Source organism: Equus quagga, chromosome 13 (assembly GCF_021613505.1).
Source record: "Equus quagga isolate Etosha38 chromosome 13, UCLA_HA_Equagga_1.0, whole genome shotgun sequence".
Lineage (NCBI taxonomy): Eukaryota > Metazoa > Chordata > Mammalia > Perissodactyla > Equidae > Equus > Equus quagga.
In genome coordinates this window covers 27,954,049-28,014,996 of record NC_060279.1, presented here as the reverse complement: position 1 = coordinate 28,014,996, position 60,948 = coordinate 27,954,049, and the positions used below count along the sequence as shown (strand labels likewise).

The window sequence follows — 60,948 nt, the reverse complement described above, 5'->3', positions numbered from 1 at the left end:
TGCCTCCTCCAACTGCTGCTTGTCTCTCTGTGTGGTGCTCTGGATGCTCATGGGGCTCCACCTGCCACTGCTTCTCTCTCTGTGTGGTGCTCCCAGCAATCATGTGACTGGAGCACACTGCTGGAGTGCCAGGCAGGAACAGAGTGCCTCTTCCCAGCTCTCCCTCTAACTGGCCCCTCTCTCACTGTGCCGCTCTCCTGGCGAATGTGGGGCTGGATCGTGAGGCTGGAGCGCCAAGTGGGAATAGAGCACCTCTCCTCAGCTGTTCCCTTCCTCTAGCCATGGAGCAGAGAAGCCCTGATGTACTGAAGGCTCTGAGATGCGAGGGGCAGGAGGGATGACAGTGGGAGTGGAAAGCTTGGTGATGGGCCCCAATTAAAAGCACACTCTGCTTTCAGATAAAACACACTGGAAATAAACGCACCATCACAAATGAAACTTCTCCAAACCTACATTTTATTTTATACCAGATTTGAAGATCCAATTTTCAAAAAGTGAACAATAAAGAACTCTATACATGGGACTCTCATTTCACTTCAAACTCATTCTTGCAGTTTTAAGAATCTTTTAAATTCAAACATGCTTCTTTCCCTGTTATTTAAATAAAAGAAAACTAGTTTCCCTATATTGTTAAGTAATTGACAAAAAGAACATAATTTATATCTTCACAAATATAGCAATTTCACATATAGATATATTAAATTGAAAAAACTAAATTTGAAGCGAAACTAGTATACCAGTCAATTTATTTTGATAAGCATAACAATCTTTGGTTGAAAAGCGCCTCAGTTTGGCTTTAAAAAAGTAAATAGTACAGCCATGCCTTGCTTTTAAGCAAGTGCTACATTCTTGAAGAGTATGTGAAAATGGGCACAGTAAACCTCCAACTCTATATTGAATTCAGAATTCCTGTTTATTCTGCCCAAATTTATCTTCCTGAAGTGTCTCATTAGAGATTACAAAGGGAAGGAACACGTGCAGTGCATTATTAACATGACTTTAGGAGTGAAACAATGTTCACTCCAGGCCACTGTTGAGTCCCCAACTCATATTCTTCTCAGGGCAACGTTTCTTGGGCCCAATTTGTGCTACTAAATATAACAGCGTAAAACCAAACTTTAGAAATGTAATCTGAATCAGCGTGGCGTCCCTCCTCTTCTCCCACTGGCTTGCTTGAGAGACGCTGCCAGTGAGGGCTCAGAAGAGGCGGGATCTACTTCACCTGAGCATAACGTGCTGCCTGAGCTGTTTCCTTTTTCAGTCTCTTCCTACAACAGACAGAAAATACATAATTAAGTTTTCTTTCCTGAAATGCACGGCTTCATTTTTCCTATGCCTTTTAGCAAATGAGGTGAGATGCACAGAACGACTAAGATTCTGATACAGCTAGAGGTTATCTGACAAACTTATTTCAGACAATTCTGCCTACTTTTAGATGACATATTACAGTAAGACATCTCCTTATCCAAGTAGGGACAGAAAACCACCTCAGCCAGAATTTAGAGTGGATTCTAAATCTCTTAAAGATAGAATTCTCTTGAAGAAAACTACAAGACCACAGTGTTCACTCTGTACCATGAGCTGGTATCCTTGTTATGGGTGTTAGAGCTCCCTAACTTTTTACAGAAGTAGCAACTGATTCTGAATCCTTATCGATTCCTTACACTGGTTTACTGATTTTTTAAAAAGGTGAAGAACAAATGCCATCCATAAACTTTATAGCTTCTTTAAATCACCAGCAAGTTACAAATAATTTTTTTTTAAGATTGACACCTGAGCTAACATCTGTTGCCAATTGTCTTTTTTTTCTTTCTTCTTCTTCTTCTCCCCAAAGTCCCCCACTACATAGTTGTATATTCTAGTTGTAGGTCCTTCTGGTTGTGCTATGTGGGACACCGCCTCAGCATGGCCTGATGAGCAGTGCCATGTCCACACCCAGGATTCTAACTGGCAAAACTCCAGGCTGCTGAAGCGGAGCGTGTGAACTTAATCACTCAACCACAGGGCTGGCCCCACAAATAATTTTTTAAAAACAGAATTTACCCTATGAACTATAAGAGTATTTTCCAATAGTAGTCTTAGTTAAGGAAGTCAAACTTGTTCAAAATCCCAATTTTCAGTGTTCTTGCTTTTAAACTTTAAGGTCTGAAGGAATATAAACAAACTCGTGAAGACTTTTTACAATAACAATATATAAAACCAATTTTAGACTTGTTGAAAGACTGAATCTTAAGAGTTGGCATTAACCTTTGAACAAAAAAGATTTCAAAATCACTTTCTTTACAAATAAAATGTAATTTCATTTTGAACTATCTAGCTCCAAATTTGGATATTTTATTAAAAAAAAAATCATTTCCCCATCTTAACACTACCAGGGATTGTGTTTAGTCCATGCATTGTCATAAATAGGTTTTCCTTCTTTTTATGGCTGAATAGTATTCCATTGTATGTGTGTATATATTTTCTTTATGCATTCATTCGTCAATGGACACTTAGGTTGTTTCCATGTCTGGTTCTTGTAAATAGTGCTGCAATAAACAGGGAGGTGCAGAAACCTCTTCCACTCAGTGATTTAGTTTCCTTTGGATAATACCCAGAAGCTGAATTCCTGGATCATATGGTAGTTCTATTTTTAATTTTTTCAGGAACCTCCATATTGTTTTCCATAGTACCTATATGAATTTACTGTGGGTCTTAACATTTTAAAAGAATCAAAAGATAAACTGAGGCACTGGTTTGTGGAAACCATTTAGTGCGTCTGCTCTGCTGGAGTTGTTGATTTCTCCTGCTAAGTTCTGTTCGCAACACTCTCCTCTATTTCCCTACAAGACAAGGTAAAAAGATAGTGTCCGAGATAAACATAATGAGACACAGAAATTCAATTCCAGAAGCCCATTTAGAAAATGGACAATTGAAAAAAACCTGTATTTATAGTATTAAGACTCCCTGAACTAGGAAAAATGATTCTTTTAATATCAAATATTCAACATGGCTCACTCTAGAAACATTTATTCTACTTTGTATTATATTTTTGATTCTCTCCAAAACAAGAAACGGAGCAGTCACATGTAAAGTACTAGTAGACTTACTCATTTTAATTTCGAGCCAATGGCAAAGACTGGAGAGAAACACATTTTCCTAAAATCACAATTTTAAATCTGGCTCTAAGATGAAACTTTTAAAAACAAAACGATTCCCACAGTGTTCAAGTTCAATGACACCTCATTTACCCGTGACTGTCAAGGAAATCCTGTGTTCCAGTAAGAGAGTCTCCTAAATAACTGAAGTTTCCATCACACTTTCATTGTAACAACAGTTATCTTTCTAAAATCTATTATTGTTGTCCAGTGTTGTCAGAGAAATATAAAGCGAATCACATAGGTAATTTTAAAATTTCTAAAAGCCACATTTAAAGTAAAAGAAACATGAAAAATTAATTTTAATATATTTTACTTAGCCCAAGGCAGCCAAAACATTAACATTTTGCTATTTATTTTACTTTTTTTTGTACTAAGTCTTTGAAATCTGGAGTGTATTTTACACCTCCAGCACACCTTCCTCGGAACCGGCTACTTCTGAAGTCCTCAGTAGCCCCACGTGGCTATTGATTATTGCACTGGAAAATGTGGTTCTGGTCCCTGCCTTAGTAAATTGACTCTAAGAGACTAAAACTAAATTTGGACCAGTCAGTTATGCTTGCCACAGCAGACACTTCAGGGATGCCTACCAATGTAAGAGCCAACCAGGTTACTTTTGGGTACTTTGTTTCTCTTTGTGGGGGACCCATCATTATGAACCACCACTGTCACAGCACTATTCTTGCAATATGGCGATTTCTAAGGAATACTGTGGTGAGTGACGTAATAATTAGGCCTGTCAGTATTTCTCCAGGACCACTATATTTTTCTATTTTTCAAAGTCAGTAGTTTTTTTTCGTGCTGTAGTAGTAGAATCCTTTTCTTTAATTAGAATTTTAAATATAAACCCAATATATGAGAAAGATAAGTAAGCATTAATATAAATATTTATTTGATATAACAACGAACCTACTTGAAGATAAAAATCTGAAACAATCACTAACTACTGATATTTTATATTAACTTCAGGATTAATTTAACTTCAAATCTTTACAGACATCTTGAAGCTCACGACAGTGTGAAAACAACTTTCCTGTTTGGCTTTAGCCTCAAAGAAAATGCTAGGAGCCCAGGCAGACACACAGGGCTGGGTGTCTCTAGCTCTGCCACTCTAGCTGGTATGTTCTGTCTTTCCCTTTGCCCCTGCGATCAAAGACACCGCTTGGCTTTTACCAAGAAACTGCCCTTCCTGTTGGCCTTTGTAGATTCTGCTGTGAAACTCTTGATTGGAACCTGGGTAGCGCCTCACATTGTAAGTGGTGGGATACACATCTCCCTCTCTTCCCAGCTATGTAGACGTGCATTTTGGCACAAGTAGAGGAAGATTTCCAATTCATTTCATTCGAAGACAGAAGGTGGATGGGATTAAAGGGTTTAGGGCAGTGCAATTCATAATTTCCAAAATCTGAGGATATTTTTGTTAGTTTCTCTTTCATATGCTAAAAATATTCAGGTCAAGAGAAACAGATAAATGCCTTTACTGAGTTATTTACAAGTTGACAATGAATACATTTACAAAATTAAGTAAAATATATTTTGGTTTCTGCAAAAGGACATTTTTTTCGCCCTCTATTTACAATGAACAGATTCTGTGATTTTGCTAAACAATGTCCTCACTTCTGGATTCACAGCTGCTAGAAGGTAAAGTCTGATAAAAGGATGAGGAGACATTACTGGAGCGTAAGGCAAAGCAAAACCCGTCAAGACACTTCATGTTACATTTAGAAAAGGAATGGTAGAAGAAAACATCAATAACTGAGCAAAGGCACTGGGATTCTAAGTGTCCTCTGATGTTTCCTCCTAACATATCTTAGCTCAGGTTATTGCTGTCTAAACATTCACTGAATATTTTTCAAAAGAAAGGACATCTCTGAAAAGAAACACAAAAGGAGGCAGACACCATTTAACAATAAAAGCAAATCTGTCTCATTTCTTCTCAGAGAGAAATAAATTTTCCTTCTCTGCGGCTCTCATCAATCAGATATGTGCTGAACAGAGGAAGGGAAAGGGGCTGAATACAAATAGTGACATCAAACCCAAAGGCAGCAAGAGTGGCCTAATAAGTGGGGTCAAATCAATGACAGAGGAGAATGGAGGTAAACCCGATCATGAGGTTCATAGATTAAGAGTTCTCTGATTCTCACTTAGGAAATTGAAACAGGAAGTTTGCACAAGAAGCTACGTTAACTTGGGAGTCTTACAGATCATCCAGCAGATGAACAGATTCTCAATTTCTGTGCAATCTGTTTACCTCTGAAACCATTTAGCCTGAAGAGAATAATGTAAACTCTTTCTCACAGAAAACCGACTCTGTGAGGAGAAGGGGTCCTTATTTTGAGGGAATACATGGAGCATATATTAATCCATGTCATATTGTCTTGGACATCATTTTTATGACAAGTCATATATTCTCAGCTGCAGCTGGACTTCTGCAGCGAGTGCAGTTTCTTCCCAGGCACATTTGTTTTCATCCTGAGAAGATCCCTGTAAAACTTAGTATATGACCTCCTTAGTATATGATCCAAATTTGATAAATGTGCTATCGAAACTAATTACAAAAATCTGTTATCTATTAATTTTCTGTTTAAAATTTTTTGAAGAGTCTGTTCAATGCTCATGAATTTGAGAGCCAAGTAGAAAAATGTTCACGTTAATTTAATCCTTCAAGTTTTTACCGTATGTCTTTATACTTGCCCCCACCTCAACTGGCCACTATACATATTAAATCCAAAAAACTTGTGTAACATTCATTTACGCAGACAGCTAAAAAATTATGAGGTTATTGAATTAGTCATTATTAATATAACATTAAAAATAGGTTTAAGTTATAACAAATAATAAATAACCTTAACGCAAAAAAAAAGAAAACAATTTAGTCACAGGTAATAAAATACATAAGTAATGCAAATAATTCTAAAGAACTTAGTGGGATGATTTAACCATGCGTTTATGGAAAGAAATAACTGCAAACAAGTGAAAACATTAATGTAAACTAAAGGCATCTGTTTTCGGAATCACGTGGTCATGACGTGCAGAACAGGACTCAAGAAACAGCAAAGGACGGGGAAGCGCTGTGGAGTCTAAGCCTGGAAAGTGTGGGAGAAACATAAGAAAGGACACTGGAAGGGAAAGGAAGGAGCATGTAGATGGGCGCATTTCAGACCAATTGGGATCCTATTCCATTCTTAGCTGAAGAACAAGAAACAGAAAACTATGGCAGAATACTTTAACCTTGTGGCCATTTTTCATCAAGTAATTTAAATATGTCGAATGACCTTAAAAATGAATACTTATACTATTTTGGTACTGTGGTATGAAGGCTGTATCAGGGTAAGTGTGTTCCCAAATCATCATAAGTATACTTTACATCAGATCCATTTTGTACCAAATTTTAACAGCAACTGGGGATTATCTGTACCTGGGACCCTGCCTGCTTCCAGAGGCACCCCAGAAATAGAGAAGGAATTGCACATAGTCTATCATCCTGTAAAGGATTTTCTCAGGCAACAGCCAATTTGGGGGGAGGATCCTGGAATTAAATAGTGCAAAGAATATAATAAAAATCTTGACTTCTTTTAAAGGAAAGCAAATAAAGCTAAGTTTAATTAGCCCATACCTTTTTAAAAAACATACACATAGATCAGGATTCTTTAAAAAATCCAATTATCTTAAGCAGGAGAAAAAACTGACAATGAACCTGACGGTGTTTCTTCAAATTTCAAGAATGTGGGCACATCAGTAACAGTCGACACCCGGGACACTTCAAGTGTCGTCCAGGCCCAGCAGCAGCAGCGCTCGGAGCGCATTAGAAACGGAACCTCAGCTCACTGACGCTGCTGAGCCTTTAATCTGGGGTACAGAGCTCAGATCATTGCTCAGCTTTCAAGGATCCTTTAACTGGGAGCCAGAGAGTCTGATTCATATTCTCAAGGAAGCTTTAAGGATTTTGACCCAGTGATATTTTAAACAAAGAAGGAAAGTGAGGAGCAGAAAGCTATTTTGTTTTACTTTCTTGAGAGGTCATTTCTACACAAACATTTTGGACCTGTAAAAATATTCCACTGATAGTATTTCCTAGTCAGACTGCTGTGTATATGTAATTTTAAAAATATACTAGTGATAGAGAAATCAAATGTGCATATCATGTGTTCCACAAATATAAGATTTAAGGTTCAAATGAAGGAATCATGGGTATTTTACAAAAACAATCACATAATATAAAAAAAGTTTGAGCACTTTGAGTGAAGAAGATACCTTTATTACATAGTCCAAACCCAGTGAGTAATATAAAAGGAAAATATACCATAAAACCACAAATACCAAAAGTCTTAAACCTTCTGGGTTTGATTCCAAAGCTATATCTAAAGTAACAGGGGAAAAAAATTCACTAAAACCCAGAAATTCCAAAGCCCCTAATGTTGGTCTGAGCTCCAGGATTTATTCTAAGTCTTTCATTAAATTGTAAATTGTCTCGTTAAAATTTAAGTTTGCTGTTTAAAAACTCTATTCCCCTTAGAAGAATTGTATTTGCACCTTTTTTCCATTCTAAGCCCCTCCCCCTTTTCATTTCTATAGATAAAAAGACAAAGTTAATGTGCCTTGTAAATCTTACTCTTCTCAGCAGCTTTAAGTTTTACCCCATCAGTTTTACTGTAACCTAGTAAATTAAGAGAACACAAGAGGGAAATCAGACAGTGTTGCTTTAATTCCTCAGTTTCACATGGATAAATAACAACTCTATGTGGGAAGAAATCAAATTGTGTATTTGAATGAGGCAACTACAGAGCTCCTTACAACTACCTACGTTACACAGTCAAATGGAACTTTCCTCATGAAAATTCCCGTGACTTCAACTCTCCAAGTCTCCCCAGTGAGTTATTTTAGATTTAAGCTCGGCCACTACTCCATGTAGGAAACAGGCGATACCTAGGGTAGGCAAGGCCCCATAATGGTCCATGATTCCTGCAGAACTTAAACCTTAAATACCAAAGAAATTGTTCTTACACAGAAAACAGTGGAAGCAACTCTGCACAGGTTACGCTTGTTACAATTATATTAAAAGCAGCTGAACATATTTTTAGTAAAGAAATGCAATTCATCTGGAACACTCATGCAGGCACATTTTTAAAAGAGAAGGCATGCAATACAAACAAAAGCTGCAAAAAAGCATGTCAAGAATGAGAAGAACTAGTAAGTTAGAAAAGCATGCTTTAATTTACCGTCTCTTCCCGGTGCGAAGACATTTACACAGGCTGGCGCCAATTACTGCAACATCAACAGCTACAACAAACCAGGAAACAAGTGACATGTGAGTGAAAACTAATTACCAAGAATCAAAATCTAGCAGAAGAAAGAAATGTTGGTTACATTTCAGTGGTCAGAAAAGCTTTTAAATCACATGAACGTTTCTATTCCATCTGGACTCTCCAGGATCTCAGCCCAGTCCCCTGGAATCACTTAGACCGTCCACAGTAGGTCGGAGAAGAGCCCCTGCTTAACTGAGAAGGTGACCCAGAGCATATTTGGGGAGCAAACTCATATGACCGATTATCTTGACAAAACATGTGTTATTTAGGGTTTGTTACTAAGTGGACATCTAGAATATAAAAGAATATACAGTCACCAACACAAGGTAGTATATCACATAAAAAAGCTCACGTTTCTGGTTCACTTTATGTCAAGCTATAAGAATTACAGAAACTGAAAAATCATTAAGAAAATAATGCACTTCTTCACAGTAATATTTTGATTTGAGTAGTATCAAAGTTTGGGATACGTACAGTAACAACAATCACAGCAACAATTCCTCCACCTGAAAAACAACGAAAACAGTCTGAAGATAATCTAGTACATATGGGTCTCCAGACAGTAGCAGCATTTTACTTTTCATGAGATCATCTAAAAACTACAGCAAAGAGAAGTTTATCAATCTAGTTTTAGGGTGACGGCTAATGCATCTGGGTCATTTTGATCACAGAACATTTCTAATCAGATTTCAGGTTTAAGATCCACCTTGTGAAACTCCTCATAGGAACCTCACTTTTCCTGGTTTTACACTGTAGCTACCACACCAGGATATTTAGTAAAGGTTATCAGAACAACTAGAATTCACTAGTTTAAAGGAAAATTGGTTTAAAAATGTATTATCCCATTATAGTTGGTTTAGTTCAGTAGTCATCCCATCATTTCTTATGATTTTGTTAGGAATTAAATTTATATTTTTTCCCCAAAAGTGAGTCTGTGGAATAAATCATAAATAAAGTTCCATTAATTGAACACACAGATGCAATCTGCAGTGTCTTCACAAACAATACTTTATCATATCATCAACCCCTCCTTATTCCCCTCAACAAAAAAATTAAGATATAGTCCAAATTACCAAGGCAATTCTTTCTAAGAATGTAAATGAAACACCAGGCACGTGGGTAAAAACTGTGCCTAGAAACTTAAACATGCATTTAAGTGAACATGTTCTAACTATCCAGAGAGCAATAAATACTACTACAAAATCTTAATTCATAGAAATGTTTGTCAGTAGTACCACTGCTTCTAAATTGCCATTATTCTATTAATTTTCTCTAAATTGAAGCATAAAATGTCATGTTTAATTCTGCTTTTTTCATTTAAGAAAAAATTTTCAAGTGTTTCACATCTTAAGATGGCACTGTAGTGACAGGCACAGTTTGACCACAGTGTTCAGAGGGCAAATATAACAAGCCTACAGTGCATTTTATAAAAGGATTAATCTTACTAATAAATTTGTCTAATGTAAATAACAGTAATAGATATTTTTCTTCATTTCTTTATCAAGAAATCTTTGTATTTTATTTAACTGTCACAACTACACTTCATTATTTTCTATAACACAAATTGTGTGAACTATGTGAGCCTACATAACGTGTGCTACACCAGCCTGTTATAGAAAAAAATTCACCCAACTTAAAGTATTTTATGGTTTGTGGATATAAGGTACGACTAGAAAGAAAATTTATCTACAAATTGCCATCCCCAAATAACACTATCACATGGAAAGTAAGTTATGTTTTATATATTTTAACCTACATACAACCCTTGCATTTAAGAAAGTTACCTCACCTGCTAGGAATCCTAATTTGGGGCAGCTCTTAAGAAATGTATCATCTACATGTGGCTATACATACTACTGCTTCCATTTGTCATGGTATTTGCACTATTAAAATAACTACAAAGGTCAATTATCATCAATCTGTGACATGTTGTTACTTCCTTAACTACAGAAAGTTGAAATATGGTATTTCCATGAAGAACTTTAAGGTCTCATAATGCAGGTTATCATAACCAGAATAATACCTAAAGTTTTCATGTTTTGAAGCGGTGGTGATTCAAAACTGCAACTGGGATGTCCTAGAAAAAAAGAAAAAAGTGGAAATGGAAATAAGTAAAAAAAAAAAAGAAGAAGAAGAAGAAAAAATAATGAGGCTTAAGACTGCGAAATTCATAGGTTTGATTTTTTTTGCCTTTGTACAAAAACCCTTATAACTTCACATTCATATATAAATTATATTAATGCTTCTTAGCAAAAGTAGTATCACAAAGTATTATGAAGTTTCATTTAACATCACCAGCACTCTTCTCCCTATGCAGTAACATTTCTTGTGACAATTCTGCTGTACAGCCAGCAAATTTATCATTAGTGTACTGCCAAAATTAGCATATGGACTCAATGTGATTTTCCTTAAAATTAAAAGATAAAGGAGGGCTTGATAAGTTGATTTGCAATAAAAGGAAAGTTTAGCATAATAAGGGCCATTTATGAAAAAGCCATAGCAAACATCATACTAATGGTGAAAGTCTGAAAGCTTTCCTCTTAAGATAAGGAACAAGACAGGATTCTTGTGTTTGTCACTTCTATTCAACATAATAATAGAAGTTCTAGTCAGAGCAATTAGTCAAGAAAAGAAACAAAAAGCATCCAAATTGGGAAGGAAGAAACAAAATGATCCCTATTCCAGATGACACATTCTTTTACATAGGAAACACTAGAGATACACATGTGCACTCACGCACACACACAAACACACAAACCTGTTAGAACTAACAAATGAATTCAGCAAAGTTGCAGGCTACAAAATCAACACGTAAAAATCAGTTGCTTTTCTATACATTAACAATGAACAATCCAAAAATGAAATATAAAACACAATTTCATTTATAATAGCATCAAAAAGAATAAAATACTTAGGAATAAACTTAACCAAGAAAGTGAAAGACTCATATACTGAAAACTACAAAACACTCTGAAAGAAATTGAAGACATAAATAAGTGAAAAGGCATCCTGTGTTCATGGATTGGAAGACTTAGTTTTGTTAAGATGTTAATACCATAAAAAGAAATCTATAGTAAATGCAACCCCTATCACATCTTGAATATGAATTTTGCATAAACAGAAAAATCCAACCTATAATTCATATGACATCTCAAAGGACTAGGAATAGTCAAGAGAATCTTGAGAAAGAAGAGTGAAGTTGAGAGGACTCACACATCCTGGTTTTAAAACTTACTAAAAAGCTACAGTACTCAAAACAGAGTGGTACTGGCATAAGACAGACCAATGGAATAGAAGAGAGGGCCTAGAAATGAACCCTTGCATAGGTGGTCAAACGATTGTCCACAAGACTGCTGAGAACATTCCATGAGGAAAAGGCAGTCTTTTCATCAAATTGTTCTGGGAAAACTGCATATCTACATGCAAAAGAATGAAGTTAGACCCTTATCTTACACTACACACACAAATTAATTCAAAAGGGCTCAAAGAACTAAACTTAAAAGAGCTAAAACCATAAAACTCTTAGAGGAAAACTTAGAGGACAAGTTTCATGATGTTGGATCTGGCAATTTCTTGGCTTGGATGTGACACCAAAAGCACAGGCAACAAAAGAAGAAATAGATAAACTGGATTTCTTCAAAATTAAAAAGCTTGTGCACCAATGGAAACTATCAATAGAGTGAAAAGGCAATCCACACAATGAGAGGAAACATCCAAAAATCATATATTTGATAAGGGATTAATATCCAAAATATATAATGACCTCCTAAAACTCCATAACAAAAGAACAAACCAATTCAAAAATGGGCAAAGGACTTGTCCAGACATTTCTCCAATCAAGACATACAAAAGACCAATAAGTGCATGAAAAGATAACCCCTAATCCTTATGGAAATGCAAAGAAAGACCACAATGAGATGTTACCTCACATATATTTGGATGGTTATTATCAAAAAACAGAAAATAATAAGTGTTGGAAAAGAGGTGGAGAAATTGGAAACTTTGTGCTTCACTGGTGGGAGGCGGGAATGTAAAATGGTGCAGCCACTGTGCAAGACAGCACGGTTGTTCCTCAAAGAGTAAACGGAATTCCCATATAACCCAGCAATTATACTCCCATGTATATACCCCCTAAAATTGAAAACAAGGACTCATATACTTGAATGTCAATATTCAGAGAGGTGTTATTCAGAATAGCCAAAAGGTGGAAGCAACCCAACTGTTTATCAACAGATGAATGGATAAACTAAATACTAAATACTAAATACAAACAATGGACGATTATTCACACATAAAAAGAAATAAAGTTCTGACATATGCTACAAGATGGATGAAATTTAAAAACAAGTGAAATAAGCCAGAAGTGATTCCACTTGTATGAGGTACCTATGACAGTCAAATTCATAGAGACAGAAAGCAGAACAGTGGTTACCAGGGCTTGGGGAATGGAGTTATTGTTTAGTGGGTGTAAAGGGTCAGTTTGAGATGAGGAAAACGTTTTGGAGATAGCAGCAAAGGTTGCACAACATGAATGTACTCAATGCCACTGAAGTGTACACTTAAAAGGGTTAAAATGGTAAAAAAATAAAAGTCGATCTTGAAAAATTAACATAGAAGAGTAGCCTGAACATTTCTGAAAAGGCACTGTTTTACTAGATATTAAAACATATCATAGAGCTACAGAAAAAAAAAGAAAACAGGTGCTGGCATAGGATTGGACAGAGTTCAAGGGAACAGAAAGATGACTAGAACACCTATGAATTTAGTGCATGATAAAAATTGGGACTTTACATGTGACTACAGTTAACAAGACACTATTGTGACTTGAAATTTGCTTAGAGGGAGGATCTTAAGTGTTCTCACCACATACACACAAAAAAATAGTAACTGTGAGTTGATGGATGTGTCAATTAGCTTAATTATGTCACAATGTATACAACATTGTGATACAGGGTATCAAGCTGTACAACTGAAATAGAAACAGCTTTTATTTGGAAATTATATCTTAATAAACCTGAAAAAATTTGTTTCATTTAATTACAAAAAAAAATTGGGACTTTAAAACAGTTGGACAGAAGACAACTTACTCAACAAATGGTGCACTTAGCCATTGGATGGGGGTGGGGAGAGTGGAGAGGAGCCCTATCTCATTCCGTGTACCATAACGACTTTCAGATGTACCAATGATTTAGATGCAAAGAATATAATCAGAATGCACAGTTGAAATGTTCATATAACTTAGCATGGGGAAGACCTACAGCTTTTAATAAGAAAGACACAACACTCATAGCCTTTAGGGAAAAATCAGTACATCCAACTACTTATTAACGTGAAACTTCTACATATACAAATGACCACAGATGGGAGAATAGTTAAATGAAATATAATATATATTAAAGTCATCACTAAAAAGGATGGGAATATATCTACATACAACCCAAGTCATTAAGTTGAAAAAGTCCAAGTTTCAGACAAATATGAACATCATGATGCCACTTTTGGTTAAGAAAAAAGAAAAAATGCCAAAATATGTATAACTACACATATAAGGATGTCGATGTACACAAATACATAAAAAGACACCTTGAACTATTTAGTGATTAACTCGGGTAAAGGACGAGAGAAAGAGAAGGAGAACTCATCTTTTGGTCTGTATACTTTTGTAAAGTTTAAAATTTTACAAATCTATATTCATATACTTACATAATTAAAAGTTATAAAAAGCAATCCATATCATAGAAAAATATTTTAGAAACGAAATAGAAAAATGAGCAAAGGACATGAACAAATAAACGTAGACCAAAAAAAGTTCAGCTTCCTTGATAAAGAAATGCAGATGAATATACGACATCATTTTTCAGTCATCATCTTATCAAGCTCTTAATGAGAGAAGTAGGAGAAAGTTATTGAACCTGGAGAACTCGACACCCGAGGTGGCTTGGTTGTAACAGCAGGTTTGGAACCTGGAAAAATAAATTTGATTCAATTCACCACCCTTATTGATACAAAATTAGGAATTTAATTTTGATTTTTGATTTTTTAAAGAGATTATTTCTCAAAATGGAAAATACACATACTTTCTAATATTGCAATTCCACTTCTGGGAATTTAACCTAAACATATATTTCCACGAGCACATAAGAATGTATGCATAATAATGTTCACTATAGCTTTGTATTTTATGATGGAAAGCCTACCAGTTAACTAATAATAAATCATAAAATTAATGCGTTCAGAGTAAACGTGTGAGTTTTTTAAAGAAATTCCCACCCAAGTAGTATCATACTAGTTAGTTTATAGCCTTTTCTTTTCCACTTAGCATTTCATGGACATTTTTTGATATCAGCACAATCAGATCTACCTAGTACTCCAGGGGGCTGCCAGGTACTAGGTTACAGGAATGATAAAAAGGCGTTCTAATTACCATATTGACATGCGTAATTCCCCTCAATCCTTTAAATATCAGGGCCATAGGAAATACACAAATTAGAATCCAGTACTTGAGATTTGTTTGAGTTCAACAGTCTTATTAAACAAGGGGCAACTCCAGCCCACAGAAATGGTGTTCCCTGAGTAAGCAGAGCCAGACTAGGAGCCTGAGCGAGATCTGCCCAGGCCACGGCTCCGCCCACTGCCCCTGCTGTCTCCTGCTTCTGCTGCAACCAAGGAGAAGCCAGAGACAGCAGCACTGCAGTCAGGAAGACGGCTGCTTCCACCACCTCAAAGTCATCTCTCAACTCTGAAGCGCAGCAGTTGATCGGGAGTCCCTGCAAGAAAGCCTCCATTTCAATTCAACAAAAAAGGACTTTTCCTGCCTTTCAAGTGCTATGAAATTCAGTTTCTGTTGCCAAAGCAAACTGTCCAGTAAAGAGACAAAGAATAATTACATGGAGTGGGGAGGGGTGGGGGGTAGTATGGGGGAGCAAAATTTGCCACCCCAAAATGTGTCTCTTTGGCATGAGGATTACTTTAGGCTAATTAATTTAACAAACAGAAGATGTGGGAAACTTTTCTTTTTACTTGCCCCTTAACTGCTTAAAAGAATTTAGACAGAGGGCCTGTTTCAGGAAGAGAGCTGTCACCAGAGATAACTCCAAAGAATGTGAGCTAGGTGTGGCAGACCGGGGGCACTGAGCAAGGCCTGCTTGTTCAAAGCCTTCCGTGTGTCCTTGAGTCTCTGCGTGGCACGGCAATCACTGGTTTGCAAGCATGTGCCCTTCCCATCTTCCTGTAAACTGTCCTCCTCCCTGGTGCAGTCCCAGTCCCCTACCCGCTTCTTCTTAGCTCAGGATGGCACATGAGCCTCAATTGCCTGACTGCCTGTGGGTCTCAATTCCTATGGGGCCCCCGTACATATGTAATTAAATTTATTTTTCTCCTGTTAATCTGTCTTATGTTTATTTGATTATCAGACCAGCCAGAGAACCTAGAAGGGTATAAGCAAAATTATTCCTCCCCAACAGTCGGTGTAGTTGGCAGGAGATACCTCACTGGTGGGGCGATGCTCACTCCGGGGCTGCTGCAGCTGAGAGATCCTGGGACCCCTGACAAGCGATGGCGGAACGTAAGAATTCTTACCATGTCGGTCTCCCAGATCTCTACCTGCAGGGTCTGGTGCAAACAAGAGTGGTCAGTGCTTTTGCCTTTTCTTCATTTAGAGCGGCAGGAGAAAATAGTTTTGGAACTAGTTTCTTGGGTATAGCCACTCAGGTAAAGATTTGTTGTAAGTATTCTCAGTTTTTATTGATCCTTTTCCTCCCAGAGACAGTGACTATTTTTCTTTATCTCTGTCTGCTGTGGTGTTTGTCATAAGAACGGAAACGATAAGGCAGAACACAGGCATAGGTCCTATAAGCCTGCTGTTCCAGCCAGCCTCACAGACTGGTGAGTTCCCAGTTCTCCCCAGACTGGTGTCTATTTAGACAAACTTTGCTGTGGGTTAATATGCATATGAAGTCAACGCTGTTGCTAAGGGATATCTTGGAAACATTAGTTTGACTTCAAGAAACCCAAGGCTTAGCTAAAGCTGTTAATGTGCATGCAAGATGAGGTTTTCCTTTCGTCTTGTTCTATGTCTTGAGAGCTTGGCTTTCTGATCAGTGAGAATATTCTCTCTGGTCTCCACCCTGCGTAAGGTGCATGCACCAATGTGTATCTTGGTAGCTAGTCGAACAGAGGGCTTCCAAGACATGAAGTTACAAGCGGCACTCTCTGTGCCAGTTCTCAGGGGAGTCTGTCATAAGGGGTCCCATCCATAAGGGGTTTTGTTGTCTCAAACTTCATTGTTTTGTTAGTGCTGCAAAAAGTCTCACTCCAGTAGTGTCTGCCCAGTGTCACAGATCAGCAGGTCTGTGACTGGACGCGTCTCATATTTTCACGGGAAACCAGACACCATTTTCACTACACCATTCTTACTGCCTACTAACAACAAAGGCCTTTGCTGTCTTAAGCTACTTCTGAGAAGGAACTTTCTGGATCTTGTGAGGGCTGCATCTTTTCTACTCTAGTTTGGGACGCCTCTTGCATCCATGGTTAAGCCATAAAAGGCTTACTGGTTTTAGTTGCTATTGAGGTTAATAGATCCTATTCATCAATGGCCAGAAGAGGAACCGTTTGAATTGGAAAAACTTCTACATTTAAAACAAAATTTTTTGAGAGAGCTCTCATCCTAAGCAATTGTCTTACTGGTACCTACACAAAGTCCAAATGGAAAGGTAGATACAAAGACGTATCATGGCGAGCCTTAAGAACTCACTCAATAAGATGAAAGGCCAGAAATTAGACTTAGAAGAAAATTAAAGTCCCCATCCAACATAAATTCCCCTCCTTAAAATCTGGCCCCATCTCCTCAGCAAAATCCCTCAGCTCCCAAAACTCCTCCTCTCCCCAGAAAATTCTTTAAACACCCAGCTGCTTATTTTAGCTTCTCTTTTCATACAACATTTACAGAGAGCACTCTGGCTTCATCTCTAAGCCCAGAATATACAGTACACACGTAAATACTAAAAGCCAGGAAATAAACTTAACAGAAGCACCAAGGACAGAAAATAAGGCTCAGACATAAGGCTCATTTTGCTGGGCTCTATAATTACACTCTGCCAGCTTCAGGCCCTCCTATGCAATGTCCTTTTGCAGATATATCCGAGGTGGGGGTTCAAAATGGCATAGAGGAAGAGCCCGAACTTATCTTTTCCCACAGGCACAACACATAAACTACATATGGATCAATTCTACCTGAAAGAAACAGAGCTAGTGGAGCACCTTCCACAACACGGGAGAAACACGACCACACTGAGACGCCCAGGAGAGGCAGAGAAATGTTCCTGCCAAAACCCCTACCACGGTGTGGCCGCACAGAGAGTCCCAAACAAGATAAACCCAAAGAGATACACACCAAGACACATTATAATTAAAATGTCAAAAGTTAAAGAAAGAATCTTAAAAGCAGCAAGAAAAAAAAAACCAACTAGTCAAGTACAAGGGAACCCCTAGAAGGCTATCAGGTGACTTTTCAGCAGAAACTTTACAGACCAGGAGTGGCTTGATATATTCAAAGTGTTGAAAGGTAAAAAAGCTTACAACCGAGAATACTCTACCCTGCAAGGTTACCATTCAGAATTAAAGGAGAGATAAAGAGTTTCCAAGACAAGCAAAAAATAAAGGAGTTCAATGCCACTAACCTGGCCTTATAAGAAATGTTAAACGGACTTCTTTAAACAAAGTACAAAAGGCCATAACTAGAAACAAGAAAAGATATGAAAGAAAAAACCAAACCGGTAAAGGCGACTATATAGAAAAGACAGTGGATGAACCACTTATAAAACTAGTATGAGGGTTAAAAGGCAAAAGTAGAAAAATCAACTGTAACTACATTAAGTAGTTAAGGGATATACAATATAAAAACATGTAAAATATGATGTCAAAAACATAAACCATGGGGTCAGCCTGGTGGCCTCGTTAAGTTGCGTGCACTCCAGTTCACAGCCCAGGTTTGGCTCCCGGGCACAGACCTACACTGCTCTGTTAGTGCCATGCTGTGCAGGTGGCCCACATACCAAAAAATAGAGGAAGAATGGCATGGATGTTAGCACAGGGCAAATCTTCCTCAGCAAAAAAGAAAAACAACAAAAAACCTACACCATGGGAACTTTTAGAATGTGTTCACACTTAAGCAACTTTCAACCTAAAATAAGCTGATATATATATATCTGAAAATCTGATATGTCCCAGTATAATGTTATCAGTCATAATTCCGGTTTTTATCTTAAAATGTTGTCTGCCACAGAAATAACCAAATTTCCTTGTCAATTCCCTGATAATGAACTCTCATCAGATCTTTAATAATGGGCATTCTTAAGTCTTTTGTCTTTTACAGAGGGTTATTGTTTTATTCTGATGCTTTTACAAAAGCATTCCTACAAAAGTGCTTTATCTTAAAGGAGAACTCGTGGAACGAACTTGCACAATACGGTTTCTGATAACTTCAAGATCATAAAACTGAACAGAGTAAGAATTTCCATAACTAGTAGAAAACCTGGATTCAATCATTACAAGAATTAATTCCATGGGACTAAATGAACTGACGAGGATGATTATAATTTTTTATAACTTTTTTCTCTGCAACACTGCTGATTTATTTTCAATGTTTTGGTTTTCCATATTTAAGGAAATGTTTTTCTCTTTTTCTCTTAAGCTACCTATAACTTAGAGCAATTTGGTAAAATAGATACCTTTTTGAACAAAGATGAAAGATTTATCTTTTTCTCCCTGGCTGATTCCTCCAGAATTTGGAAACTCTCCGTGAGTATTCTATTTTCATGGTAATACAGTTATTTGCATACGTTCTCTAAGAATCTGTTCTCCTTGTAACAGGACACAGAAGCATTGGTTATATTACCAAGGCTTTATTGGAATGTCATATTGGAGAGAGACATAGATAGACTCAAATATGACTAGACAGCTTTAAGGCAATATTGACTTTATGGAACCAACAAAGGCCCTTGGAAAAATCAGCCTGGTATCTTGCATACAGGGCTCCTGACAGCCTTACCAGGTGAGTAAGAAGGTCACTTCCTAGCAAACTCAGGAACCTCAGGATATTTTGGGGACCTCAAGAAGACAAGAATTAACCCAAAGCTACAGGTATCATAGGCAAAGTCTGATGGCAAGTCCTTGGCTTAGTTTCATAGCCCCGAGAGGATTTTAAAACTTCAATGTGAGATTCTTTATGAAAAGTTCTGGCAAAGTACACTTAAAAGAGCCTAGACAGTCAATCACTATTCTTGGTGACCTTGGGTAAATAATCAGGACAAGTTTACTGAGACTAGACTTATTCTATAAACAAATTAGTCTTACTGTGGTTATCTTTGATAAAAATTGGGCTGATGGTAGAGAAAAAAATTATGTTTCAGTAATACACCTTTGTTGATCTCAAATTCTAGTGCTGTTCACTGTTCGAAGTTTTTTCCTTGTAAACTGGACTAGATCCTGAATTTTTCTAGTTTCCTCATATCTGGCTACAATGTTCCAAACTAACATCTTCACCCATTTTACTTCAAATCACTAAGGACAAAAGCTGCCTTTTTCCCTGAAGCACTGAAAACTGAATACGAATGACTTGATATAAAACGCAGAGAAATCACCCAAATAGCTCACATTTAGACAATCCTCTTCCTGCCTGTTGCTGTGTGGGCCACTCAGAAAGTTTATAGGTACACCCAGTACATCATCAGAGACATTCAAACTGCAAACCAGGAAAATCTGTTAGATTGCCACTGCCTGCCCTCACCATCTGAAGATGCTTTGAGCCTAGAAATTGTCTTGACTGCCTAGCCTCAGAACTCAGAAACTGGGATTATAGTCTGCTCTAATCATTAACCATTGTTCTTCTTTTGTTCTCATAGAAATGCCTCGTATTAAATACCTGACTGCTTGCACCATCGGCCTAACTTTGACAGCACACCTACATCAAAGCCTCCTGAAATAAGCTGACAAGAACTGACTTATTGTGAAGACGAGAGTAGCTGAATAACACGGAACAATCTGCCAACTCAATTTCTGGACTCTGAAACGTTTCAGGGAAGTTTCAAAGGCTGTAAGGGAGCAAAATTTGCCACCGCAAAATGTGTCTCTTTGGCAGGAGGATGATTTTAGGCTGATTATTTTTAAGAAACAAAAGATTCAGGAAGTTTTTCTTTTTGCCTAACCCTTAACTGCATAAAAGAAATTAGATTGAGGACCTGTTCCAGGAAGGGAGCTATGACCAGAGATAACTACCAAAAATATGAGCTAGGTGTTGCAGACTGGGGCACTTAGCAAGGCCCGCTTATTCAAAGTCCCCTCTATGTCCCTTTGTCTCTGCATGGCATGGCAAACATTTGTTTACCAAACCTTGACTCTACCCACCTTCCTGTAAATTGTCTTCCTCCTCTTTGAATTTTCAGAGCCCTACTCTTCTCCTTAGCTCAGGATGGCATGAACTAGCCTCACTGCCTGACTGCCTGTGGGATTCATATTCTTATAAGGCCCCCATATATAGGTAATTAAATGTGTTTTTCTCCTGCCAATTTGTCTTCTGTTAATATCATTATTAGACAAGCCAAAGAACTTAGAAGGAGAGAAGGAAAATTTTCCCTCCCCAACAGTAGAAATAAAGTTCTTTTTATGAAGACAGCAGAATTTCCCAGTTTAAATTGTACTACAGAAAAAGAACTACTCTGGTTGCAATCCAGGAAATGAAACATAATCCAGGATAAAGAAGATACCCTGTAAAGGTGTCGACAGATCACTTTTAAAATGAATAAAATAGCAAAGATGACGACATAGAAAGCATACATATTAAAAAACAGTGCCAGGGACCTTCCTCTTCACTAATATTAATTTGAATGATGCTGTAAGTCACATGAGCTACCTTTAAGGGCTTCCTATATGCCAGGCACTGCCTGTGCTAACTGCTTTAAACGCATTCCATTTACACTTTACTATCACCAAGTGAGGAAGGCATTACATCCTGTTAAATAGAAGGAAACACATTGAACGTTTACATAACTTGCCCAAGTTTACATGTCTATTTATATCGGCGGACTATGGCAAATAATTTGAGAATCACAATAACTAAAATGGCTGGAAATATGTTCTTTTCATTACTAAAAATGATAAATGAGTGTAAATCACCAGATACTTAAAGGATTTTGAAAAAATCACAAGGAACTTAAAGGATTTTGACAAATAGAAGAAGGAAGTTACTAAACCTGAGGTACTGGAAACTGGAGGTGTTGTACTGGGAGGAGGTGACTCTAGAAAACAAAATAATGTAGTCTGAATCATATACTTGGGAGTTATTGCTGACATTTGCACCAGGAATTGAAAAGACCTGTGAAAAATACAACCAGGAAGTTACTCAACCTGAGACAGTGGAAACTGGAGATGTTGTACAGGGAAAAGTCAACGCTACAAAACAAAATAATGTAGATTATGTGGGGACGCATGGGAGTTATGGTGGCATTTCCACCAGGAATCGAAAAGACTTTTTGAAAATACAACCAGCAAGTTATTGAACCCAAATGATTCAAAATCAAACTTCTGGTACTGACAGCAATCAGCACTGGAAACCAAAATGATATCAACTGGATTAACGACTTGGGAATTATTGTTTTCTTTTCATTTATATGAATTATGCCTTTCATTCTTGACTTGTTTAGGTAAAAATTTCCATGCTTCAATTTTCTCAAAAATGGCTGCAATCCATTTTTACACATAAAAATAAGCTGAATGCTAGACACATATGCCTGTGTGAGGTTCATAACACGCTAAAACTCTAGGAAAACACACAAAAATCACAACAGAAGAATTCCTTGTGAATTGCACGTCATATACGTGTCATGGAAACGAATACAAGACAGAGTTAAACAGTAAAATTGCTTCTTTTCAGTTATTCTGTATCACTGATATTTACCATCAAAGAAATAAAATCTAAAAAAGAAAAAAAACAGGAAGGAAAAAGACACCCTCGTACCTTTAATGCACTTCGGAATCGCAGGCTCCCAAGTACTGTTGGCACCACAGACAACTATGTTGTTGCCACTGAGGTGAAAACCCGGGGCACATTCAAATACAACCGTCGCTTTGTAGTAAAATTTTGATCCAAATCCTGATACTATTCCTCCATTTTCGAGTACTGGATATTCACATTTGACCACTGAAAAGTGGAAAAATTACAGAATTAATGGAAAGCTGCTTTAACAGAGCCCCACAAAAACTAGTGCAAAGTAGTAAATTCCAGTGGGAGGAAATACAAGGAGTGGAAGACATGATGTTAATTAAACAAAGGAACAAAGAAAAACCTTATCTGTGCAATGTAATTCCAGGAAAACAGATTTAGAGAAATCTAGTAACTTTTTCCACTGTGAATAGACTGCCGTTATAATTTATTGGCTTTCCTACACTTTTTCCCAATGCAGAGATGTTTTGGGAAAGGTCTGACTACAAGATACAAATTCCGGGTAAGTTCAAAATCAACTTTTGATGCTCTTTAGCTCTGGGGACTCTTTTTAAGGTCAGGCCAACACTGATCACAGTACCCTGCTTTCTGAGAACGGGAGGAAAGACTGTTTGAGAAGGTCATACTTGAGCTCAAATTTAAAAGTTGAAAGGAAGGGCAAAGATATGCAAAAAGAAATCTCAGAGCAGTAACATACCCAAACTGGGATGTTCATGAAACAGAAAGGCCAACGGAGTTAGGGCAGTGTTTTCCGAACATTTTGGCCTGCAGCCCAGAGATCGAGAAACACACCTTACGTTGTAAACCAGTATCTAGGCACAGGCCTGAAATCAAGTTAGTACTCAGCCTCCATACCAGTGTACTCTGGTGTTTCCCCTTCCACTCTGCTTCTGAAGAAGCAAAATGCTGGTCAAGTTCCTCTAGATTGATTTCAGGATCCGTTAATGGGTTTGACAGAATTTGGAAAAAACAAAAACAAAAACACGCTGGCGTGGGCACTGAGTACAAGAGAACATCGTGTGAGATCAAATCGGAGCAGCAGCCAAGGCCGCAGGATGCAGAGCCTCTCCAGCCAGAAGAGTGCTCTTCCCCTTTCCCCTGGATCCGAATTTCCAGCAGACATCATTTCCCTTCAGCCCAAGCAACTTCCTTTAGCAATTCCTGTTGTGCAGGTTGACTAGTGACAATTGCTCTTAGCTCTTGTTTATCTGAAAATCTTTTTACTTATTTCACCTTCAGTTTTGAAGATGTCTCCTTGACAGAGAATTCTAGGTTAAAGGTTTTCTTTCTCTTTCAGCTCATTAGCAGATCCTGTCTTCTCGTGTCCACAGCTCCTTAAGGGAAGTTAGCTGTCATTCATACGTGGGTGGGTAGGCAAAGCAATGTTTTTTCCCTCTCTCTGGAAGCTTTTTTGTTTATCTTTTGTTTCACTACTTTCACCATGATGTATTTAGTTTGGTGGGGGTTTCTTGGCAAACTAAAAATTTTTTTATCCTGTGAGATCACTGAATTTCCTGGAGCCGTAAGGTTATTGTTTTGTATCAAATTTGGTAACTTTTGGCCCACGTTTATTCAAAAAATTGTCTATACTGTTCTTTCTCTTCTCTTTCTGAAACTTCAATTACATGTTTGTTTGACTGCTTGCTACTCTCCCACAGCTGAAAGTCTCTCTCTCTAATACTTCTTTTCAAAGCATGTTGGATTTCTATTGTCCTGACTTCTGGTTCACTGATTTTCTCTCTGTTGTGCCAAACTGCTGTTAATTGCATAAAGATTTTCAAGTTAGATTCACTAGATATAACTTACATACAGTAAAATTCACCCTTTTAAGTGTATAGCTGGATACGTTTTGACACAATGCAAAGAATCATGCAATTACTAGCACAGTAAAGATAGAAAAGTCCCATAAGCCCGAAACATCTCTTCATGCCGTTTGGTAATCAATCCTTCCCACCCTCCCAACCACCTGCCCCAATGAGGCAACCATTGATCTGTTTTCTCTCTCTATTGTGTTGCTCTTCCAGAATGTCATATTGGGATCACAGCCCATGAGTATGGCTCATTTCACTTAGCAGAATGCATGTGAGATTCATTCCTGTTGCTGCATGGATTAGAAGTTCATTCTGTTTTATTGCAGTCTTATTCCATTGTATGGATATATCATGTGTGCTCATCCACTCACCACTTGAAAAACATGTGGGTTGTTTCCAGTGATGGGTGAGATTATGAGTAAGGTTGCTATGAATATTCTCATACACGTTTCTGTGTGAACATGTGTTCACTTTACTTGGATTGCTGCATTGTATGTTAAGTGTATGTTTCACTTTCTAAGAAATTACCAAACTGTGTTCCAAAATGGTCATACCACTTTGCATTCTTACCACCAATGTATGCGAGTTCCAGTTGATCCATACCTTGGCAGTACATGGTATTTTTACCTTTTTGTTTTGGTTTTTACTTTCTGCCATTCGAATAGGTGCATAGTAGTATCTCATTGTGGTTTTACATTACATTTCAGTGATTACTAATGCTGCTGAGCACTCTTACATACATTTTTTTGTCATCCGCACATCTTCTTTGGTGAACTAGGTGTACTCCAATTTTTGCCCATCTTTTAAAAATCGAGATGTTTTCTTATTCTTGTGTTTTGAGAGTTCTCTATATTTTATAGATCTAAGTCCATAATCAGATGTGTGCTTTGCAAATATTTTCCCCCAGTCTATGACTCATTTGTTTCATTCTATTAACAGTGTCTGAGTTTTGAGCTTTTAAGTCCAATTAATTAATTTTTATTCTAAAGGATCACGCTTCTATGGTTGTATTGAAATCTTTGGCTAGGTCACAAACATGTTCTATGTTTTCTACAGAAAGTCTTATATTTTTAGAAGTACATTTAACTCTACGATCTACTTTGAGCAAATGTATATGATACTCACATGGGTTGAGCTTCTTCTTTTTTTTTTGCATGTAGATGCTCAATTGTGCCTGTACTTTTACCATTTTTCTACTGAATTGTTTGTAAACCTGTGACAGAATCAACTGTACACATTTGAAAGGGTCTATTTCTGGGCTCTCTGTTCTGTTCTGTTGCTCTATATGGTCATCTTTTCACCAACAGCACAGTGTCTTGATGATATGCTTTACAGTTGTGTTTTATAATAAGTCTTGACACCAAGTAGAATGAGTCCTCTAAGTTTTTTTCACAACTGTTTTGACTATTGCACTTCTTTTGACTTTTCATATAAATTTTAGAAATAGCTTGTCAATTTCTACAAAAAGTTCTGCCGGGATTTTTTTGGGGATTGTGCAGAATTTATAGAAGAGTTAAGTAGGACACGTTTATTATACTGACTCTTCCAATCCATGACCAATGAATTTCTATTTATTAAGACCTTCTTTAATTTCTTTTATAAGTGTTTAGTTGTGTTTACCATTCAAATCTTGCACGTGTTCGCTCTATAGGCAAGCACCTTGTGTATTTTGGAGCTGTTGTAAATACTACTTAAAAGAATTTCCATTTCTAATGTTTTTTTGCAATTGAGTTATGTATGTTGATATTGTGACTTGCAACCTGGCTAAAACTTCAGACTTTCAAATTTTCTACACAATCACGTGCTAAATCAATAAAGTCTATTTCATTTCTTCCTTTCTGAAATGTATGTTTATTTCTATCTTTCGGCTTATTGTACTAGCTAGGACCTCCAATACAGTGCTGAATAGAGAGCAGAGAATACACGTCCTTGTCTTGTTCCTACCTTACCCAGAAATAAATTAGTCTTTTACCATTTTAAATATGATGTTAGCTGTGGGATTTCTGTAGGTGGCTTTTATCAGGATAAAGGTGTTTATCCCTTTTATTCCTAGTTTGCTGAGAACTTTTATCAAGAAAGATGATGAATTCTGTTAAATGCTTTTTTTTCCGCATCTATTAAACTGATCATGTGATTTTTTTCCTTTATACTCTCTTGATAAGGTAAAATAATTAATTTCTGAATTTGAATCAACCTTGCATTCATGGATTAAATACTGCTTGATTATGATGTATTCGTATTCTTATATATGACAGGATTTCATCTGTTAATAAGTTTTCGTTCTATATTCATTATGGATGTTGTTTACTATTTTCTTGCAATGATTTTGTCTGGTCTTGGTATCACGGCAATGCCATTCTCATGATAGGAGTTGAGAAGTGTTCCCGCCTCTTCTATTTTCTTGAAGAGTTTGCGTAGAGCTGCTCTTATTTTGTCCTTAAATGTTTGGCAGAACATCCCAGTGAGCACACGGGGCCTGCAGTTCTCTTTGCGAGAAGGTTTAAGCTGTCAAATTTAGAGGCACAAAGTTGCTGGTTTTATTCCTTCATTATCATGTAAATGTCCGCAGTATATTTAGTGATGTCCGTTTTCATTCTTGATATTGATATTTTATATCTTCTTTTTTGTGTGTCACACTGACGATGGGTCTATTCATATTACTGGTCTACTCCAAGAAAAAGATGTTGGTTTCATTGATTCTCTGTGTTTTTTCTCTTTTCATATCAGTAATTTGTTTTATTTCATTCTGTGTCCTTATTTTGGGTTTAATTTGCTCCTCTCTTTTATTTTATGCTCTATCCTTTACACAGTGCTTTTGCTCTACACATTTTGATATGTTTTCTTTTCACTTTTATACAATTCAAAACACTTTCTCATATCCCTTGTGACTTCTCTGTCTCAATTGTTGGTGAGCGGTGTCTTGCATAATTTTCATATATTTGGGGATTTTACAGATATCTTCATTGGATTTCTACATTCATTCCATTGTGATCAGATACTGTATTGTGAAGGATTTCAACTTTTTAAAATTTGTTAAAAATTGTCTTATTGCCTAGAATATGGTATTAGAGAATGTTCTTTGTGCAATTGAAAAGGGTAAATATTTTGTTGTTATTCAGTGGTTCCTTTCGTTCAAGAATCCAATCCCCTCAGTGTCTCCCTGCTGTTGGTCACTCTCTAGTATCTTAAATATTCTTTTACTAATATGTCTTGTCACATTTATCAATCTTATCAGCAGGAGAGTCTGTAATTTACCTCACCACTTCCTACAGCCAGAATTCTCAGACTTCTGATAATACAAGATAAAACTTTCTTGTAATACAAGGCTAGTGTGTGTTGAGTTTTTTGATGCTTTGAAGGAAAAAAAAAATCCGAACTCATGCACATACGCAGTAGTTCACAAGGTAAAATTGGCATGCCAAGCACACGATGGGTGAGGGGTGGGGAACTCTACAAATAGAACTATTTTTGACTCAATTTAACCTATATTAAATTGAATTAGAAGTCAATTTAACAGGAGGAGGACGCACATATGACTGTTTTGTTTACCTTCAGGTAAAACGATTTATAAAGTGTTTCTATAGTATTTACAAATGAAGATGGACATAAATGGAACTATTTGTACCTTTACACTCAGGAGGCTTACTACTCCATACGTCATTCCCAGAGCAGACAAGCTTGCTCTCTCCAACAAGTGAATATTCATCCAGTCCGTTTGAAGGATCACAACTGTAAGTTACTACCTCACCATATTCAAATTCTTCCTTGTCACTTCTGTGTTTTCCATTTTCTATTTTTGGAGGTGGTCTACAAAGCATCACTGAACAAGGGAAAAAAAGAGGGCGTGAAAGGCAAAAGGAAAGGTAAAAGAGTAAGATGGCATTAGTAAAGTCCTAGGAACTGCTTGAATACGCTCATTAACATATGATTTGTACAATCTAGCTATGCATCCAACATCCAATTAGAAGAAGGATTCTATGAGAAATTGCATTACCCTAAATTCAAACCAGAAACACAAAAATGGACTTACAAAATAAAACCTGTTTTCTTCAATATCTATATAAAATATCTAAACAAAATATCTAAATTATGTGTAAGGCCATGCTACGTTTTGTTCTCATCATAAGAGATGCTGACAATTTTTTGAGAAAATATCTTGTGATCAAAAATAAAACTCAGTGCTACTTGACACAGCCTTTCTAATTTATAAATATATCCATTTGCTAAATCGGTGGTTTACATTACCAAGATACTATTGTCTTTTTTTACTTTCATCCTTATGAGTATATGGTGAAATTTTCCAGAGGGTACAAATTGTATGATAATGCAACAGATGGAAGCTAGATGTCATCTTTTAAGGAACATATTGAAGAGATTTGCAATAATGTAAAACATTGCCAGTATTCTATTTGTTTTGGAAAACTGATTTTTCACAAAAATATGGTAAATATGTTACCATGTATTGAACTTACTGTTCTTAAAAATGAACAAATAATTATTTTAAAAAGTCTCAGTTTTAATTCCAATATAATGAATGTCTAGATTATAAGTCACATAAAGGAATGCCCGTTGGCATCTTTTTTACTTTAAAAGGGTAAGGGGTCTCAGAGCAAAGAGTGTGAGAACTGCTGGTCAAACTTCTGAAGAGAGAATATAGTTAAGTTACCTTGACATACTGGGGGACCCACATTCCAATGCACATTTTCTCCATCAAGTTCACAATACAGAATTTTAGTTCCAATTAAGTTATAACTAAAAGCCAGGAAATAAACTTAACAGAAGCACCAAGGACAGAAAATAAGGCTCAGACATAAGGCTCATCTTGCTGGGCTCTATAATTACGCTCTGCCAGCTTCAGGCCCTCCTATGCAATGTCCTTTTGCAGATATATCCGAGGTGGGGGTTCAAAATGGCGTAAAGGAAGAGCCCGAACTTATCTTTTCCCATGGGCACAAAACATAAACTACATATGGATCAATTCTACCTGAAAGAAACAGAGCTAGTGGAGCACCTGTTCCACAACACGGGAGAAACATGACCACATTGAGACGCCCAGGAGAGGCAGAGAAATGTTCTTGCCAAATACCGCTACTGCAGTGTGGCAGCACACAATAGGGAGGTCTCTCACGAGACAGGTGCTTCTGCTAAAAGAGGGAGGGGTCAGTGGCCCACATCAGGCATCCCAGCCCTGGGGATCTGCACTGGAGAGAAAAGCCCCCAAAACGTCTGGCTTAGGAAACCAATGGTACCAATGACCAAGGGTCCCAAAGTGCTATAGGAAATTGAGATTCCCCTCTTTAAGGGCTCATGTGCAATCTCACTCACCTGGAGACACTGGGAAATAGCAGTTTTAAAAGTGCCAAGACTATATGTGAAAGAGAGTCATTTGCAAATCTAAAAGCAATGAGTGGAGGGGTGGGGGACAGTGGAAACACCAGCTGGGGACAGAGGTGCTCTGGAGGCCATTGTGCTCCCTGCCTAACCTGCCAGCACAGGGAGGTGAGCCCAGATGCAGGGGCGAGCAGTTGTGGCACCATGCTGTTGCCTTGCTAAGCAGGGGGAAATACAGTGGTTGCAGCATTCCCCTGCTCTCTGGCTGGGGAGGGCAGGTGAGAAGGAATGCAGCATTCTCCTGCTCCCTAGCTGAAGTCTGCAAGCTGGGTGGCTAGGACACTCCCTGTCCCCCTGGCTATAGTTGAAGAGTACAAGCATAGAGGGATTACCTGGCTACCAGGCTACCAGCCAAAAGCTGATGTGACACTCCCCTGCCCCATATTCTCTGGCTCCCAGCCTCAACCCAACATGAGAGCAGAGACAAGGCGCCCTCCTGGTGCACTGCTGAAGCCCGCAGGCACGTGCATTCAAGTCATTTTTTCCAACCGCCTTTTCTGAAGCCAGAGAGCAAGCCCTGCCCCCTACACTTTCAACTGGCCTAGCTAAAGTCAGTGGGCATGTGCCATCAACACAATGGAAACTCCTTGGTTACCTGGCCCTGGTGGCCAGGGGTTTGGCGTTCCTGAGCTCCAGGGGACTGTAACAATCGGAAAGACAGTTCTTGGCAGGCCATCACCACAGGACACTGCACATACAGCAGACTGAAACACAACCCCAGCCTTCCTGTGTAAAAGGTATATTTACTTCGCCTGGAGCATAATCCTGAGGGACAGGCTTCAGGTTTCCTACATTTCTAGAGGTTAAGGAGGAGCTCCTAGGGAACATAAGCAGGTAGACACTATCCTTACACACCTCCTTGGCCTCACTAAAGCTCAATGAGACTCCCCAGAAAGGAACTTATACACTTGTCAGGAGCCCTGATGTTTGCAACTGTCGCCCAGGGTACACCTCCAAATCTCTGGGCTGGAGGCCAGCATAGACTATGACTGTGACCCCACACGACTATATATATTTTCATACTTTAAAAATTGCTGCCCAAGGGCCTGGCTTTCAATCTGACTCAAACTAGGTGCTAAGTGAGACTGCTCCCCTAGGCACACTGACAGGTCATGGCACACCCTCAACAACAGGAGCACATCAAGAACAAATCAGGCAGTTTAGACAACCACATAGGTTCAAGAGCCAACCAAGAGCTAGGACAGGGTTGAATGGGAAGGAACATCACCTACACAACGCCACAACTTCACGACTGAGAGAGGTAGCACTTGCCCTTAATACAAAGAAATAAAGAGCCAAGCAAAATAGAAAACAAAGAAATATGCTCCAAACGAAGGAACAAGACAAAACATCAGGAAAAGACCTAAAGGATATGGAAATAAGTAATCTACCTGATAAAGAATTCAAAGTAATGGTTGTAAGGATGCTCACAGAACTCAGGAGGAGAACAGATGAACATAGTGGAGAATGTCAACAGAGTTAGAAAATATATGAAAGAACCAATCAAAGCTGAAGAAACAATAGTTGAAATGAAAAACACACTAGAAGGACTCAACAGCAGATTAGATGACACAGAAATACAGATCAGTGAGCTGGAGGACAGGGTAGTGGAAATCACCCAATCAGAACAACAAAAAGAAAAAAGAATTTAAAAGAATGAGGATAGTTTAAGGGACCTCTGGGATGACATCAAAAGGATAAACATTCACATTATAGGAGTCCCAGAAGAAAAAAAGAGAGAAAAGGGCAAAAAAAGTATTTGAAGAAATAATGGCTGAAAACTTCCCTAACTTGGGGAACGGAACGGATATACAGCTCCAGGAAGCACAGAGAGTCGCAAACAAGATACACAAGACTGACAGACAGACCAATGGAATAGAACAGAGGGTCCAGAAATTAAACCTCACATATATGGTCAAACGATTGTCCACACAGGTGTTAAAAACACTCAACAAGGAAAGGGCAGTCTTTCCAAGTAATAGTTCTTGGAAAACAAGATATCCATAGGCAAAAGAATGAAGTTGGATCCCTACCTTACACAACATACAAAAATTAATTCAAAATGGGTCAAAGCACTAAATTTAAGAGCTAAAACTATAATTTTAAAACAAAATTTTACCTAGAACTAAAATTCTTACAAGAAAACACAGAGGACAAGCTTCATGAAGGTGGATCTGGCAATGATTTCTTTGATCTGACACCAAAGCATAGGAAACAAAAGAAAAAATAGATAAACTGGACTTCTTCAAAATTAAAAAGTTTGTGCACCAATGGAAACTATCAATAGAGTGAAAAGGCAATCCACACAATGAGAGGAAACATCTGCAAGTAATATATCTGATAAGGGATTATTATATAAAATATATAATGACCTCCTAAAACTAAAAAAGAAACCACAAACCCAATTCAAACATGACCAAAGGATTTGTCCAGACATTTCTCCAAAAAAAGGTATACAAAAGACCAATAAATACATGAAAAAATAATCAGTAATCATTAGGCAAATGCAAATAAAAACCACAATGAGATACTACTTCACATATATTACTATGGTTATTAACATAAAACAGAAAATCACAAGTGTTGGCAAAGAGGTGGAGAAACTGGAACTTTTGTGTATCACTGGTGGGAATGTAAAATGGCATAGCCACTGTGGAAGACAGGATGGTTCTTCCTCTAAAAAGTAAACACAGAATTACCATATAACCCAGCAATTCTACTCCTACGTATATAGACCCAAAAATTGAAAACAAGGACTCAGATACTGGAATGCCAATATTCAGAGAAGCATTATTCAGACTAGTCAAAAGGTGGGAACAGCCGAACTGTCTGTCAACAGATGAATAGACAAACTAAATGTGGTATATACAAACAATGGAATATTATTCAGCCATAAAAAGAAATAAAGTTCTGGTACATACTACAAGATGGATGAAATTTAAAAAAACATTACACTAAATGAAATAAACCAGAACACATTATTCTAAGTGAAATATGCCAGAAGTGATTCCACTTCTATGAGGTACCTACAATAGACAAATTCATAGAGACAGAAAGTGGAATAGTAGTTATCTGTTTGGAGAAATGGAAAATTATTGTTTAATGGGTATAAAGATTCAGTCTGAGATGATGAAAAAGTTTGGAGATAGACAGTAGTGATGGTTGAACAACAACGTGAATTTGCTTAATGCCACTGAAATGTAACTTAAAAGGGTTAAAATGGTAAAAAAAAAAATAAAAGTTGATCTTGAAAAATGAACATGGAAAAGTAGCTTGACCATTTCTGAAAAGGAAGTGTTCTAGCAGATATTAAAACATATCATAGAACTACAATGAAAAAAAAGAATTAGGTGTTGGCACAGGATTGGACAGAGTTCAAGGGAACAGGAAGATGAAAGGAACACCTATGAATTTAATGTACAATAAACATTGGCAATTCAAAACAGGTGGAGAGAAAAACTTATTCAGCAATGTGTGTGCACTTAGCCTTTGGATGGGGGTGGGGAGAGTCGAGAGGAACCCTATCTCATTCCACATACCGTAAGGACTTTCAGATGCACCAATGATTTAAACGCAAAGAACGCAATCAGAACACATGGTTGAAATGTTTACATAACTTAGCATGGGGAAGACCTAAAACTTTACAAGAAAAAAACAACACTCATAGCCTTTAGGGAAAACGCCAATACATCCAACTACCCATTAATGTAAAACTTCTACATGTACAAATGAGCACTGATAGGAGAATAGTTAAATAAAATATTATAAACAAGATCAGAATTTAGATAGCGGGCCTGCTCCAGGAAGAGGGCTATCACCAGACATAACTACAAAGAATATGAGCTGGGTGTGCTAGACTCCCCAACAGGATAAATACTAAAATTATAAATGAGTGTAAAGGACCAGACATTTAAAGAATTTTGAAAAAAATCACCAGGAAATTAAAAGATTTTGAAAAAGATAAGCAAGAAGGTATTCAACCTGAGTCACTGGAAATTGGAGGTTTTGTACCGAGAAGAGTCAACATAGGAAAACAAAATAATGTGGATTGGATCAAACACTTGGGAGTTACTGCTGGCATTTGCACCAGGAACTGAAAGGATTTTTGAAAAATATAACCAGAAAGTTACTAAACTCGAATGATGCAAAAGCAGAGGTGCGGTACTGACAGGAATCATCACTGGAAAACAAAATAAGGTAGACTGGATCACCCACTTGGGAATGATTGCTTTCTTTTCATTTATATGAATTATGCTTTTTATTCTTGACTTAATTAGCTAAAAATTCTCATGCTTCAATTTTCTCCAAAATGGTTGTTATCCATTTTTACACCTAAAAAAGCTGAACAATAGAAATTTATACACCTCTATGACGTACATAGTGTGCTAAGACCCTATGAAAACAAACAAAATCACAACAGAAGAATTCCTTGTGAATTTGATGTCATACATGTCTCATGGAAGAGCATACCAGGCGGAGTAAAATAGTAAAATTGCTTCTTTTCAATTATTCTGTATCACTGATATTTAACATCAAAGAAACAAAATCTGAGAAAGAACAAAAACAAGAAGGAGAAAGACACCCCCGTACCTTTAATGCACGTCGGGATCGCAGGCTCCCAAGCACTGTTGGCGCCACAGACAATTGTATTGTTGCCACTGAGGTAAAAACCCGGTAAGCAGTCAAATACAACCGTCGCTTTGTAGTAAAATTTTTTTCCAAATCCTGACACCACTCTTCCATTTTTGAGTACTGGAGGTTCACACTTGACCACTGAAAAGTGGAGAAATTACAGAATTAATAGAAAGTCACTTTAACAGAGCACCAGAAAAACTAGTACAAAGTAGTAATTTCCAGTGGGAATAAAGGAAAAAGAATGAAAGGCAAGATGTTAAGTTAAAAAAAACCCACAGCTTTATGTGGGCATTTTAATTCCAGGCAAACAGATTTAGAGAAATCTAGTAACATTTTTTCCACTGAGAATAAACTGCCATTATAGTTTACTGGCTTTGCTACACTTTTTTCCATTACTGACAAGTTTTGAGAAAGGTGTAACTACCAGATACAAATTGTAGGTAAGTTCAAAAGCAACTTTTAATACTCTTTAGCTCCAGGGATTTCTTTGAAGGTCATGCAAACACTGATTACAGTACCCTGCTTTTTGAGAAAGTTAGGAAAAAGTTTTTATACTTGAGCTCAAATTTAATAGTTGAAAAGAAGCTACTAGCCATGCAAAGTTACGCAAAAAGAAAGTTCAGAGGTAGTAACAACATACGCGAACTGGGCTGTTCATGAAACAGAAAGGCCAATGGAGTTAGGGCAGTGTTTTCTGAACATTTTGGCCTGCAGCCCAGAGATCAAGAAACACATTTTACGTTGTAAACCAGTACACAAGCACATGGGCCTGAAATCAAGTTAGTACTCCAGCCTCCACACCAGTGTACTCTGGTGTTTCCCCTTCCACTCTATTTCTGAAGAAGTAAAATGCTGTTCAAGTTCCTCTAGATTGATTTCAGGATCCACTAATGGGTTTGGCAGAATTTGGGAAAAAAAAAAAACCAAAACGCTGGCGTGGGCACTGAGTATAAGAGAACATCGTGTGAGATCAAATCGGAGCAGCAGCCAAGGGCCGCAGGATGCTGAGTCTCTCCAGCCAGAAGAGCGCTCTTCCCCTGTCCCGTGGATCTGAATTTCCATCAGGCATCATTTCCCTTCAGCCCAAGCGACTTCCTTTAGCAATTCTTGTTGTGCAGGTTGGCTAGTGACAAATTCTCTTAGCTCTTGTTTATTTGAAAATCTTTTTATTGATTTCACCTTCAGTTTTGAAGATTTCTCCTTGACAGTGAATTCTAGCTTAAGTGTTTTCTTTCTCATTCTGCACATTAGCAGATATTATTGTCTTCTGGTGTCCACAGTTCCTTAAGGGAAGTCATCTGTCATTCATGCTTGCAGGTGGCAAGAGAGGTGGGGGGGTAATGGATTTTTTTCCTCTCACTGGCTGCTTTTTTATCTTTTGTTTCACTAGTTTTACCAGGATATGTTTAGTTCAATGAGTTTCTAGGAAAATTTAAAAAATTTATTTATCCAGGGGCCGGCCCCGTGGCCAAGTGGTTAAGTTCGTGCATTCTGCTGCCGCAGCCCAGGGTTTCACTGGTTCGAATCCTGGGCCCAGACATGGCACCACTCATCAGGCCATGCTGAGGCAGCATCCCATATGCCACAACTAGAAGGACCCACAACTAAAAATACACAACTATGTACCAGGTGGTTTTGGGAGAAAAAGGAAAAATAAAATCTTAAAAAAAAATTATTTATCCTGCTAGGTCACTGAATTTCCTGGAGCTGTAGGGTTGTTGTTTTCGATCAAATTTGGTAATTTTTGGCCCATATTTATTCAAACAATTGTCTATACTGTTCTTTCTCCTCTCTTTCTGAAACTCCAAATAGATGTATGTTTGACTGCTTGTTACTCTCCCACAGCTGAAAATCTCTCTCTCTCTTTCTTTACTGTTTCTTTTCAAAGCATGTTGGATTTCTATTGTCCTGATTTCTGGTTCATTGATCCTTTCTCTGTTGTGCTAAACTGCTGTTAATTGCACTAATGATTTTCTTTAAGTTAGATGTACTAGATATAACTTACAGTAGAATTCATCCTTTTAAGAGTACAGCTCTATGAGTTTTAACAAATGCAAATAATCATGCAATTACCACCACAATAAAGACAGAAAAGTTCCATAAGCCCCCAATATTTCCTCATGCCACTTTATAATCAACCTTCTCCACCCTCCAACCACCTGCCCCAATGAGGCCAACCACTGATCTGTTTTCCATCTCTATTGTGTTGCTTTTCCCGAATATCATAATGGGATCACAGCCTCTGAGTATGGCTTATCTCACTTAGCATAATGCATGTGAGATTCACTCCTGTTGCTGCATGGATTAGAAGTTCATTCTGTTTTATTGCAGTCTTTTCCATTGTATGGATATATCATGTTTGTTTATCCACTCAACACTTGAAAAACATGTGGGTTCTTTCCAGCAGGGGGTGATTATGACTAAGGTGACCATGAATATTCTCATATAGGTTTCTATGTGAACATGTGTTCATTTTCCTTGCATTGCTGAGTTGTGCGTTAAGTGTATGTTTAAGTTTATAAGAAATAAAAACTGTGTTCCAAAATGGTCATACCACTTTGCATTTTTACCAGCAATGTATGCAAGTTCCAATTGCTCCATGCCTTGCCCGTACATGGTATTTTTACTTTTTTGTTTTTGTCTTTACTTTCAGCCATTCTAAGAGGTGCATAGGGGTATCTCACTATGGCTTTAAATTACATTTCTGTGGTCACTAGGGATATTGAGCAACTTTTCATGTACTTTTTGGCCATCTGTTCATCTCCTGTAGTGAAATAGGTTTATTCAAACATTCTGCCCATTTTTTAAGAATTAAGATGTTTTCTTATTATTGTGTTTTGAGAGTTCTTTATATATTGTAGATAGAAGGCCATTATCAGATATGTGCTTTGCAAATATTTTCTCCCAGTCTGTGGCTCTGTTTGCTGATTTTTCTAACAGTGTCTTTTGAGAGCAGAAGTTTTGAGTTTTTTAGAAGTCTAACATTAATTTTTTTCTTTAAAGGATCATGCTTTTAGGGTTGTATTTAAAAAATCTTTGGCTAGGTCACAAATGTTTTCTACTAAAAGTCTTATAGTTTTAGGTTTTACATTTAACTCTATGATGCATTTTGAGTAAACATATATGGTGCTAACGTAGGTTGAAGTTCTTTTTTTTTTGCATATGGATGTCCAATTGTGCCTGTATTTTACCATTTTTCCACTAAATTTGTATGCCTGTGACAAAGCCAACTGGACACTTTTGAAAGGGTCTATTTCTGGGCTCTCTGTTCTGTTCCATTGCTCCATATGGTCATCTTTTGACCAACAGCACATCTTCTTGATTATATGCTTTATAGTACATTTTGTAAGTCTTGACACAAGTAGAATGGGTCTTCTAATATTTTTGAAAATTATTTTGACTATTCCACTTTTGTTGGCTTTTCATACAAAATTTACAATTAGTTTGTCAATTTCTACAAAAATTTCTGCTGGGAGTTTTATTGGGATTGTGTAGAATTTATAGATCAATTAAGGAGAACTGACACCTTTATTATATTGTGTCTTCCAATCCGTGACCACTGAATTTCTATTTATCAAGGTGGTCTTTAATTTCTTTCATAAGTGTTTAGTTCTTTTTACCATTCAAATCTTGCACATGTGTTAGATTTATATTCCAGTATTTTGTGTATTTTCAAGCTGTTGTAAATGCTACTTAAAAAATTTCAATTTCTAATGGCTTATTGCTAGTGTATAGACATATAATTGATTTCTGTATGTTGATCTTATGGCTTGCAACCTTAATAAAACTTCAGTCTTTCAAATTGTCTGCACAATCATGTCCTAAGTAAACAAAGTCTATTTTATTTCTTCCTTTCTGAAATGCATGTTTATTTCTATCTTTCACCTTATTGTACTGGCTAGGACTTCCAATACAATGCTGAATAGAGTGGAGAGAATACACATCCTTGTCTTCTTCCTACCTTAGCCAGAAATAAATTAGTTTTTTACCATTAAATATAACGTTGGCTGTGGGATTTTTGTAGGTACCTTTAACAGGTTCAGATAGTTTCCTTTTATTCCTAGTTTGCTGAGAGGTTTTATCATGAAAATATGATGACTTCTGTTAAATGCTTTTTTTTTTTGCATCTATTAAGAGGATCACATAACTTTTTCTTTATAGTCTCTTTATAATGCAAATTACACTAATTAATTTCTGAATCTGAATCAACCTTGCATTCATGGATTAACTCCTACTCGACTACAATATATTCTAATTTTTATGTATGACAGGATTTCACTTGTTAATATATTGTTAAGAAGTTTTGGTTCTATATTCATTATAGATGATGTTTGTTACTTTCTTGCAATGACTTTGTCTGCTTTTGGTATTATGGAAATGCCATTCTCATGATAGGAGTTGAGAAGTGTTCCCTCCTCTTCTATTTTCTTGAAGAGTTTGTGTAGAGCTGCTCTTATTTTGTCCTTAAATGTTCGGTAGAACATCCCAGTGAGCACACGGGGCCTGTAGTTCTCTTTGGGAGAAGGTTTAAGCTGTCAAATTAAGAGGGATAAAGTTGTTTGCTTTATTCCTTTATTATCCTTTAAATGTCTGCAGGATATTTACTGATGTTCTTTTTCATTCTTGATATTGGTAATGTATATCTTCTTTTCGTGTCAGACTGGCTATGGGTATATTTATTTTGCTGATCTTCTTCAAGAAAAAGGTGTTAGTTTCATTGATTCTCTTTTTTTCCCTCTTTTCCATAGCCTTGATTTCTCTCTATCCTATTTATTTCCTTCTGTTTCCTTGTTTTATGTTTAATTGGTTCTTCTCTTTATTTTCATAAGGTAAAAGCTCAGATTAATAATTTCAGACTTTTCCCTTTTTCAAATACAAGTATTTTTATGCTATAAATATCCTCTATGCAATGCTTTTGCTGTATCCCCACAAATTTTGATTTGTTGTGTTTTCATTTTTATTCACTTCAAAACACTTTCTAATATCCCTTGTGACTTCTTCTTTGACTCAGTTCTTGGTTAGTAGTCTCTTCCATGATTCTCATATATTTGAGGATTTTATAGATATCTTTATTGGATTTATTGTGAGCAGATAATGTACTGTAAATGATGTTGGATTTTTAAAATTTGTTACAAATTATCTTATTGCCTAGAATATGGTACTAGAAAATGTTCTGTGTGCACTTGAAAAGAGTAAATATTTTGTTGTTATTCAGTGGTTCCCTTCCTTCAAGAGTCCAATCCCCTCAGTGTCTCCCTGCTGTTGGTCACTCTCTAGGGCCTTAAATATTCTTTATAAATATGTTTTGTCACATTTATCAATCTTATCAGTAAAAGAGCTAATATTTTACAATTTACTCTACCACTTCCTACAGCCAAAACTCTCAGACTTCTTGTAATACAAGATAAAACTTTCTTACTTTTAAAGGCAGTATGTATTATTTTTTGATGCTATCAAGAAAAAAATCCTTACTCGTGTACATACGCAGCAGTTCACAATGTAAAATTGGAATGCCAAGAACATGTGAGGTGAGGGGTGGGGAACTCTGCAACTAGAACTATTTTTCACTCAATTTGACCTATATTAAGTTAAATTAGAAATCAATTTAACAGGAGGAGGACACACATGTGACTGTTCTGCTTACCAGTAGGTAAAACCATTCCCAAAGTGTTTCTACAGTATTTACATATGAAGACGAAAATAAATGGAACTTTTTGTACCTTTACACTCAGGAGGCTTACTACTCCATACGTCATTCCCAGAACAGACAAGCCTGCTCTCTCCAACAAGTGAATATTCATCCGGTCCATTTGAAGGATCACAACTGTAAATTACTACCTCACCGTATCTAAATTCCTCCTGGTCGCTTCTGCTGTGTTTTCCATTTTGTATTTTTGGAGGTGGTCTACAATACATCACTTAAAAAGGGAAAAACACAGACATGAAAGGCAAAAGGAAACATAAAAGATTAAGATGGCATTAGTAAAGTCCTAGGAACTGCTTCGATAGACTCATTAACATATGATTTGTACAATCTAGCTGTGCATCCAATATCCATTTAGAACAAGGATTCTATGAGAAATTGCATTATCCTAAATTCAAACCATTAACAAAGAAATGAACTTTCAAAATGAAACTTGTTTTCTTAAGTATCTATATAAAATATCTAGATGAAATATCTACGTCTATCTGCAAGGCCACACTATATTTTGTTCTCATCACAAGAGATGCTGACAATTAAATGAGAAAATATGCTTGTGATTAAAAATAAAATTCAGTGCTGGTTGACAAACGCTTTGGAATTTATAAGTATATCTGTTTGCTAAATTGGTGGTTCACAATACCAAGATAGTATTGTCTTTTTTCACTTTCATCCTTATGAGTGTATAGTGAAATTCTCCGAAGGCTACAAACTGTGTGACAAGGCAAAAGACTGAATCCAGATGTCATCCTTTCAGAAAGATACTGAAGAGATTTGTGATAATGTAAAACAATGCCACTATTCTATTTGTTTCAGAAAATTGATTTTTCACAAAAATCTGTTCCATATGTTACCATGTAGTGAGCTCACTGTTCTTAAAAGTTAACAAATAATTATTTAAAAAGTCTCAGTTTTAATTCCAATATAATGGATATCAAGATATAACCCACATAAAGGAAAGCTCGTTGGGGTCTTTGTTAATTTCAAAGGGTAAGGGGTTCTGAGGCCACAAAGTGTGAGAACTGCTGCTGTAAATTCTAAAGAGAGAAGATACCTACCTTGACATAGTGGGGGATTGTCACTCCAGTTCACAGTTTCTCCAACAATTTCACAATATAGAATTTTAGTTCCAATTAAGTTAAAACTAAAAGAAAAAGGACAAATTTACTGTGTTCTTTACAGTTAACAAGATGCAAATAATAATGAAGAAAATACTTATATGGTTGTTTTTCCGCACTAATGTAGTTTGAGAAGTTTCTAAAATAATGAAACTGCTAACAAAATGTGCAATTTAATTAAAGAGTTTCTGCATTTAAATGCACACTGGCCAGGAGGAAAATGTCTAAATAAATCTGTCATACCTGTCAGTCAGGCCTCTTTTCTCTCTCTGGCAATCACATTACACGTTCATTTCTACGTCCTCAGTCATGCCATTCTGCGCAGTAAGGACAGTGACTGAGTAGAGAGAAGAGGCCCTGGAGTTTGCTGCCTGGATGCCAGTCCCAGCCTCCACGAGGGACTTGTATTGGAGCTTGGGCGAGTCCCCTAATGTTTCTCTGGCTCAGCTTCCTCATCGATGAAGAGCGGATATAGAACCTACCTCATGGGGCTGTTCTGAGGCTTAGATGAGTTAGCATCTGGCACACAGTGAGGGCCAGGTAGGTTTTGGCTCTTCGTAATCTTCTTTAGATCGGAATGTCTTTCTAGGAATAGGTCAGGAATTCTACTGGATGAACTCTTCTCTGATGATTTAAATTCACAGCACCCTCTCCTCCTTCCGGACTCTCATTGCAATGATCATGAATAATTCTATTTATTTGGTACTTCTCATTTACTATTTTGCTTTGACATCTCTCTGGATATATTTTGTTTCTTAAGAAGGCTACAACTTCTTTGAGAAGAGTCTCTGTCTTAAACTTTTGGTATTTTTCAAAGCGCCTAGCAGACTCTCTATGAGTATTAACTGGATGTTCCAATATTTTCACTTGATTAAGTTAAAAAATATTAAGTGAAACTGCCTGTACATGCTTCCACCTGACTTTTACGCCAATGTTCACTGATTCCATATTAGAATATGTTAGGAGATGGAAGCCCAGTGTCTCCCACCCAGACAACAATTGTACTGGTAGAATCTGATTCATGTAACTATTTTGGAACTCTGGAGTTTGTTGATAGCTTGCAATTTCCAGGGGAAGACTTAGACAGGTAATTTGCCTTAATTTTGGTCAATTTCAGCAACTAGTGCAGTGGCAGCTACCCATCCCCCACTCTCAACAGGCATATGTCCCTGGAGCAGCTTATAAGCAGCCTGTAGGAGCCAGGTTGGGCAAAAAGGACTCTGTCCTGTAGTTATCAGTGATCTGTCCTCTTATCACTGATTGCTACTTCTGATCTCAGAGAAGCAGACAGAGAGGTGGGCAGCCATTGCTGTCACACCTAGCCCCATTTTTACGAGCCCCTTCTGTGCTGACTGAAGTGATTTTCAAGGGATTTAAAGATTCAGTGCCCTTTGCTATCCCCTTTATTTTTAAGTTTCTCTCCCTCAGGAGCCAGGCATTAAAAACTAGGACAATTTCATATGTGAGGAAAATTAGAAAGTGACTATGCACTCCCACAGAAAGGCTCAGAAAAGACTTGAGAAGTCCTTCCAGTTTACACATCAGGCTGATGCTCAGCACAGAGACAATCTACAACAATAAAAAGACAAAACCAATAAAACATCAAGCCTTAGGAAAGTGGGATAATCTTTCCAGAGTTACTGCATTATTAGATTCAACTGTCCAGGTCAACAAAAAATCACAGCACATAGAAAGGAAGAGGAAGTATGGTCCATTCAAAAGAAAAAATAAATCAACAGAAATTGTCCCTGAAAAGACCTCACGGTGGATTTACTAAATAAAGACTCTAAAATACGTGTCTTGCACAGGTGCTCTCGGTGGCAAATTGGAAGTTTCCACTACCACCACCTTCTTTTTCTTCAATGAGGGGCTGAAGAGCAGATGCAGACATGCAGATCTTTATGAAGACCTGCAGGGCAAGACTATCATTCTTGAGGTTGAGCCTAATGACACCAGTGAGAATGTCAAAACCAAAATCCAAGACAAGAAGGGCATCATCTCTCAACAATGTCTGATTTTTGCAGGCAAACAGCTAGAGGATAGGCACAGTCTCACAGAGCACAATATTCAGACAGAGTCTACAGTGTACTTGGTGCTTCACCTGTGGGGTGGCATCATCAAGCCTTCCCTCTGCCAGCTCACCCAGAAAAACAACTGCTACAGGATGATCTGCAAGTATTATGCTCACCTATACCCCTGTGCTGTCCACTGTCACAACAAGTACGGCCACAACAACAACTTGTGCCCCAAAAAGAAGGTCAGATAAGTCCTCTTCACTGGCTCCTCCTTTGCCTGTAGGATGGCCTCCTGACTGAGCCCCAAGGCCCTGGGGTCTCAATAAAATTTGAAAGATAAAAGAAAAAACTGTCTTAAAGATGCTCTGAGAACTAACAGAAGAACTGTATAAAGTCAAGAAAATAATGTGTGAACAAAATGCAAATATCAATTAGGTGACAGGAAACCTTAAAGAAACCAGAGGTAAATTATGGAATTGAAAAGTACAATGACTGCAATGAAAAAGTCACTATAGGAATTAAAGGCATATTTGAGCAAGCAGAAGAAAGAACTGCTGAACTTGAAGATACAAGAATGGAAATTACTGAGTCTGAGGAACAGAAAGAAGGACTGAATAAATATGAACAGAGCCTAAAGGACATGCAGGACACCAAGACACAGATCAACATAAACACTGTGGGACCCTCAGGAGGAGAAAATAGCAAGAAGGGTGCAGAGAGAACAGTTGAGGAAATAATGGCTGAAAATTTCCTAAATTTAATGAAATGCATGAATGTAAACATCCAAAAAGCTCAACAAACTCCAAGTAAGATGAACTCAAAGAGACCCACACTAAGACACACAATAACGAAACTTTCAGAAGCCAAAGAGAGAATCTTGAAAGCTTCAAGAGGAAAGTGAATCATCACATCCAAGGGATTTTAAATAAGATTATCAGAAGACTTCTCATCAGAAACTCAGAAGCCATAAGACAGTTGACCAACATACTCAAAGTGCTAAAAGGAAGAGTCGCCCCCAAATCCTCTATCCAGCAAAACTGTCCTTCAAAAGTGAAGGAGAAATTCAGGCATTCACAAAATAAACTGGCAGAGTTAGTGACCACTAGACTTTCCCTGCAAGAAATTTCCAGGGACCCCTGAAAGGTGAAATGAAAGGACTCAACAGTAACTCTAAGCCATTTGGATAAATAAACATCTCACCAATGGTAAATATATGGGCAATTATGAAAGCTAGTATTACTATGATAATCGACTGTTACTGCAAATTTTCTATCTGATTTCAGAGACTAATCTTTTTAAAGAACACAAAGATAATATTAGTGTAGAAGCTAGTATTATCATTATAAGTGTAGAGGCTAGCATGACATCAAAATCGAGAAGGGTTGGGGATGGATCTGTAGAGAAGCAGTTTTTCTAATTTATTGAAGTTAAGTTTGTATAAATTCAAATTAGAGTGTTATAACTATAGGATGTTAAATGTAATCCTCATGGTAACCACAAAGAAAATAGACATCGAAAATACACAAAAGAACTTAAACAGTTCACTACAAAAATCAGCTAAACACAAAAGAAAACAGTAATACAGGAAATGAGGGACAAAAATAAAACCCATAAGGCATATAGAAAAGAAATAGCACAATGACAGAGTAACTCACTCCTTCTCAGTAACTACATTAAACGTAAATGGATCAAACTCTCCAATCAAATGACAGAGACTAGCAGAATGGATAAAAACACAATTGAACTCTATGCAGTCTACAAGAGACTCACCTGAGATGCAAAGACAAAAACAAGTTGTAAGTGAAAGGATGAAAACAGTTATTCCATGAAAATAGTAACCAAGAGAAAGGAGAGGTGGCTATACTAATATCAGACAAAATAGACTTTAAATCAAAAATAGTTACAAGAGATAAGAAGACTATATATTAATAAAGGTTCAATACTGCAAGAAGATATACCAAGTATAAACATTTATGTACCTAATGACAGCCTATCAAAATATATGAAGCAAAAAGTGACAGAATTCAAGGGATAAATACACATTTCTATGTAATAGGCATATCTACAATAATAGTTAGAGATTTCAAAACCCCATTCACAATAATGAATAGAACTAGACAGAAGATAAATAAGGAAACAGAGGGCTTGTACAACACAATAAACTTAGACCTCACAGACACATATAGAGAAGTCTATCCAACAGAATATACAGTCTTCTCAAGTGCACACAGGACATTTTCCAAGACAGACCATATGTTAGGCCACAAATTAATAAAACAAATTAATGTAATTTATAATACAATTAATTATATAATATATAACATATAATACCAAAATAACAACATAATTATGTAGGCCACAAATTAATATTAACCAATAGATTTAAAAATACGGATATTGTACAAAGTCTCTTCTCCAACCAAAATGGGATGAAGTTAGGAACTAATATCAAAGAGAAAAGTGGAAAATTCACAAAATTGTGAAAATTAAATAACAAACTTTTAAACAACCACTGGATCAAAGAAGAAATCACAAGGAAAATTAGAAAATGCTTTGAGATAAATGAAAATGAAAACATAACATATCAAAACTTATGGGATGCAGCAAAGGCAGTGCCAAGGGGGACCATACAGCTATAAATGTTTACATTAAAAAAACCAAGAGATCTGAAATCAACCACCGAACATTACAACTTAAAGAACTAGAAAAAGAAGAACTAAACCCAAAGCTAGCAGAAGGCAATATATAATGAAGATTAGAGCACAAAATAGAGAAGAAAAAAACAACAGAGAAAATCAATGAAACCAAAACTTGGTGTTTGAAAAGATCAACAAAATTGACAAGCTTATAGTGAAATGGACTAAGAAAAAAGAGAAGACTAAAATTACTGAAATCAGAAATTAAGTGGGCACATTACTACTAATTCTACAGAAATAAAAAATATGAAGAGAGTACTATGAAAAATTTTATGCCAAAAAACTGAATAGCCTAGATAAAATGGACAAATTCCTAGAAACACAAATCTACCAAGACCAAATCATTAAGAAATAAGTAATCTGAATAAACCTATAACTACTAAGGAGACCCAAACAGTAATCAAAAATCTCCCAATAAAGAAAATCCCTGGGCCTCCAGGTTACACTGGTGAATTCTACCAAATATTTAAAGAAAAACTAATACCAATCCTTACCAAAGTTTTCCAAAAATTTGAAGGGAAGAAAGTTTTCCAAACTCATTCTACAAGACCAGCATTACCGTGATACCAAAGCTAGACAAAGACACTACAAGAAAAGAAAGCTACAAACCAATATGCCTGATGAACATTAAAGTAAAAATCCTCAACAAAATACTAGCAAACAATTTTGCAGCATATTAAGAGGATTATACATCATGAGCATGTGGGAGTTATTCCTGGAATGGAAACATCCTCAACATAGGAAATTCGATCAATGTAATATGCCTCATCAACAGAATAGAGGGAAAAAACAATAAGATCATCTCAATTGCTGCAAAAAAAATGCATTTGACAAAATTCACTATGTTTTTATGATAAGAATACTCAACAAATGGGGAACAGAAGGAAACAACTTCAAGATACTAAATGCCATACATGAAAAACCCACAGCAAACATCCTATTCAATGGTGAAAAGCTAAAAGCTTTTCCTCTAAGATGAAGAACAAGGCAAGGATGCCTGCTTTTACCATTTCTAGTCAACATAGTACTGCAAGTTCTAGACAGAGCAATTTGGAAAGAAAAGAAATAAAAGTCAACCAAATTGCAAAGGAAGCTGTAAAATTATCATTGTCTGCAGATGATATGTTCTCATACGTAAAAAACTCTAAAGATTACATGCACCCACAATCTCAAAAAAATCAGAATAAATCAATTCAGCAAAGTAACAGGATACAAAGTTGATATTAAAAAATCAGTTGCATTTCTATAGTGTATTACACTTACCCTCTAAACACACATTTTTCATAAATGCCCAGCATTCCCAATACATACTATTAAAAGAGCCCCATCGAACAAAGGCTATTATTAAGTGCTCAGGACCTCTTTTTGAGATGCTTCATTCCTTCGCAGCAGTCTCAAAGATAAGGTTTTCCAACTAAGACATCTTGCTCAACATTATGGTCCCGACTGACCAGGTCAATTTTGGTCTGCTGGCCCCTTCCAGTGTTACCTCAGTCAGTATAAGAGTATCTTTGGATGGCAATTCTACCTCCCATTTCCAGAAGCCCTACTTCAACTCTGAGAGCTGGCCGTTTTAAATAGAGTGCACTCTGTTGGGATAGGCTTATTATTATAATAGTAGTATACAATTTTGCTTTCCTTCAATTCAAATTTCTTCCTATTAATTACACATCTTTTCAACCTCCATAAAAAGCCCAGGAGTTGTTTGGCTACAAGCACAACTTGTCACATAGAAAGCAAAATGGAATCAACTTTATGGACATGCTTTAGAAAAGAAGCAAGACAAAAATGGACTTCAAAACAGTTACCTTATTTCCTCTAAGGAGCAACTTACTTACCCCTCATTACAAAAATAATGAATCTGTGAACCAAACGTCAAAGTTCCATTAACATATTCTACTTTGCCATTTATGAGGTCTCCTGGATGTGGACATGATTTTCCTAAAAGATAATTTTCAAATTCATTGTTTTATATGAATTTCAAAAGATTTTAATCAAAATCAAAATTCTACATTGTTCTTTGCAATTTGTGGGAATATTATTGACTTTCTTTAACTATGATAAGGCCAAACTTAAGATTCACATTGACCTAGGCAACCAGCTGCCAAGAAAAAGATTCCCTGGAGATTTTTCAAAGCCCTAAAAACTACCTTGCTTTCTAAAACCTACATTCACATGAGAAAATGATCATCTCAGTAGTGGAATGTGTGCTGTAAAATGTGTGAATATCTCTAGAGCAAAAAAAAAACTCAAAAAATGTTTTGTTTACTTACTTGTACAAGCCTCCCGGAGTGGTGTCCATGTGTTATCAGCCTGACAGCGGGCAGAGGTGGGAAGAGGAGGTCTCTTGAGCTGGTAACCTAGACGACACTCGTATTCTACTGTGGCACCAGGGCTGTAATGGCGTTGAGCGACACCCTTCAGTTTCATAGATTCGTATCTTAGTGGATCACCACAGGCATCTAGAAAAAAGAGAATAAGAACATGAAAATAAAGCATTTCACCTCTTTCACCAGACAGGGCCTGTGGCCTGGCAGCAGGTAAGAAGTACAGAATAAAGGAAAGATTCTTGAAAAGATGTTAAATGACTGTCCATGCTTTTCCCCAACTGGTGGCAGTTGTGGACGATGTGTCTTGCTTGTTTTTAATAACATCTTATTAGCTTTTGGTTTCTTGGGGAATAAGCTTAATTTTCACTCATCAGTAAATTGAAGAGACAAAATCAATGTTTTTGGTTTATAATATATTTATAGGTATGCATCCTTCCCCACTTTTTTCTAAATTCATTCCCAAACTCACATCTCCTCAAAGAAGTCTCTATAGTATATAGCACTCTGCTGAGATTACCCTCCACAGTTTGAAACACAAACTCATGATCACTTGGCACTGCAGGCTCAGTCTCCTCTCAGAAGGTGAGCTCCGAGAGCTCAGGGATCACATGCCTTCTTTTTCTACTACACTCTCTACCCAGCGGGTGCTCAACAAATGCTACGCTAAGAGGCAGTGATTAAATAAGCATCATGGATTTCACAGATCAAAATAAAGATGGACTGAAGTCCTTCAAAATGTAAGATATTTCATATCTTTCATATTGGTGAATTGAGAATTTTATAAGTGAATAGAAGCCATTTAAATATCACAGTGTACTATTTTGACAGGCTTACATGAAAAACACTTTGCTTTCATGGACATTATTTTATATAATTCAATCTTCCTTCACTGATCAATGGATCATGCAGTCCCTCAGAAGCACCCTGAGGTAGCTGTTTGTCCAATATATCCCTGTAGTAAAGGTACTACATTGCTACGCTTTTAGATAAATTTTTTACTTTGGATTTATTTTGTAGGGGGGGCCATTTTTTCTACTTAAAATAATGTCACTTCTACTTCAGCAATTTCTTACATTGCAACTACAATAATATTGATATGACAGAGTGACCAATGTTCTTCCATGTCAGATGCCTGTCAATGGCTCCCCATTCCCCTCAAGATAACGTCTAAGCCCCTTCACATGGCTAACAGTCTTTTAAAATCTGTCACTATCAGGACGCTGTTCACTCTTGCACACTATTCTCAAGCCATATTTGAATTCATGTAGTGTCCATTCAGAGACTTGAATTACATTAGCACTGCAGGCTCCATGCATCACTTTACTTCAACTTTGACCAGGGACCCTGCCATTCCTCCCACCCACTCATCCTTCAGTTTCATCTTAGATGCCACTTCTTCCTTGAAGCTCCTGACATCTCTCAATCAAAAAACTGGGTTAAGTGTTCTCCTGCTGCCCCAACTAACTTCTACCATAGCTCTTTTCATATTGTAATTCTTTATTATTTATACTCCTTGTGAGTCTGTCACCTTCTTGAGAACCATGTCTCGTTCATCACTGCATTTCTAGTACCTAACGCCAGAGCTGAATGATCACTGGAATCAGTTCTATACTTTTTTCTTTTTTTAAAGATTTTATTCTTTTTCCTTTTTCTCCCCAAAGTCCCCCGGTACATAGTTGTATATTCTTCGTGGTGGGTCCTTCTAGTTGTGGCATGTGGGACGCTGCCTCAGCGTGGTTTGATGAGCAGTGCCATGTCCGCGCCCAGGATTCGAACCAACGAAACACTGGGCCGCCTGCAGTGGAGCGCGCGAACTTAACCACTCAGCCACGGGACCAGCCCCTCAGTTCTACACACTTTTAAATCCAAATTCAAATTCTTTACTGTTCAGCCAACTGGTTCCAGAGGTATATGCAAATCATGATTTTTTTTCTTTGCTGACTGTCTTCAAATTTATTTCACTGATTTAGTTACAGACATTTCCCTTTACCAGAGTTTTTAATTTCTTTCACGTCAAAATATTTATGCTTAGTTTATTATTTTATCATGAATCCATTCTTCACTACAGCTATTATATGAAATGGTGTTTTAACATTCTCAAAGGTGAACTCTAAAGATTGTGGGTTATATTTGTTCTATATATTGTGGGTTAATGAAAGATTCCAGTAGTTGGTTCTTACAACAATAGTGATGATAGTAATAATTTTAGAAAAAGCAAATTTAAGCACTACTTGTGCCAAACATTATTTTAAGTGCTTTTAAACTAACTTAATCTTCATGATAATCCTATGAGTTGAGATTACTCTTCCATAATAGTTCCAGGTACTATTTGCCCCTCCTTAAGATGAGCAAACTGAAGCATAGTAAGGTGAAGTACTTTGCCCAAGAAACATTCCCAATAGGTAGAAAGACCCAGGAGTGAAGCCAGGCAGCCTGGTTCCACTACGACCACCACTTCCCATCACGGTCTCTCATCTGGAACCCTCGCGTGCTTACACCAAGACACTGTGTCTGCAAGTTAGTCCTCAAGAAATGACCTGCTACTGAGCCTGGGGAAATTAGAGCAACCCTAATGTAGATCTGCGTTGTGCCAAGTCAAACAGAACGGCTCAAGGTGCCCTAAAAGGACAGGTAATAACATCATGCCTGAATTTTATGATGGTGACTGTTCATTCCTGACTATCCTGTTGCTTTTCACAATTTTTCACTCTATGATCTAGTCCTCTCCTTGCTCTCGCCTCCTTTGCCCTACTGCTGCCTCACTGGGTAGCTTGGCAGTCCATGAATCCCCGAGCCACGTCACATCTCTGAGCCGTTGCTCACACTGCTCCCTCTGCTCGGAACACCCTTCCTCCCTGCTCAGCAGCAATTCCTGCTCAACGCTTGTCTTCTAGACAAGGAGATAATCATCTTAAAGCTTTATGCACTGGAGAGAGCTGGCCACATAATTTCTTTTGTTGCCTGTCTCCCAGGATTCTGGTAACCTAGCAACTGACCAGACAAGGACTGCTGTCTTTGCATTGTAATATGCAGAATAAGGCCACTAAGTAACTACTGTGTAAGCACTTAGTGATATTGGCTTCTTTACTGGAAAGAAAGAGAAGACCTAAAATAGACAGAAGAAACCACCCATTATGCGAGATTGTGGGTTTGTCCAAAAAAGCAGACTCCTTCCGGAGGAATGAGACTGGTCCCCAAATTCAACAAATGTTCCCTTCTGCGACGTCATACCATTTGGCAACTACCTCTGAGATGACAAACCTCCCAGGCACAACCGTGTCTGCTCACAAAACCTTCTCCTCATCAGCTGCTTCAAAAGTGAAATGTTTATTTTATCCACATTTTCCCCTGCCCGGGATAGTAAGTTCTCATTTTACTTCCTCTAAGTTTCTTACCTCTTTGATTTTACCGTTCAACCTTAACCTTGTTTTTCCTCTTCATTTCTACTTTTGTTGTGTTCCATGATGCATCCTATTCATTTTAGTGATCTACTTTCCTCTATTTTAAATAGCTTTCAAAGTCTCCTTTAACTTCTAGCTTTAACACTATTCTAAACATTATTCTTCTTAAAAATTCCTTTTGTTTTCTTTTTACTACCACTGTTCCACCCCCCCACCCCCTCATATATAGAAATGAACTTGTTAATGATCTGTAACAAGTAAGACTGCAATACTGTGACCCTGGAGAGTCTACAAACAGGGGAAGACACAGCCTCCTGGACCCTCAGCTGTCCTGCCATAGGTTATAGGCACCGCAGGAAGGCCCTCGTAAATACAGTGCCTTGAAGAACCTTCCTCCTGAGGCATTTTTTCCAGAGATCTAAGCCCCTGCTGAATAGTATATTTAATTTTCTAGTATTTAATAGTAATACAAGACTGTTGAAATAGATGCAAAAAAAAAAAAACGGGCATTTGGAACCACAAGTGTGACAAGACAGACAAGACCTCTGCATTCTAGTGGGGAGCAAACAGAAAAGAGAGTTTAGGAATGGCGACTACAAGCCAGGGAGGATTTAAGCTGGAGAGTGTATGTGTGTCTACCTGAGACTAGGTGGTCAGGGAAGGTCCATCTGAGGGAGTCACATCTCAACTGACTTTGAAGAATAAGAAAGAGCCAATAATGCAAGAGGCAGGAGGACCATGTTGCAAGGCTGAAGGAATAGCAAGTGCAGAAGCCTCAAAGTGGCAGAGTTGGCCTGTTTGATGAGCAGGAAAGTCTTCCCCACCTCCACTCGTTTGCTAAATGCTGTCAGTCTCAGGCTCCTTTCCTCCAGAGCACTTCTTTTGGGTTATAACGTATTCATTAGTATTATGTTTTCGTTACTGTCTGCCACTCCCAACAACTTTTAGCAAATATTTCTTGATTATCTACTGTGTGCTTGGCACTGGGGATCTAACAGTGAGCAAACACAATCTCTGCTTATATTCGGGTGTGTGTGCAGACAGACAATAAAGATCATGAAAACAGGAATGGTTTGTTATTGCTGAGCAGGGTACGCTCAGGACCAGCACAGGACCTGGCACAGGGAAGGCAAATCTTTGTGGAATGAACGCTGCTAAGGAAAGAATGCAGCATACAAACGGTATATGTAACAGGATCCTGAAAATAACTTGGGCAAAGGAACACACGTGAATATGAAGACAGAAGAAATACACCAAAGTATTTAAAACAGTTGTCCTTTGATTTGTATATTTTATACAATAAGTATATCTTTTCCACCAAATATATTTCTAAAGTACTCATTTCCATTCAGTGAAACACGAAACAAATTTAGCTGATGGGCCTTCAGCCATAGTTTTTGAGCTGCAGAGGAAAGCCAAATTCACATTATTTATCGTTCATCTCTTACGATAATCATTTCTCACTACCAATATTTTTTAGGTTACTTCGGGTATCCCCTCCAATATGATCCAACCTAATGAAAAGAAAGGAAGAATGCCAAAAAGCCATTCGGTAATAAAACTGGATACTGTCTGTACTGATTGGGAGCAGGAAGATAACTACATGGGAAAAAAAAAAAGCAACAGCCTGCAAACGGATTCTAGTATGATCTTGGACAAGAAGGAGTCTGTCAACGTCAGGTACAAAAGCAGGGCGTGCCTTGCCAAACTCTCTGAACCGCAGGCACCCAGAGCCTGCTCTCACCCCAGCAGTACAGGCACACCACGCGCTTCCCAGCCCCCTGACGAAGCGAGCAGCGGACCTCCTCGCTCCACACTCGGCACCGCTGGGCTGGCCACTTCCGTGGAGCACACACCCGACAACACCGCCCGCGGCTTCCCCAGCCCAGCCACGCGGGGCACAAATACCCCTCTCAACACGGCACCATCCGGCCCAGGGAAGCAGGGCAAACCCTCCCCACCGGCACAGCACGAGTCCCAGTAACTCCCCCACGCTCCTGGGCACTCAAGAGCAAGCCCTCACCGCAAGCACCGCGTCCGCGCTCCCGTCCCGACTTGGCTCAGTGCCGGTAACAGCCTGCAAGCTTTCGCTAGGGACACAGCCTGGCCCGGTCAACACTGGCTCACCCACCCCGCCGCACCGCTCGGTGCCGACCACCAAGCCTTCACCTCCTGCGCTTCGTGGTCCTCACCGCCGGGATCCCTGCACAGCGCCACCCGGGGGGAAGGCTGGCCACGCACTACCTACTCCGCACGACCCGGGTCGACTCAGCCCCGCGCCACCTGCACGACCCAACGAGCGAAGTTCCCCCGCCCTCGGCTCCGGTCGGCCTGCCCCCGACCCGCTCCCGTTCGCGCTGGAGCGCACGCCCTCTCCAGGCTCCTACCGGACGGGGATACGGGTAGCGGGAGCACTAGGGCCCCTAAAAGGATCCCAGCGGAGCACCAAGAAGAGAAGTGGCTCTGGGGGCGACAGAGAGGTGCCGAGAGCGGCGCGCAAGAAGCCATCATTTTCGGGGAGATCCGCGAGATTCCCGCGAGCCGGGCGAGCGGAGCTTTTCGAGTCTGGTCACCAAACGCAACAATCCACGAGCTCACCAAGTGTGAAGGGCGGCACGGCGGGTGGGCGTGGCCTGTGTCAACCTGGGGCGGAAGTGACGTGACGCAGCTGGGCCGAGGGGCGGGGCCAATGGGGCGGCTGCAGAACGGGGCCTGGGCTCAGGGAAAGCGCGTTAGGGTTGAAGAGGACGCCGCCGGGAACTGACGGACCCGCGTCTGCGGGCGGCTCCGGCTCCTCCCGCGTGAGCCTGACCGCTCTCTGGCCGCACCCTCTGCAGACCTGCCCGGGAGCCCCGAGGAGGCTTGCGGGAAACGGCTGGGTCACCTCCGCATTCGTACGCGGTTAACACCCCACGCAGGAAGGGCGGAAAGGAAACAAGAGCTGGCGGGTCGTCAGTGGCCCTTTTCCGGATCGGTGGATCGAAAACTAAAGCGCCTCGACCTGAAAATAGAAACCGGGAGCCCAGGCAGCGGGTCACCGTGGGACCAGCCGCCTCAGGGCTTCAGTTGTCCTGGGGCGCTCCGGGCTTCAGGACTACCTGGGCCCTCAGTATTCAGCATCAGTCAGGCACAATTAGGGACAATACCTGAGAGCCGTGGTTGAGCCTCTGCTACTGCATCCCGTGCAGGCCTGCTAGAGTTCAAAACCATGAAGACTCGGCCTCTGCACTCGCAACCCCTATCGTGAATTACTCTCCCCCCACTGCCTTGAGAGCACGCCTGGGAAGGTCAATTATTAAGGGACACGGGGCCCTTAGACGCTGGGCCTCAGTTCTGTGGGGCCCTTGCCCTTGAGCAACTCAATGTTTTTTGAAGAGGGAATATACGTGCATGAAAAAGGTAAGGACAAGGGTGTATGATGTCCAAATTCCTGGCAGCAATGAATGCTATTATTACTGAGATGGGTAGGAATTGATAACAGGGAGAAATTTTCTGGTGAAACAATCTCTCAGTGCTGGAAAATTAAGAATGAGCAAGATTTATTTGTAGAGTTGTAAACCTGTATGACCACAAAAGTAGAAAAAAAAAAGGTAACATGACTGGTATTTAAAAAGCAGACTAAAGGAGCTGACATTTTCTTCCTGTTGGGCGGCAAAGAATAAAAACATCAACCTTGGGGCCAGCCCAATGGGGTAGTGGTTGAGGTCCCACACTCTGCTTTGGCGGCCTGGGGTTCACAGGTTCAGATCCAGGGTGCGGACCTAGCACTGCTCTTCAAGCGGTGCTGTGATGGCATCCCACGTAAAATAGAGGAAGACTGACACGGATGCTAGCTCAGGACTGATCTTCCTCACTAAATAAGTAAATATATGAAAGCATCAACCAATGTGAGTAAACATTTTGGGGGCCTAGCACCCTCAAAATTTAATTTTTAACATAACTTTCATATGTTAAAAGTTTTAAAAGAAACATGTTGTTTAAACCACCAATTCCATTTAGAGTTTATCCCAAAGAAATTGTCAGAGCTGTGGATAAAGAAGTATAATTTAGGAAAAAATATAAACTCTTGTGTCTAGCAAAATTATAAGGAATTTTTGACAGGTGGCTTTACGGGATGCAGTGTAAAAATATATCAGTATGAGAAACTATGTGATAAATAAATGACAAGCAATAGGATATTGGAGTATATGAGGAATCCTTTGGTGTAAAATTAATTCAGCCTGAACTTGTTTTTCCAAAAGAGCCTGATGTGGCCATTGTGCATGCATTTTTTATCAGCTTTAAGTATTTGCTATGTCCCAAAGATAAGAATAATACTCTTAAAGATAAGGATGTAGGGGCCGGCCCAGTGGCACAGCAGTTAAGTTCCCACATTTCGCTTCTTAGTGGCCCAAGGTTCGCGGGTTTGGATCTTGGGTGTGGACATGCCACCGCTTGGCAAAAGACATGCTGTGCTAGGCGTCTCACATATAAAGTAGAGGAAGATGGGCACAGATATTAGCTCAGGGCCAGTCTTCCTCAGCAAAAAGAGGAAGATTGGCAGTAGTTAGCTCAGGGCTAATCTTCCTCAAAAAAAAAAAAAAAGAGAAAAGAAAAGAGACTCACATGATAGGCTCTGAGTGCATCTTGGTGAGAGGTGAGACCTCTCCAGGGACCAAGACGTTGGTGGCAGCCGTTACTGTGACCTAGTACAGGCATGCTGAGACACTGGTGGATGCCATTGGAGTTTTTTCCCTGGCCTGTTAGCCCAGGGTCTGCCCCACTGATTTAATCCAGCTCAGCCAGGGCAGGCAGCCGGCCCTAGGGACTGGCCCCACCCAACAGCAAGCCCTTAGGCAACTTTTCAACTTGAATAGACTGGATGCCTAGATCCTCTGAAGGCTGAGTAGTGGGTCCACCTCTGCGAGGCAGGGTGTACATGAGGAGTGGTGGAGTGGGTGGGGCATTGGTGGCATGGCGGGGGCGGGGGGGGGGGCTCTGCAGTGGGATGACTGGTTCTGCTCCAGAGGAATGGCACATGTGCATGGGTCAGGACTGTGTTGACGGTGTGTGCTGACCTGTGAGCCATAGGGCTTATAAACAACAGAAGACCTGTGCTTCACAAATAACCACATAGGGGATTGGCTGCACCTTCCAAAGCCTGAAACAAGTGGGTGCTAAACAAAATGCTACTGAAGAGCTATTGGGTCAATGAAAAAATCAAAGGAGAAATCAAAAAATACCTGGAAACATATGAAAGTGAAAACACACCATGTCAAAATCTATAGGATATAGCAAAAGCAGTTCTAAGGAAGTTTATAGCAATTCAGGCTTAACTCAACAAACAAGAAAAATCCCAAATAAACAATCTAACAGTGCACCTAAAGGAAGTGGAAAGAGAAGAACAAACAAAGCCCAAAATCAGTAGAAGGAAGGAGATAATAAAAATCAGAGCAGAAATAAATGAAATAGAGATGAAAAACACAATAGAAAACAATCAATGAAACCAAGAGCTGGTTCTTTGAAAACGTAAACAAAATCGACAAGCCCTTAGCTAGACTCACCAAGAAAAACAGAGAGAAGGCTCAAATAAATAAAATCAAAAATGAAAGAGGAGAAATTACAATGGACTCTTCTGAAAATCAAGAGCATAAGAGAATACTATGAAAAGCTATACGCCAATAAATTGGATAAGCTAGAAGAAATGGATAAATTCTTAGAATCATACATTCTTCCAAAACTGGACCAAGAAGTAGAGAATTTGAATAGACCAATCACCAGTAAGGAGATAGAAACAGCAATCAAGAACCTCCCAAGAAATAAAAGTCCAGGACCAGATGGCTTCCCTGGTGAATTCTACCAAACATTCAAAGAAGACTTAATACCTATCCTTCTCAAACTCTTTAAAATTTGAAGAGGAGGGGAGGCTTCCTAACTCATTCTACGAAGCCAACATTATCCTGATACCGAAACCAGACAACAACAACACAAAAAAAGAAAATTACAGGCCGATATCACTGATGAACATCAATGTAAAAATCTTCAACAAAATGCTAGCAAATTCAATACAACAATACATTAAAAAGATCATACATCATGATCAAGTGGGTTTTATTCCAGGGATGCAGGGATGGTTCAACATCTGCAAGTCTGTCAATGTGATACACCACATTAACAAAATGAAGAATAAAAATCACATGATCCTCTCAATAGGTGCAGAGAAAGCATTTGACAAGATACAGCACCCACTTATGATAAAAACTCTAAATAAAATGGGCATAGAAGGAAAATACCTCAACATAATAAAGGCCATATATGACAAACCCACAGGAAATATCATTCTCAATGGAGAAAAACGGAAAGCTATCCCTTTAAGAACAGGAACCAGACAAGGATGCCCACTGTCACCACACTTATTGAACATAGTATTGGAAGTTCTAGCCAGAGCAATCAGGCAAGAAAAAGAAATAAAAAGGATCCAAAGTGGAAAAGAAGAAGTGAAACTGTTACTCTTTGCAGATGACATGATTTTATATATAGAAAGCCCTAAAGAATCTACTAAAAAACTTTTAGAAATAATAAATGAATAAAGTCAAGTTACAGTATACAAAATCAACATACAAAAATCGGTTGCGTTTCTATACACTAACAATGAAGGAGCAGAAAGAGAAATTAAGAATACAATCCCATTTAAAATTGCAACAAAAATAATAAAATCCCTAGGAATAAACTTAAGGAGGTGAAAGATCTGTACACCAAAAACTATAAAACACTGTTGAAAGAAATTGAAGAAGACACAAAGAAATGAAAAGATATTCCATGCTCTTGGACTGGAAGAATTAACATAGTTAAAATGTCCATACTTCCTAAAGAAATCTATAGATTCAATGCAATCCCTATCAAAGTTCCAAAAGCATTTTTCACAGTAATAGAACAAAGTATCCTAAAATTTATATGGAACAACAAAAGACCCCGAATAGCCAAAGGATTCCTGAGAAAAAAGAATAAATCTGGAGGTCTCACACTCCCTGATTTCAAAATATACTACAAAGCCATAATAACCAAAACAGCATGGTACTGGCACAAAAACAGACACACAGATCAATGGAACAGAATTGAGAGCCCAGAAATAAACCCACACATTTATGGACAGCTAATATTCGACAAGGGAGCCAAGAGCATACAAAGGAGAAAGGAGAGTCTCTTCAGTAAATGGTACTGGGAAAACTGGACAGCCACATGCAAAAGAATGAAAGTAGGCCATTCCCTTACACCATGCACAAAAATCAACTCAAAATGGATTAAAGACTTGAATGTAAGACCCGAAACCATGAAACTTCCAGAAGAAAACATAGGCAGTATGTTCTTTGAGATCAGTCTTAGCAGCATATTTTCAAGTACCGTGTCTGACTGGGCAAGGGAAACGAAAAACAAATGAGACTACATCAAACTAAAAAGTTTCTGCACAGCAAAAGAAACCATCAACAAAATGAAAAGACAACCTAACAGTTGGGAGAAGATATTTGCAAACCATATATCAGATAAGGGGTTAATATCCAAAATATACAAAGAACACATACATCTCAACAACAAAAAACCCAACAATGAAGGAGACCTGGCATGAAATGTGGTTGTTCTTGCACACGAGGCATCCACAAGACTGGCTGGACTTTTCTGCAAACAGAATGTTCTGCCTGGTGAACTCACAAGGCCCCAGGGAAAACATTGCTTGCAAACAAGGATGTTTTATCAGTTCCTCAAAAGGAACAAGACTGGGGCCTTGGGAGTTTGAAATGTTATGAAGGAACCGGTTATAAACAGATGTGTAGGGGAAAGGTCATTATTGTGGGACGCTTGCGCAGGCTTAGGTCGCTGACTCACTGCTTTGGCAAAAGGCCGGCTTTGTCTAGAGGCTATAAGAATAAAGAGCTCGAGGAACTCTAGAGACGACTACACAGCAACCGGTGTTCGTGTTTTCATTTCGTCGGCAGCACAACAACCCAATTAAAAAATGGGCAAAAGAGCTGAACAGAGATTTCTTCAAAGAAGATATACAGATGGCCAACAGGCACATGAAAGGAAATGATGACGTCCAGCTATTTGTGAGAACATGGATGGACCTTGAGGGTATTATTCTAAGTGAAATAAGTCAGAGGGAGAAAGTCAAATACTGTATAATCTCACTCATAAGTAGAAGATAAAAATACACAGCAACAGAGATTGGATTGGTGGTTACCATAGGGGAAGGGGGAGGGGGGAGGGCAAAAGGCTCATGTGTGTGGTGATGGATGGTAATTAGTTTTGGGTGGTGTACGTGATGTAATCTACACAGAATTCGAAATATATTATGATGTACATCTGAAAACTATATAATGTTATAATCCAATGTTACTGCAATAAAAATAAATTTTTAAAAATTTAAAAAAGAAATACACAAAAAATATACAAAAAACAGATAATAGCATTTCTAGTATTTGTTCTAAGGAATCTACACTATTCAAAATCTTAGTTGCTAAAACTTCTCAGTGATTTCATATTCTTCAATTTCAATAAAATATTCAAAAATGGAAAAAATGAAAAATAAAAGTAGTATATTGATACACACAAAAACAGATTTGGAAACATACCAACATTAACTACAGTTGATAGGATTATGGGTATTTCATTTTCTTTCTGCTCTTCATTTTCTATATTGACGCTGTGTTACGTTTGGAATCAGGAAAAGAAAAAAAATTTAAAAATCTAACCTATATATTGAATACTGTGTTGGTATTTTGTTCATAGAATGGTGGGGATAGAGCCTGTATCACACAAGGTTAAGGTATGAGAAGATGGTGAGGAAATGGAAGCTCTCCGTATAAACCTCAAAAGCCTCTTCTGGAATTATGAAACTTTAAATATATTTAGACAGTTTTATATCTGAGATGTACTAAAGACTTTCTGGGTTCAAAAAACCATGGAATTTCCTCTTCCTCCCAGACCAACGCAGTGTTTGAATTCTTGGTAGAGCACATAGACACAAACTGTGGATGTGAGGTATAAAGTAGACACCTTAGTATCTTGGATTATAAAATCCAGGCACTGCATGATGACACTTAATTGAAGGAGGCATAATTAAGGAGACTCGGTGAGGGGGGATTCTCATTCCTGTTGATTCTTACAGTTGTAAAAGAGTGATATAACAGAAAAGTTCTGAGGCTCCATCTTGGCACTTAATTGAAAACAGAGAATCTATTTCTGTTCTTTGCTACCATCAGTACACAATGCCATATGTCAATTATATCCCAATAAAGCTGAAAAAAACTTTCTCATCTATTTCTAGACTTGAAGTAAGTCTTTTTATTTTTCATGAGAAAATTTTAAAAATAGAGGAAAAATATAACTAGTGTTTGATTTCCTAGTTACAGGTGCTAGATTAGATTCAAGAAT

General features: G+C 38.2%; 1 protein-coding gene across 1 annotated transcript; it reads right to left on the bottom strand.

Annotated features, from left to right (window-relative positions):
• Nucleotides 1-438: 438 nt before the first annotated feature.
• Nucleotides 439-56,565, bottom strand: LOC124249711 (complement receptor type 1-like). Its single transcript, XM_046680952.1, has 16 exons — nucleotides 56,358-56,565; nucleotides 54,306-54,541; nucleotides 53,928-54,252; nucleotides 48,083-48,271; nucleotides 47,648-47,750; nucleotides 41,039-41,124; nucleotides 40,000-40,197; nucleotides 34,235-34,417; nucleotides 27,879-28,073; nucleotides 22,458-22,640; nucleotides 21,694-21,738; nucleotides 14,356-14,406; nucleotides 10,467-10,520; nucleotides 8,918-8,949; nucleotides 8,357-8,417; nucleotides 439-1,268 (listed from the first exon to the last, which is right to left on the bottom strand). Exons 1-15 carry the CDS (start codon nucleotides 56,563-56,565, stop codon nucleotides 8,400-8,402), a joined length of 2,106 nt encoding a protein of 701 aa, XP_046536908.1. The 3' UTR covers nucleotides 439-1,268; nucleotides 8,357-8,399.
• Between the last annotated feature and the right edge of the window lie 4,383 nt (nucleotides 56,566-60,948).

What these genes read in the sequence shown, in the direction of transcription:
- LOC124249711 (XM_046680952.1), bottom strand. Translation starts at nt 56,565, where the DNA reads ATGCACATGTGCCATTCCTCTGGAGCAGAACCAGTCATCCCACTGCAG. An exon ending in TCCAGTTTCCAGTACCTCAG is followed by an intron (nt 14,407 to 21,693) that starts GTTTAGTAACTT and finishes TTATTTTTCCAG; the next exon opens with GTTCCAAACCTGCTGTTACA. An exon ending in TCAAAACATGAAAACTTTAG is followed by an intron (nt 8,950 to 10,466) that starts GTATTATTCTGG and finishes GTTGTTTTTCAG; the next exon opens with GTGGAGGAATTGTTGCTGTG.